The following is a 72,089-nucleotide window of genomic DNA, read 5'->3' as shown; positions in this document are numbered from 1 at the left end:
TCAGGACAAGAGGCAGGGCCAGAGCCAAGGCCGGGCCAGCACAGGTTCAGGGAAAGGCCAGTGCAAAGGCAAAACCAGGATGGGATCGGAGCACGGCAGGGCCGAGACAGTCCAGGTAACAGCAGGGCAGGGCCAGGGCAACGCAGGGCAGTACAGGGCCAGGTCCACGGCAGTGGCAGGGCAAAGCCAGGCCCATTGCCAATGCAACAGCCCACCCTACAAGGCTTCTACCACCTGGCCACTGCCGCAGCCCGGCGATCGCTGTAAGCCTCACCCCCAACCCTGGCTGCAGCCGCCTGACCTCCTAGCGTGGTCACTCTCCTACCGTTCCGGCACGCTGCAGTCTCCGTCACTGCCACCCACCCTCAGCGAGGCAAGCCGTGGTGTCACAGGCTCCAGGTGTCTCCTCCTCCTCCTGGCACAGAGCAGCTGGGCGGGCAAAGCCACAAAAGCCTAGAGGAAGATGCGAGGGGTGGTAGCATTAAGAGCCTCAACTTAACACCCTTCCCTGGCCCTGCCGCTGCCCTGGCCCTTCCCATCTTCAGGTCTTACCAAGGCCCTACCCTGGTCCTGACCCTGCCCTGGCATGGTCCTGACCCTGTCCCCCTACCCCAGAGAAGTGGAAGGGCAGAGCCAGGGAAGGGCCGGGGCAAATAAGGGACAGGGCACATCCAAATCCAAGAAAACGCCAGGGCCACGACAGAGCCAGGGCGAGTCCTTGGCAAGGCCACGTTCCAGGCCAGGGCCAGGAAAGGGTCAAGGCAGGGTCACTGTATGGCCAAGGTCCAGGTCAAAGCCAGAGCAGTGGCAGGGGCAGGCCTGCATAAGGGCAGGACCAGGGCCAGGGCCAGGGCTGTGCCAGGACAGAACAAGAGCAGTGCCAGGCAGGACCAGAGCCAGGCATTAGAGAGAGTAGGGCAAATGCCAAGGCAAGGCCAGGGCAGTGCCAGGGCTGAGGCAAGGTCAGGGAAGGTCCAGGGCTGACTCAGTGCTAGAACCAAGACAAGAGCAAAGGCCGGGGCAGATCTAGGGCACAAGCAAGGCAGACTAGGGCAGGGCAATAGCAAGACCAGGCAATAGCAGGGCCAGCCCAGGATAGAACAGGGTACAGGCAGGGCAGGGCCAGGGCCACAGCTGGGGCAGGACAAGGACCAGGATCAGAGTCCAGGCCAGGGCAAGGGTATGGCCAGGGCAGAGGTACAGCCAGAGGCAGGGTATAGGCAGGGCCAAGGCAGGTCCATTGCAGGGCCGGGGTTCAGACCAGGGCCGGGGCAGGGCCAGGGCCAGGGCCAGGACCAGGAAAGGGCAATGTCAGGAACACGGCCATGGCCAACTTAGCTAGAGCCAGGACAGAGACAGGGTCAGGGGTGTGTGGGGCCAGAATAGCATGCCAGGGTAGGGCCAGGGCAAATTAGGGCCAGGACAGGGTCAGGAGGAGGACTGGGCCAGGGTATGGCCTTAAGTAGCCAAGAGCCAGGTCCAGGGTCCATGCCAGTGCCAGCGCCGGCCCAGGGCAGGGGCAGGGCCATGGCCAGGTCTGGGACAAGGCTGGGGCAGGGTCAAGTTCTCGCTCAGGGTAAGCACAAGACCAGGGCAGAGCCAGGGAAGGGGCAGGGCCATGGTAGGGCCAGGAGAGGGACGCGCGAAGGCAGAGCAAGATTAAACCAGGGACAGGATACCTTCAAATCCACTTCAGGGCCAGGGTCAGGCCAGGGCCAGGGCCAGGGCCAGGGCCAGGGCCAGGGCCAGGACAGGGCCAAGACAGGGCCAGGGCCAGGACTGTTAGGATCATTGGCAGGGCCAGGGCCATGGCACGACCAGGGTCAGGAGCAGTGGTCAATGCCGGGCCAAGGCCAGAGCAAGGACCAGGTTTGCACTAGGGCCAGTGTGAGGGCGAAGGGGTCAGGGCGGGGACAAAGGCAGGGCAGAGCCAGGGCACGGTGGAGCAGGCCCAGGGTAGCACTGGGTAAAGGCAGGGCATGACCAACCAGGGCAGGTCTATGGCTGTGGCAGGGCCAGGGCCAGGGCCAGGGCCAAGGCAGGGCCAAGACAGTGACAGCTCCAGGGCAGGGCCGGGGTTAGGACCACGGACATGTCCAAGGCCAGTGCCAGGGCAAGGGCAGTGGCAGCGGCAGGGCCAGGGTCATCTAAGAACCAAGGACAAAGCCAGGCCCAGAACAGGGCCAGGACAGGTACCTGGCAGGGCTAGGGTCTGGGACTGGGCCATGGCAGGGCCAGGGCCACAACCAGGTCTGTGCTATGGCCAGGTCCAGCACAGTGCCCAGGCAAGGCTAGGGGGAAGGCCAAAGTAGGGCCAGCGCAGGGTCAAAGCTAGAGTAGGGCCAAGGCAGGACCAGGGCAGGCAAGGCAGGGCCAGGATAGCATAGGGCCAAGGCAGGACAGGGCCAGGACAGTGCCAAGACCTGAGCAGGGCCAGGGAACAGCCAGGGCAGGGACAGGGCCACGGCCATGGCCTGGGCAGGACCAGGTTCGGGACAGGAGCAAAACAAGGGCAACAACAGTGCAGGTTTTTGGCACAGCCAGGGTCCAGGACAGTGTCAGGGCAGGGCCAAGGCAGGGTCTGGGCCATGGGAAGACGAGCAACAGGGCTGGGGCTTTTCCAGTGACAGGACCAGAGTCAGGGCAAGGGCCAGGGCAGTGCAAGGCCAGGGTAGGGCCAGGCATTTCACGGTCAGGGCCAGGGGAGAACCAGGGCAAGGTCTGAAGCAGGGCAGGGCCAGGGCCAGGACAGGTCCAGGGCAGGTCCATGAAGGGTCCAGGGGCTGCGTAAGGGCAAGGGCAGGGCCAGAGCAAGGTAAGGGTCAGGGCCAAGGCCAGGATAGGGACAGGGCAAGAAATATGGCAGGACCAAGGCCAATGCCAAGGCCAGGGCTGAGTCAGGGCAGGGCAGGGCATGGAATGGCCAGCGCAGGACACGACAAAAGGCGGTCCATAGAAAGAGCAGGGCTGATGCCAGGAAAGGACCAGCCGAGTGCCGAGGCTCAGGTAGTGTCATGCATGCACAGGGCGGGGCCAGGGCCGGAATCGAGCCAGGGCACAGCCAAGGAAGGGTAGGTCAGGGCAATGCCACAGCCGGGTCAGTACTAGGACAGGGCAGAACAGGGCAAGGTGATGGTAGGGGCAGGGCAAGGACAGGCCAAGGCAGAGCCAGGTCACTCCAGGGCCAGGACACCTCCAAGTCCACTTCAGGCCCAGGGCTATGAAGGACAAAGGCCAGGGCCAGGGTCAGGGCCAGGTCTGGGCTAGGGCCAGGTCCAGAGCAGGGCCTAGCGAAGACTAGGGTGAGGGACAAGGTAGGGCCAGGGCAGGCTCATGACACATCCAGTGCATGGCAGGGTAGGGTGGTGGCAAGACCAGGGGCAGACCACTGCCAACTCAGGGCCAGGGAAAGGCCATGGCCAGGGCACAGCCAGGAAAGGGTCTGGGTCAAAGCCAGGACCAAGGCAGTGCAGGGCCAGGGCCATGGCAGAGTCGGGGCAAGTCCTTGACAGGACCAGGTTCCAGGCCAGGGCCAGGGCAGAGGCAGGGCCAGGGTCTGGATAAGGGCAAGGCCAGGGATACGGTAGGACCAGGGCTAGGGCCAGGGCCCGGGCTAAGCCAGAACAAGGCCAGGGCCAGGCCATAGTGAGGACAGGGCAAAGGCCAAGGCAGGGTCAGAGCAGGTCCAGGGAGAGGCCAGTGCCAGGCAGGGCCAGGGCACAACCGGGGCAGTGTAAGGCAGGTCAATGGCACCAATGAGCCATGACAGGGCAAAGTCAGTGCCAAGAGAAGGCACAACAGGCAGGGCCATGGTGGGGCCAGGGCAGGGATGGGCCAAGGCAGGGCCAGAACAAATCTGGGCCAGGACACGTCCAAGGCCAGGTCAAGGCCAGAACAGGAGCAGGACCATGACCACTAGCAGGGCCAGTGCCATGACAGGACCAGGGTCGGGACAAGAGGCAGGGCCAGAGCCAAGGCCGGGCCAGCACAGGTTCAGGGAAAGGCCAGTGCAAAGGCAAAACCAGGATGGGATCAGAGCAGGGCAGGGCCGAGACAGTCCAGGTAACAGTAGGGCAGGGCCAGGGCAAGGCAGGGCACTACAGGGCCAGGTCCACGGCAGTGGCAGGGCAAAGCCAAGCCCATTGCCAATGCAACAGCCCACCCTACAAGGCTTCTACAACCTGGCCACTGCCGCAGCCTGGTCATCGCTGCAGCCTGGCCATCGCTGTAAGCCTGACCCCCAACCCTGGCTGCAGCCGCCTGACCTCCTAGCGTGGTCACTCTCCTACCGTTCCGGCATGCTGCAGTCTCCGTCACTGCCACCCACCCTCAGCGAGGCAAGCCGTGGTGTCACAGGCTCCAGGTGTCTCCTCCTCCTCCTGGCACAGAGCAGCTGGGCGGGCAAAGCCACAAAAGCCTAGAGGAAGATGCGAGGGGTGGTAGCATTAAGAGCCTCAACTTAACACCCTTCCCTGGCCCTGCCGCTGCCCTGGCCCTTCCCATCTCCAGGCCTTACCAAGGCCCTACCCTGGTCCTGACCCTGCCCTGGCCTGGTCCTGACCCTGTCCCCCTACTCCAGAGAAGTGGAAGGGCAGAGCCAGGGAAGGGCTGGGGCAAATAAGGGACAGGGCACATCCAAATCCAAGAAAACGCCAGGGCCATGACAGAGCCAGGGTGAGTCCTTGGCACGGTCAGGTTCCAGGCCAGGGCCAGGAAAGGGTCAAGGCAGGGTCACTGCATGGCCAAGGTCCAGGTCAAAGCCAGAGCAGTGGCAGGGGCAGGCCTGCATAAAGGCAGGACCAGGGCCAGGGCCAGGGCTGTGCCAGGACAGAACAAGAGCAGAGCAAGGCAAGACCAGAGCCAGGCATTAGAGAGAGTAGGGCAAATGCCAAGGCAAGGCCAGGGCAGTGCCAGGGCTGAGGCAAGGTCAGGGAAGGTCCAGGGCTGACTCAGTGCTAGAACCAAGACAAGAGCAAAGGCCGGGGCAGATCTAGGGCACAAGCAAGGCAGACTAGGGCAGGGCAATAGCAAGACCAGGCAATAGCAGGGCCAGCCCAGGATAGAACAGGGTACAGGCAGGGCAGGGCCAGGGCCACAGCTGGGGCAGGACAAGGACCAGGATCAGAGTCCAGGCCAGGGCAAGGGTATGGCCAGGGCAGAGGTACAGCCAGAGGCAGGGTATAGGCAGGGCCAAGGCAGGTCCATTGCAGGGCCGGGGTTCAGACCAGGGCCGGGGCAGGGCCGGGGCAGGGCCAGGGCCAGGGCCAGGACCAGGAAAGGGCAATGTCAGGAACACGGCCATGGCCAACTTAGCTAGAGCCAGGACAGAGACAGGGTCAGGGGTGTGTGGGGCCAGAATAGCATGCCAGGGTAGGGCCAGGGCAAATTAGGGCCAGGACAGGGTCAGGAGGAGGACTGGGCCAGGGTATGGCCTTAAGTAGCCAAGAGCCAGGTCCAGGGTCCATGCCAGTGCCAGCGCCGGCCCAGGGCAGGGGCAGGGCCATGGCCAGGTCTGGGACAAGGCTGGGGCAGGGTCAAGTTCTCGCTCAGGGTAAGCACAAGACCAGGGCAGAGCCAGGGAAGGGGCAGGGCCATGGTAGGGCCAGGAGAGGGACGCGCGAAGGCAGAGCAAGATTAAACCAGGGACAGGATACCTTCAAATCCACTTCAGGGCCAGGGTCAGGCCAGGGCCAGGGCCAGGGCCAGGGCCAGGGCCAGGACAGGGCCAAGACAGGGCCAGGGCCAGGACTGTTAGGATCATTGGCAGGGCCAGGGCCATGGCACGACCAGGGTCAGGAGCAGTGGTCAATGCCGGGCCAAGGCCAGAGCAAGGACCAGGTTTGCACTAGGGCCAGTGTGAGGGCGAAGGGGTCAGGGCGGGGACAAAGGCAGGGCAGAGCCAGGGCACGGTGGAGCAGGCCCAGGGTAGCACTGGGTAAAGGCAGGGCATGACCCACCAGGGCAGGTCTATGGCTGTGGCAGGGCCAGGGCCAGGGCCAGGGCCAAGGCAGGGCCAAGACAGTGACAGCTCCAGGGCAGGGCCGGGGTTAGGACCACGGACATGTCCAAGGCCAGTGCCAGGGCAAGGGCAGTGGCAGCGGCAGGGCCAGGGTCATCTAAGAACCAAGGACAAAGCCAGGCCCAGAACAGGGCCAGGACAGGTACCTGGCAGGGCTAGGGTCTGGGACAGGGCCATGGCAGGGCCAGGGCCACAACCAGGTCTGTGCTATGGCCAGGTCCAGCACAGTGCCCAGGCAAGGCTAGGGGGAAGGCCAAAGTAGGGCCAGCGCAGGGTCAAAGCTAGAGTAGGGCCAAGGCAGGACCAGGGCAGGCAAGGCAGGGCCAGGATAGCATAGGGCCAAGGCAGGACAGGGCCAGGACAGTGCCAAGACCTGAGCAGGGCCAGGGAACAGCCAGGGCAGGGACAGGGCCACGGCCATGGCCTGGGCAGGACCAGGTTCGGGACAGGAGCAAAACAAGGGCAACAACAGTGCAGGTTTTTGGCACAGCCAGGGTCCAGGACAGTGTCAGGGCAGGGCCAAGGCAGGGTCTGGGCCATGGGAAGACGAGCAACAGGGCTGGGGCTTTTCCAGTGACAGGACCAGAGTCAGGGCAAGGGCCAGGGCAGTGCAAGGCCAGGGTAGGGCCAGGCATTTCACGGTCAGGGCCAGGGGAGAACCAGGGCAAGGTCTGAAGCAGGGCAGGGCCAGGGCCAGGACAGGTCCAGGGCAGGTCCATGAAGGGTCCAGGGGCTGCGTAAGGGCAAGGGCAGGGCCAGAGCAAGGTAAGGGTCAGGGCCAAGGCCAGGATAGGGACAGGGCAAGAAATATGGCAGGACCAAGGCCAATGCCAAGGCCAGGGCTGAGTCAGGGCAGGGCAGGGCATGGAATGGCCAGCGCAGGACACGACAAAAGGCGGTCCATAGAAAGAGCAGGGCTGATGCCAGGAAAGGACCAGCCGAGTGCCGAGGCTCAGGTAGTGTCATGCATGCACAGGGCGGGGCCAGGGCCGGAATCGAGCCAGGGCACAGCCAAGGAAGGGTAGGTCAGGGCAATGCCACAGCCGGGTCAGTACTAGGACAGGGCAGAACAGGGCAAGGTGATGGTAGGGGCAGGGCAAGGACAGGCCAAGGCAGAGCCAGGTCACTCCAGGGCCAGGACACCTCCAAGTCCACTTCAGGCCCAGGGCTATGAAGGACAAAGGCCAGGGCCAGGGTCAGGGCCAGGTCTGGGCTAGGGCCAGGTCCAGAGCAGGGCCTAGCGAAGACTAGGGTGAGGGACAAGGTAGGGCCAGGGCAGGCTCATGACACATCCAGTGCATGGCAGGGTAGGGTGGTGGCAAGACCAGGGGCAGACCACTGCCAACTCAGGGCCAGGGAAAGGCCATGGCCAGGGCACAGCCAGGAAAGGGTCTGGGTCAAAGCCAGGACCAAGGCAGTGCAGGGCCAGGGCCATGGCAGAGTCGGGGCAAGTCCTTGACAGGACCAGGTTCCAGGCCAGGGCCAGGGCAGAGGCAGGGCCAGGGTCTGGATAAGGGCAAGGCCAGGGATACGGTAGGACCAGGGCTAGGGCCAGGGCCCGGGCTAAGCCAGAACAAGGCCAGGGCCAGGCCATAGTGAGGACAGGGCAAAGGCCAAGGCAGGGTCAGAGCAGGTCCAGGGAGAGGCCAGTGCCAGGCAGGGCCAGGGCACAACCGGGGCAGTGTAAGGCAGGTCAATGGCACCAATGAGCCATGACAGGGCAAAGTCAGTGCCAAGAGAAGGCACAACAGGCAGGGCCATGGTGGGGCCAGGGCAGGGATGGGCCAAGGCAGGGCCAGAACAAATCTGGGCCAGGACACGTCCAAGGCCAGGTCAAGGCCAGAACAGGAGCAGGACCATGACCACTAGCAGGGCCAGTGCCATGACAGGACCAGGGTCGGGACAAGAGGCAGGGCCAGAGCCAAGGCCGGGCCAGCACAGGTTCAGGGAAAGGCCAGTGCAAAGGCAAAACCAGGATGGGATCAGAGCAGGGCAGGGCCGAGACAGTCCAGGTAACAGTAGGGCAGGGCCAGGGCAAGGCAGGGCACTACAGGGCCAGGTCCACGGCAGTGGCAGGGCAAAGCCAAGCCCATTGCCAATGCAACAGCCCACCCTACAAGGCTTCTACAACCTGGCCACTGCCGCAGCCTGGTCATCGCTGCAGCCTGGCCATCGCTGTAAGCCTGACCCCCAACCCTGGCTGCAGCCGCCTGACCTCCTAGCGTGGTCACTCTCCTACCGTTCCGGCATGCTGCAGTCTCCGTCACTGCCACCCACCCTCAGCGAGGCAAGCCGTGGTGTCACAGGCTCCAGGTGTCTCCTCCTCCTCCTGGCACAGAGCAGCTGGGCGGGCAAAGCCACAAAAGCCTAGAGGAAGATGCGAGGGGTGGTAGCATTAAGAGCCTCAACTTAACACCCTTCCCTGGCCCTGCCGCTGCCCTGGCCCTTCCCATCTCCAGGCCTTACCAAGGCCCTACCCTGGTCCTGACCCTGCCCTGGCCTGGTCCTGACCCTGTCCCCCTACTCCAGAGAAGTGGAAGGGCAGAGCCAGGGAAGGGCTGGGGCAAATAAGGGACAGGGCACATCCAAATCCAAGAAAACGCCAGGGCCATGACAGAGCCAGGGTGAGTCCTTGGCACGGTCAGGTTCCAGGCCAGGGCCAGGAAAGGGTCAAGGCAGGGTCACTGCATGGCCAAGGTCCAGGTCAAAGCCAGAGCAGTGGCAGGGGCAGGCCTGCATAAAGGCAGGACCAGGGCCAGGGCCAGGGCTGTGCCAGGACAGAACAAGAGCAGAGCAAGGCAAGACCAGAGCCAGGCATTAGAGAGAGTAGGGCAAATGCCAAGGCAAGGCCAGGGCAGTGCCAGGGCTGAGGCAAGGTCAGGGAAGGTCCAGGGCTGACTCAGTGCTAGAACCAAGACAAGAGCAAAGGCCGGGGCAGATCTAGGGCACAAGCAAGGCAGACTAGGGCAGGGCAATAGCAAGACCAGGCAATAGCAGGGCCAGCCCAGGATAGAACAGGGTACAGGCAGGGCAGGGCCAGGGCCACAGCTGGGGCAGGACAAGGACCAGGATCAGAGTCCAGGCCAGGGCAAGGGTATGGCCAGGGCAGAGGTACAGCCAGAGGCAGGGTATAGGCAGGGCCAAGGCAGGTCCATTGCAGGGCCGGGGTTCAGACCAGGGCCGGGGCAGGGCCGGGGCAGGGCCAGGGCCAGGGCCAGGACCAGGAAAGGGCAATGTCAGGAACACGGCCATGGCCAACTTAGCTAGAGCCAGGACAGAGACAGGGTCAGGGGTGTGTGGGGCCAGAATAGCATGCCAGGGTAGGGCCAGGGCAAATTAGGGCCAGGACAGGGTCAGGAGGAGGACTGGGCCAGGGTATGGCCTTAAGTAGCCAAGAGCCAGGTCCAGGGTCCATGCCAGTGCCAGCGCCGGCCCAGGGCAGGGGCAGGGCCATGGCCAGGTCTGGGACAAGGCTGGGGCAGGGTCAAGTTCTCGCTCAGGGTAAGCACAAGACCAGGGCAGAGCCAGGGAAGGGGCAGGGCCATGGTAGGGCCAGGAGAGGGACGCGCGAAGGCAGAGCAAGATTAAACCAGGGACAGGATACCTTCAAATCCACTTCAGGGCCAGGGTCAGGCCAGGGCCAGGGCCAGGGCCAGGGCCAGGGCCAGGGCCAGGGCCAGGACAGGGCCAAGACAGGGCCAGGGCCAGGACTGTTAGGATCATTGGCAGGGCCAGGGCCATGGCACGACCAGGGTCAGGAGCAGTGGTCAATGCCGGGCCAAGGCCAGAGCAAGGACCAGGTTTGCACTAGGGCCAGTGTGAGGGCGAAGGGGTCAGGGCGGGGACAAAGGCAGGGCAGAGCCAGGGCACGGTGGAGCAGGCCCAGGGTAGCACTGGGTAAAGGCAGGGCATGACCAACCAGGGCAGGTCTATGGCTGTGGCAGGGCCAGGGCCAGGGCCAGGGCCAAGGCAGGGCCAAGACAGTGACAGCTCCAGGGCAGGGCCGGGGTTAGGACCACGGACATGTCCAAGGCCAGTGCCAGGGCAAGGGCAGTGGCAGCGGCAGGGCCAGGGTCATCTAAGAACCAAGGACAAAGCCAGGCCCAGAACAGGGCCAGGACAGGTACCTGGCAGGGCTAGGGTCTGGGACAGGGCCATGGCAGGGCCAGGGCCACAACCAGGTCTGTGCTATGGCCAGGTCCAGCACAGTGCCCAGGCAAGGCTAGGGGGAAGGCCAAAGTAGGGCCAGCGCAGGGTCAAAGCTAGAGTAGGGCCAAGGCAGGACCAGGGCAGGCAAGGCAGGGCCAGGATAGCATAGGGCCAAGGCAGGACAGGGCCAGGACAGTGCCAAGACCTGAGCAGGGCCAGGGAACAGCCAGGGCAGGGACAGGGCCACGGCCATGGCCTGGGCAGGACCAGGTTCGGGACAGGAGCAAAACAAGGGCAACAACAGTGCAGGTTTTTGGCACAGCCAGGGTCCAGGACAGTGTCAGGGCAGGGCCAAGGCAGGGTCTGGGCCATGGGAAGACGAGCAACAGGGCTGGGGCTTTTCCAGTGACAGGACCAGAGTCAGGGCAAGGGCCAGGGCAGTGCAAGGCCAGGGTAGGGCCAGGCATTTCACGGTCAGGGCCAGGGGAGAACCAGGGCAAGGTCTGAAGCAGGGCAGGGCCAGGGCCAGGACAGGTCCAGGGCAGGTCCATGAAGGGTCCAGGGGCTGCGTAAGGGCAAGGGCAGGGCCAGAGCAAGGTAAGGGTCAGGGCCAAGGCCAGGATAGGGACAGGGCAAGAAATATGGCAGGACCAAGGCCAATGCCAAGGCCAGGGCTGAGTCAGGGCAGGGCAGGGCATGGAATGGCCAGCGCAGGACACGACAAAAGGCGGTCCATAGAAAGAGCAGGGCTGATGCCAGGAAAGGACCAGCCGAGTGCCGAGGCTCAGGTAGTGTCATGCATGCACAGGGCGGGGCCAGGGCCGGAATCGAGCCAGGGCACAGCCAAGGAAGGGTAGGTCAGGGCAATGCCACAGCCGGGTCAGTACTAGGACAGGGCAGAACAGGGCAAGGTGATGGTAGGGGCAGGGCAAGGACAGGCCAAGGCAGAGCCAGGTCACTCCAGGGCCAGGACACCTCCAAGTCCACTTCAGGCCCAGGGCTATGAAGGACAAAGGCCAGGGCCAGGGTCAGGGCCAGGTCTGGGCTAGGGCCAGGTCCAGAGCAGGGCCTAGCGAAGACTAGGGTGAGGGACAAGGTAGGGCCAGGGCAGGCTCATGACACATCCAGTGCATGGCAGGGTAGGGTGGTGGCAAGACCAGGGGCAGACCACTGCCAACTCAGGGCCAGGGAAAGGCCATGGCCAGGGCACAGCCAGGAAAGGGTCTGGGTCAAAGCCAGGACCAAGGCAGTGCAGGGCCAGGGCCATGGCAGAGTCGGGGCAAGTCCTTGACAGGACCAGGTTCCAGGCCAGGGCCAGGGCAGAGGCAGGGCCAGGGTCTGGATAAGGGCAAGGCCAGGGATACGGTAGGACCAGGGCTAGGGCCAGGGCCCGGGCTAAGCCAGAACAAGGCCAGGGCCAGGCCATAGTGAGGACAGGGCAAAGGCCAAGGCAGGGTCAGAGCAGGTCCAGGGAGAGGCCAGTGCCAGGCAGGGCCAGGGCACAACCGGGGCAGTGTAAGGCAGGTCAATGGCACCAATGAGCCATGACAGGGCAAAGTCAGTGCCAAGAGAAGGCACAACAGGCAGGGCCATGGTGGGGCCAGGGCAGGGATGGGCCAAGGCAGGGCCAGAACAAATCTGGGCCAGGACACGTCCAAGGCCAGGTCAAGGCCAGAACAGGAGCAGGACCATGACCACTAGCAGGGCCAGTGCCATGACAGGACCAGGGTCGGGACAAGAGGCAGGGCCAGAGCCAAGGCCGGGCCAGCACAGGTTCAGGGAAAGGCCAGTGCAAAGGCAAAACCAGGATGGGATCAGAGCAGGGCAGGGCCGAGACAGTCCAGGTAACAGTAGGGCAGGGCCAGGGCAAGGCAGGGCACTACAGGGCCAGGTCCACGGCAGTGGCAGGGCAAAGCCAAGCCCATTGCCAATGCAACAGCCCACCCTACAAGGCTTCTACAACCTGGCCACTGCCGCAGCCTGGTCATCGCTGCAGCCTGGCCATCGCTGTAAGCCTGACCCCCAACCCTGGCTGCAGCCGCCTGACCTCCTAGCGTGGTCACTCTCCTACCGTTCCGGCATGCTGCAGTCTCCGTCACTGCCACCCACCCTCAGCGAGGCAAGCCGTGGTGTCACAGGCTCCAGGTGTCTCCTCCTCCTCCTGGCACAGAGCAGCTGGGCGGGCAAAGCCACAAAAGCCTAGAGGAAGATGCGAGGGGTGGTAGCATTAAGAGCCTCAACTTAACACCCTTCCCTGGCCCTGCCGCTGCCCTGGCCCTTCCCATCTCCAGGCCTTACCAAGGCCCTACCCTGGTCCTGACCCTGCCCTGGCCTGGTCCTGACCCTGTCCCCCTACTCCAGAGAAGTGGAAGGGCAGAGCCAGGGAAGGGCTGGGGCAAATAAGGGACAGGGCACATCCAAATCCAAGAAAACGCCAGGGCCATGACAGAGCCAGGGTGAGTCCTTGGCACGGTCAGGTTCCAGGCCAGGGCCAGGAAAGGGTCAAGGCAGGGTCACTGCATGGCCAAGGTCCAGGTCAAAGCCAGAGCAGTGGCAGGGGCAGGCCTGCATAAAGGCAGGACCAGGGCCAGGGCCAGGGCTGTGCCAGGACAGAACAAGAGCAGAGCAAGGCAAGACCAGAGCCAGGCATTAGAGAGAGTAGGGCAAATGCCAAGGCAAGGCCAGGGCAGTGCCAGGGCTGAGGCAAGGTCAGGGAAGGTCCAGGGCTGACTCAGTGCTAGAACCAAGACAAGAGCAAAGGCCGGGGCAGATCTAGGGCACAAGCAAGGCAGACTAGGGCAGGGCAATAGCAAGACCAGGCAATAGCAGGGCCAGCCCAGGATAGAACAGGGTACAGGCAGGGCAGGGCCAGGGCCACAGCTGGGGCAGGACAAGGACCAGGATCAGAGTCCAGGCCAGGGCAAGGGTATGGCCAGGGCAGAGGTACAGCCAGAGGCAGGGTATAGGCAGGGCCAAGGCAGGTCCATTGCAGGGCCGGGGTTCAGACCAGGGCCGGGGCAGGGCCGGGGCAGGGCCAGGGCCAGGGCCAGGACCAGGAAAGGGCAATGTCAGGAACACGGCCATGGCCAACTTAGCTAGAGCCAGGACAGAGACAGGGTCAGGGGTGTGTGGGGCCAGAATAGCATGCCAGGGTAGGGCCAGGGCAAATTAGGGCCAGGACAGGGTCAGGAGGAGGACTGGGCCAGGGTATGGCCTTAAGTAGCCAAGAGCCAGGTCCAGGGTCCATGCCAGTGCCAGCGCCGGCCCAGGGCAGGGGCAGGGCCATGGCCAGGTCTGGGACAAGGCTGGGGCAGGGTCAAGTTCTCGCTCAGGGTAAGCACAAGACCAGGGCAGAGCCAGGGAAGGGGCAGGGCCATGGTAGGGCCAGGAGAGGGACGCGCGAAGGCAGAGCAAGATTAAACCAGGGACAGGATACCTTCAAATCCACTTCAGGGCCAGGGTCAGGCCAGGGCCAGGGCCAGGGCCAGGGCCAGGGCCAGGGCCAGGACAGGGCCAAGACAGGGCCAGGGCCAGGACTGTTAGGATCATTGGCAGGGCCAGGGCCATGGCACGACCAGGGTCAGGAGCAGTGGTCAATGCCGGGCCAAGGCCAGAGCAAGGACCAGGTTTGCACTAGGGCCAGTGTGAGGGCGAAGGGGTCAGGGCGGGGACAAAGGCAGGGCAGAGCCAGGGCACGGTGGAGCAGGCCCAGGGTAGCACTGGGTAAAGGCAGGGCATGACCAACCAGGGCAGGTCTATGGCTGTGGCAGGGCCAGGGCCAGGGCCAGGGCCAAGGCAGGGCCAAGACAGTGACAGCTCCAGGGCAGGGCCGGGGTTAGGACCACGGACATGTCCAAGGCCAGTGCCAGGGCAAGGGCAGTGGCAGCGGCAGGGCCAGGGTCATCTAAGAACCAAGGACAAAGCCAGGCCCAGAACAGGGCCAGGACAGGTACCTGGCAGGGCTAGGGTCTGGGACAGGGCCATGGCAGGGCCAGGGCCACAACCAGGTCTGTGCTATGGCCAGGTCCAGCACAGTGCCCAGGCAAGGCTAGGGGGAAGGCCAAAGTAGGGCCAGCGCAGGGTCAAAGCTAGAGTAGGGCCAAGGCAGGACCAGGGCAGGCAAGGCAGGGCCAGGATAGCATAGGGCCAAGGCAGGACAGGGCCAGGACAGTGCCAAGACCTGAGCAGGGCCAGGGAACAGCCAGGGCAGGGACAGGGCCACGGCCATGGCCTGGGCAGGACCAGGTTCGGGACAGGAGCAAAACAAGGGCAACAACAGTGCAGGTTTTTGGCACAGCCAGGGTCCAGGACAGTGTCAGGGCAGGGCCAAGGCAGGGTCTGGGCCATGGGAAGACGAGCAACAGGGCTGGGGCTTTTCCAGTGACAGGACCAGAGTCAGGGCAAGGGCCAGGGCAGTGCAAGGCCAGGGTAGGGCCAGGCATTTCACGGTCAGGGCCAGGGGAGAACCAGGGCAAGGTCTGAAGCAGGGCAGGGCCAGGGCCAGGACAGGTCCAGGGCAGGTCCATGAAGGGTCCAGGGGCTGCGTAAGGGCAAGGGCAGGGCCAGAGCAAGGTAAGGGTCAGGGCCAAGGCCAGGATAGGGACAGGGCAAGAAATATGGCAGGACCAAGGCCAATGCCAAGGCCAGGGCTGAGTCAGGGCAGGGCAGGGCATGGAATGGCCAGCGCAGGACACGACAAAAGGCGGTCCATAGAAAGAGCAGGGCTGATGCCAGGAAAGGACCAGCCGAGTGCCGAGGCTCAGGTAGTGTCATGCATGCACAGGGCGGGGCCAGGGCCGGAATCGAGCCAGGGCACAGCCAAGGAAGGGTAGGTCAGGGCAATGCCACAGCCGGGTCAGTACTAGGACAGGGCAGAACAGGGCAAGGTGATGGTAGGGGCAGGGCAAGGACAGGCCAAGGCAGAGCCAGGTCACTCCAGGGCCAGGACACCTCCAAGTCCACTTCAGGCCCAGGGCTATGAAGGACAAAGGCCAGGGCCAGGGTCAGGGCCAGGTCTGGGCTAGGGCCAGGTCCAGAGCAGGGCCTAGCGAAGACTAGGGTGAGGGACAAGGTAGGGCCAGGGCAGGCTCATGACACATCCAGTGCATGGCAGGGTAGGGTGGTGGCAAGACCAGGGGCAGACCACTGCCAACTCAGGGCCAGGGAAAGGCCATGGCCAGGGCACAGCCAGGAAAGGGTCTGGGTCAAAGCCAGGACCAAGGCAGTGCAGGGCCAGGGCCATGGCAGAGTCGGGGCAAGTCCTTGACAGGACCAGGTTCCAGGCCAGGGCCAGGGCAGAGGCAGGGCCAGGGTCTGGATAAGGGCAAGGCCAGGGATACGGTAGGACCAGGGCTAGGGCCAGGGCCCGGGCTAAGCCAGAACAAGGCCAGGGCCAGGCCATAGTGAGGACAGGGCAAAGGCCAAGGCAGGGTCAGAGCAGGTCCAGGGAGAGGCCAGTGCCAGGCAGGGCCAGGGCACAACCGGGGCAGTGTAAGGCAGGTCAATGGCACCAATGAGCCATGACAGGGCAAAGTCAGTGCCAAGAGAAGGCACAACAGGCAGGGCCATGGTGGGGCCAGGGCAGGGATGGGCCAAGGCAGGGCCAGAACAAATCTGGGCCAGGACACGTCCAAGGCCAGGTCAAGGCCAGAACAGGAGCAGGACCATGACCACTAGCAGGGCCAGTGCCATGACAGGACCAGGGTCGGGACAAGAGGCAGGGCCAGAGCCAAGGCCGGGCCAGCACAGGTTCAGGGAAAGGCCAGTGCAAAGGCAAAACCAGGATGGGATCAGAGCAGGGCAGGGCCGAGACAGTCCAGGTAACAGTAGGGCAGGGCCAGGGCAAGGCAGGGCACTACAGGGCCAGGTCCACGGCAGTGGCAGGGCAAAGCCAAGCCCATTGCCAATGCAACAGCCCACCCTACAAGGCTTCTACAACCTGGCCACTGCCGCAGCCTGGTCATCGCTGCAGCCTGGCCATCGCTGTAAGCCTGACCCCCAACCCTGGCTGCAGCCGCCTGACCTCCTAGCGTGGTCACTCTCCTACCGTTCCGGCATGCTGCAGTCTCCGTCACTGCCACCCACCCTCAGCGAGGCAAGCCGTGGTGTCACAGGCTCCAGGTGTCTCCTCCTCCTCCTGGCACAGAGCAGCTGGGCGGGCAAAGCCACAAAAGCCTAGAGGAAGATGCGAGGGGTGGTAGCATTAAGAGCCTCAACTTAACACCCTTCCCTGGCCCTGCCGCTGCCCTGGCCCTTCCCATCTCCAGGCCTTACCAAGGCCCTACCCTGGTCCTGACCCTGCCCTGGCCTGGTCCTGACCCTGTCCCCCTACTCCAGAGAAGTGGAAGGGCAGAGCCAGGGAAGGGCTGGGGCAAATAAGGGACAGGGCACATCCAAATCCAAGAAAACGCCAGGGCCATGACAGAGCCAGGGTGAGTCCTTGGCACGGTCAGGTTCCAGGCCAGGGCCAGGAAAGGGTCAAGGCAGGGTCACTGCATGGCCAAGGTCCAGGTCAAAGCCAGAGCAGTGGCAGGGGCAGGCCTGCATAAAGGCAGGACCAGGGCCAGGGCCAGGGCTGTGCCAGGACAGAACAAGAGCAGAGCAAGGCAAGACCAGAGCCAGGCATTAGAGAGAGTAGGGCAAATGCCAAGGCAAGGCCAGGGCAGTGCCAGGGCTGAGGCAAGGTCAGGGAAGGTCCAGGGCTGACTCAGTGCTAGAACCAAGACAAGAGCAAAGGCCGGGGCAGATCTAGGGCACAAGCAAGGCAGACTAGGGCAGGGCAATAGCAAGACCAGGCAATAGCAGGGCCAGCCCAGGATAGAACAGGGTACAGGCAGGGCAGGGCCAGGGCCACAGCTGGGGCAGGACAAGGACCAGGATCAGAGTCCAGGCCAGGGCAAGGGTATGGCCAGGGCAGAGGTACAGCCAGAGGCAGGGTATAGGCAGGGCCAAGGCAGGTCCATTGCAGGGCCGGGGTTCAGACCAGGGCCGGGGCAGGGCCGGGGCAGGGCCAGGGCCAGGGCCAGGACCAGGAAAGGGCAATGTCAGGAACACGGCCATGGCCAACTTAGCTAGAGCCAGGACAGAGACAGGGTCAGGGGTGTGTGGGGCCAGAATAGCATGCCAGGGTAGGGCCAGGGCAAATTAGGGCCAGGACAGGGTCAGGAGGAGGACTGGGCCAGGGTATGGCCTTAAGTAGCCAAGAGCCAGGTCCAGGGTCCATGCCAGTGCCAGCGCCGGCCCAGGGCAGGGGCAGGGCCATGGCCAGGTCTGGGACAAGGCTGGGGCAGGGTCAAGTTCTCGCTCAGGGTAAGCACAAGACCAGGGCAGAGCCAGGGAAGGGGCAGGGCCATGGTAGGGCCAGGAGAGGGACGCGCGAAGGCAGAGCAAGATTAAACCAGGGACAGGATACCTTCAAATCCACTTCAGGGCCAGGGTCAGGCCAGGGCCAGGGCCAGGGCCAGGACAGGGCCAAGACAGGGCCAGGGCCAGGACTGTTAGGATCATTGGCAGGGCCAGGGCCATGGCACGACCAGGGTCAGGAGCAGTGGTCAATGCCGGGCCAAGGCCAGAGCAAGGACCAGGTTTGCACTAGGGCCAGTGTGAGGGCGAAGGGGTCAGGGCGGGGACAAAGGCAGGGCAGAGCCAGGGCACGGTGGAGCAGGCCCAGGGTAGCACTGGGTAAAGGCAGGGCATGACCAACCAGGGCAGGTCTATGGCTGTGGCAGGGCCAGGGCCAGGGCCAGGGCCAAGGCAGGGCCAAGACAGTGACAGCTCCAGGGCAGGGCCGGGGTTAGGACCACGGACATGTCCAAGGCCAGTGCCAGGGCAAGGGCAGTGGCAGCGGCAGGGCCAGGGTCATCTAAGAACCAAGGACAAAGCCAGGCCCAGAACAGGGCCAGGACAGGTACCTGGCAGGGCTAGGGTCTGGGACAGGGCCATGGCAGGGCCAGGGCCACAACCAGGTCTGTGCTATGGCCAGGTCCAGCACAGTGCCCAGGCAAGGCTAGGGGGAAGGCCAAAGTAGGGCCAGCGCAGGGTCAAAGCTAGAGTAGGGCCAAGGCAGGACCAGGGCAGGCAAGGCAGGGCCAGGATAGCATAGGGCCAAGGCAGGACAGGGCCAGGACAGTGCCAAGACCTGAGCAGGGCCAGGGAACAGCCAGGGCAGGGACAGGGCCACGGCCATGGCCTGGGCAGGACCAGGTTCGGGACAGGAGCAAAACAAGGGCAACAACAGTGCAGGTTTTTGGCACAGCCAGGGTCCAGGACAGTGTCAGGGCAGGGCCAAGGCAGGGTCTGGGCCATGGGAAGACGAGCAACAGGGCTGGGGCTTTTCCAGTGACAGGACCAGAGTCAGGGCAAGGGCCAGGGCAGTGCAAGGCCAGGGTAGGGCCAGGCATTTCACGGTCAGGGCCAGGGGAGAACCAGGGCAAGGTCTGAAGCAGGGCAGGGCCAGGGCCAGGACAGGTCCAGGGCAGGTCCATGAAGGGTCCAGGGGCTGCGTAAGGGCAAGGGCAGGGCCAGAGCAAGGTAAGGGTCAGGGCCAAGGCCAGGATAGGGACAGGGCAAGAAATATGGCAGGACCAAGGCCAATGCCAAGGCCAGGGCTGAGTCAGGGCAGGGCAGGGCATGGAATGGCCAGCGCAGGACACGACAAAAGGCGGTCCATAGAAAGAGCAGGGCTGATGCCAGGAAAGGACCAGCCGAGTGCCGAGGCTCAGGTAGTGTCATGCATGCACAGGGCGGGGCCAGGGCCGGAATCGAGCCAGGGCACAGCCAAGGAAGGGTAGGTCAGGGCAATGCCACAGCCGGGTCAGTACTAGGACAGGGCAGAACAGGGCAAGGTGATGGTAGGGGCAGGGCAAGGACAGGCCAAGGCAGAGCCAGGTCACTCCAGGGCCAGGACACCTCCAAGTCCACTTCAGGCCCAGGGCTATGAAGGACAAAGGCCAGGGCCAGGGTCAGGGCCAGGTCTGGGCTAGGGCCAGGTCCAGAGCAGGGCCTAGCGAAGACTAGGGTGAGGGACAAGGTAGGGCCAGGGCAGGCTCATGACACATCCAGTGCATGGCAGGGTAGGGTGGTGGCAAGACCAGGGGCAGACCACTGCCAACTCAGGGCCAGGGAAAGGCCATGGCCAGGGCACAGCCAGGAAAGGGTCTGGGTCAAAGCCAGGACCAAGGCAGTGCAGGGCCAGGGCCATGGCAGAGTCGGGGCAAGTCCTTGACAGGACCAGGTTCCAGGCCAGGGCCAGGGCAGAGGCAGGGCCAGGGTCTGGATAAGGGCAAGGCCAGGGATACGGTAGGACCAGGGCTAGGGCCAGGGCCCGGGCTAAGCCAGAACAAGGCCAGGGCCAGGCCATAGTGAGGACAGGGCAAAGGCCAAGGCAGGGTCAGAGCAGGTCCAGGGAGAGGCCAGTGCCAGGCAGGGCCAGGGCACAACCGGGGCAGTGTAAGGCAGGTCAATGGCACCAATGAGCCATGACAGGGCAAAGTCAGTGCCAAGAGAAGGCACAACAGGCAGGGCCATGGTGGGGCCAGGGCAGGGATGGGCCAAGGCAGGGCCAGAACAAATCTGGGCCAGGACACGTCCAAGGCCAGGTCAAGGCCAGAACAGGAGCAGGACCATGACCACTAGCAGGGCCAGTGCCATGACAGGACCAGGGTCGGGACAAGAGGCAGGGCCAGAGCCAAGGCCGGGCCAGCACAGGTTCAGGGAAAGGCCAGTGCAAAGGCAAAACCAGGATGGGATCAGAGCAGGGCAGGGCCGAGACAGTCCAGGTAACAGTAGGGCAGGGCCAGGGCAAGGCAGGGCACTACAGGGCCAGGTCCACGGCAGTGGCAGGGCAAAGCCAAGCCCATTGCCAATGCAACAGCCCACCCTACAAGGCTTCTACAACCTGGCCACTGCCGCAGCCTGGTCATCGCTGCAGCCTGGCCATCGCTGTAAGCCTGACCCCCAACCCTGGCTGCAGCCGCCTGACCTCCTAGCGTGGTCACTCTCCTACCGTTCCGGCATGCTGCAGTCTCCGTCACTGCCACCCACCCTCAGCGAGGCAAGCCGTGGTGTCACAGGCTCCAGGTGTCTCCTCCTCCTCCTGGCACAGAGCAGCTGGGCGGGCAAAGCCACAAAAGCCTAGAGGAAGATGCGAGGGGTGGTAGCATTAAGAGCCTCAACTTAACACCCTTCCCTGGCCCTGCCGCTGCCCTGGCCCTTCCCATCTCCAGGCCTTACCAAGGCCCTACCCTGGTCCTGACCCTGCCCTGGCCTGGTCCTGACCCTGTCCCCCTACTCCAGAGAAGTGGAAGGGCAGAGCCAGGGAAGGGCTGGGGCAAATAAGGGACAGGGCACATCCAAATCCAAGAAAACGCCAGGGCCATGACAGAGCCAGGGTGAGTCCTTGGCACGGTCAGGTTCCAGGCCAGGGCCAGGAAAGGGTCAAGGCAGGGTCACTGCATGGCCAAGGTCCAGGTCAAAGCCAGAGCAGTGGCAGGGGCAGGCCTGCATAAAGGCAGGACCAGGGCCAGGGCCAGGGCTGTGCCAGGACAGAACAAGAGCAGAGCAAGGCAAGACCAGAGCCAGGCATTAGAGAGAGTAGGGCAAATGCCAAGGCAAGGCCAGGGCAGTGCCAGGGCTGAGGCAAAGTCAGGGAAGGTCCAGGGCTGAGTCAGTGCTAGAACCAAGACAAGAGCAAAGGCCAGGGCAGATCTAGGGCACAAGCAAGGCAGGCTAGGGCAGGGCAATAGCAAGACCAGGCCACGGCAGGGCCAGCCCAGGATAGAACAGGGTACAGGCAGGGCAGGGCCAGGGCCACAGCTGGGGCAGGACAAGACCCAGGACCAGAGTCCAGTCCAGGCCAAGGGTATGGCCAGGGCAGAGGTAGGGCCAGAGCCAGGGCCAAGACAGGTCCATTGCAGGTCCGGGGTTCAGACCAGGGCCAGAGCAGAGCCAGGGCAGGGCCAGGGCCAGGACCAAGAAAGGACCCTGGCCCTGAAGTGGATTTGAATGTATCCTGTCCCTGATTTAATCCTGCTCTGCCTTCACCCATCCCTCTCCTGGCCCTACCATGGCCCTGCCCCTTCCCTGGCTCTGCCATGGCCCTGTCCCAGACCCTAGCCCTACCTAACCCTGGCTGTAGCCGCCTGACCTCCTAGCGTGGTCACTCTCCTACCATTCCAGCACGCTGCAGTCTCCGTCGCTGCCACCCACCCTCAGCGAGGCAAGCCGTGGTGTCACAGGCTCCAGGTGTCTCCTCCTCCTCCTGGCACAGAGCAGCTGGGCGGGCAAAGCCACAAAAGCCTAGAGGAAGATGCGAGTGGTGGTAGCATTAAGAGCCTTAACTTGTCATGCCAGGGACTGGGTGGCAGGGGCCAATTTCAGCATAGGCACTCGCACCCACCCTCCAAAGTTCAGCCTCTCCTTTTGGCCCAAGCTGGCCAGGAACTGGGGCCTGGAGTGGGTGCTGGAGACACCACAGCGCCCAGCTCCCCACTCCACAGGAACCACTGGGTCCACTGGGGCTGCAATCCTCGAGGAACAGGAGCAGCAGAAAAATTCAGACCCAGCCCAGCCCTCCACACCCAGGTGCCAATTCCTGTTCTGGATATCTCCACGCACAGGGCCCTTTCCCCCATGGTGTCTGCTACTGCATACCCGGGGCGCCTGGCAGCCTCTAAGGCACAGACCCAGAGTGCACGGTCCCAGGAGCCACGGTGGGTGTGGGGGTTCTGCCACGCTCAGGATTCCCACGGAAACACTGTGTGCCTGCCGTGCTCCAGTATGAGCAAGAGTAGGTGGCCCTCTGGAGTGTGGCGTCCAGGGAGAGCAGAACCGCTCCTTCCTTGGATGCCACACTGTTGCTGCCAACTCTGCTGACTGCTGCCAGCAGTGCAGCCCGATAGCACCGAACTCACCCCCGCTTCACGGCCAGTCCTGCCCTCAATAGCGCACCCCACCTCCATCCCCCAACGCCGCCACCAGCGTATACCCGACAGTGCGTTTACCTGTCCTCCTCCATGGGCATTGTGGCCCCAGAAAGTGCCTATAACCCACCCCCTGCACTGTAGGCAGTGCAGCCCTGTACAGTGCTGCCAACTAGTACCCCCAATGCAGGCAATGACACCCTGGATAGTGCCCCCTACCCACCCCACCCTGCGAAAAGTGTAGCCCCGATAGCCCCTGCCCTACCACTCTGGTCATGCTGCAGTGTCTGTCACCGCCACCACCAACCACGGTGAAGGAAGCCACTGGGCCGCAGGCTCTAGCACTCAGCAGCCAGGCCCGGAGCAGCTCTCGCTGATGGCCGGCTCCTACCACTTTAACCACGCTGCTGTCTCCATGGCCATCTTCTTTGACTACAAAGGAATAAAACTAGGTATCAGTAAGAAGAGTAATTTTGAAAACCATACAATCACATCAAGTTAAACAACATGCTCCTGAATGAATGACTAGTGGGTCAATGAAGATACTAAGACAGAAATTGAAAAATTTTATGAAACAAATGGTAATGAAAACACAATACAACAAAACTTACGTTACACAGAAAGCAGTACAAAGGCAGAGATTTATAGCTAGAAGTGCCTACCATCCAAACAAAAGAAAAACTTCAAATAAACAATATATCTTAAAGAACTAGTAAGGACAAACTAAACCCAAAAGAAGAAAATAAGAAAATAAGATCACAGCAGAAATAAAATTTAAATAAAAAAGTACAAAAGATTAAACAAAAACTTGGCTTTCTGGAAAGCTAAACAAAATTGACAAACTTTTAACCAGGCTAAGAAAAAACACAAGTTTCAAACAAAAACAACAGATAAAAAAGAAGACATTACAACTGATACTTCAGAAATTCAAAGGATCATAACTGGCTATCATACGCCAACAAATTGGAAAGCCTAGTAGAAATTGACAAATTTCTAGATGCATACAACCTACTTAGGTTGAACAGTAAAAACGTGCAAGACCAGAACAGATTGGTAACAAGTAATGAGATTGAAGCCATCAGAAATATAAGTAACATGAACATTTTCTCCACCGCATAAGCCTAAATCAGACCGAAAAACTTCACCGATACTTAACAGCCCAGTACTAATACATACAAACAAGCCAGTACTTCTCATACTGTTAACCCAACACAGGCATGCCTTAAGGAAAGGTTAAAAAAAAAGTAAAAGGAACTCAGCAAACTCAACCCCACCTGTTTACCTAAAACGTCACCTCTAGCATTACCAGTAATAGAGGCACTGCCTGCCCAGTGACACATGTTTAACGGCCGTGGTACCCTGACTGTGCAAAGGTAGCATAATCACTTGTTCCTTAAATGGGGACTCGCATGAATGGCACCACGAGGGTTCAACTGTCTCTTACTTTCAACCAGTGAAATTGACCTGCCCGTGAAGAGGTGGGCAGGAAACAATAAGACGAACAGACCCTATGGAGCTTTAATTTATTAATGCAATTAAAACTACATAAATCTACCGACCCTTATACCATTACACCTGCATTAAAAATTTTGGCTGGGGTGACCTCGGAGCATAACTAAACCTCCAAACAACCTATGCTAAGGCTACACAAGCCAAAACGGACTAACACCTATAATTGATCCAATAACTTGACCAACGGAACAAATTACCCTCGGGATAACAGTGCAATCCTATTCCAGAGTCCATATGGACAATAGGGTTTACAACCTCGATGTTGGATCAGGACATCCTAATGGTGCAGCAGCTATCAAGGGTTCGTTTGTTCAACGATTAAAGTCCTACATGATCTGAGTTCAGACCGGAGCAATCCAGGTCGGTTTCTATCTATTCTATATTTCTCCCTGTACGAAAGGACAAGAGAAGTAAGGCCCACTTCATAAAGTGCCCTCATTCCATAGATGACCTAATCTCAATCTAACAAAATAACACCCACTCAACCCAAAAACAGGGTTTGTTAAGATAGCAGAGCCCGGCAATTGCATAAAATTTAAAACTTTACAATCAGAGGTTCAACTCCTCTTCTTAACACCGTATCAACAACAAACCTTCTACTCCTTGTTATATCTGTACTAGCTGCTATGGCATTTCTCACGCTTATTGAACGAAAATTATTAGGCTATATACAATTATGTAAAGGGCCAAATATTGCTGGCCCTTATGGATTACTGCAACCCTTTGCTGATGCAATAAAATTATTCGCCAAGGAGCCCTTAAAACCTTCAACATCTACTACCATTCTCTACATTACCGCACCAGCCTTGGCCTTTTCCATTGCTCTTCTCCTATGAACTCCTCTCCCTATACCCCACCCACTAATTAACTTTAACCTGGGACTTTTATTTATCCTAGCTACATCTAGCCTAACCGTCTACTCTATTTTATGATCAGGATGAGCATCAAACTCAAACTATGCACTAATCAGAGCATTACGAGCTGTCGCCCAAACAATTTCATACGAACTTACTTTCGCTATTATTCTCTTGTCAATCTTATTGATAAGCAGCTCATTTAATCTTCATATACTTATCACAACACAAGAGTATCTCTGACTCCTCCTACCATCATGACCCCTGACTACAATACGATTCACTTCCACATTAGCTGAAACAAACCGAGCTCCCTTTGGCCTCACAGAAGGCGAATCAGAACTAGTCTCGGGCTTTAACATTGAATATGCCGCAGGTCCATTCGCTCTGTTCTTTATGGCTGAATACATAAATATTATTATAATAAATGCTCTAACAACCACAATCTTCCTAGGCACATTGTACTCTATTCACTCCCCAGAGCTATTTACGACATGCTTTGCCACCAAAACACTTTTCCTAACCTCTTTATTTTTATGAATCCAAACAGCATACCCCCGATTCCGTTATGATCAACTCATACACTTACGCCTAATCTACACCACTTCCATAACACTACTTCCTACATCCAACAATACAAAAATAAAATGACAATGCGAAAGAACAAAACCCACACTTCTCATCCCCCCACTCATTATCCTCACCACCCTCCTCTTAACAACTTCCCCACTAACCTTAGCCATCTTCTAGAAATTTAGGTTAAGAAAGACCAAGGGCCTTCAAAGCCCTTAGTAAGTCAAACCATGCTTAATTTCTGAGACAAAGACTGCAGATTCTGCTCTGCATCAACTGAATGCAAATCAATTACTTTAATTAAGCTAAGCTCTTACCAGATTAATGGGACTCAAACCCACAAAATTTTAGTTAACAGCTAAATACCCTAACCAACTGGCTTTAATCTACTTCTCCCGCCTCAGGGGAAAAAAGGCGGGAGAAGCCCCAGCAGAAATTAGCTGCCCCTTTGAATTTGCAATTAAACATGAAAATTACCTCGGGGCTGGTAAAAAGAGGACTTAATCTCTGTTTTTAGGTTTACAGCCTAATGCTTACTCAGCCATTTTACCCGCCTCCCCTTCCTTTTTCCCACCTATGCTCGTCTACTGTTATTCTCAACAAACCATAAAGATATTGGAACTCTTTACCTACTGTTCGACACATGAGCTGGAATCATAGGCACAGCTCTAAGCCTTCTTATTTGAGCTGAATTAGGTCAACCAGGCAACCTACTAGGCAACGACCATATCTATAACGTTATTGTTACAGCCCATGCATTCATCATAATCTCCTTTATAGTCATACCCATCATAATTGGAGGCTTCAGAAATTGATTAGTACTTCTAATGACTGGTACCCCTGACAGAGCATTCCCTCGCCTAAATAATATAAGTTTCTGACTTCTTCCCCCCTCCTTTCTACCATTACTGGCATCTGCCATAGGGGAAGCCGGTGCTGGAACAGGCTGAACAGTTTATCCTCCTTTAGCAGGAACTTTCTCCTACCCAGGAGCTTCTGTAGATCTAACTATCTTCTCACTTCACCTAGCAGGCATCTCCTCCATTCTAGGAGCTATCAATTTCATTACCACTATCATTAATATAAAACCCCCTGCAAATATCTCAATATCAAACCCCCTTATTTATTTGATCAGTATTAATCACAGTCATCCTTCTACTCCTCTCCCTACCAGTACTAGCTGCCGGCATTACTATACTACTAACAGACCGAAATCTAAACACTACCTTCTTTGATCCTGCTGGAGGAGGGGATCCTATCTTATATCAACACTTATTCTGATTCTTCAGCCATCTCGAAGTCTATATCTTCATGCTGCCTGGGTTTGGGATAATTTCCCATATTGTAACATATTACTCCACAAAAAAAGAACCATTTGGCTATAGGTATAGTTTGAGCTATAATATCAATTGGGTTTTTAGGCTTTATTGTATGAGCCCATCATATGTTTACAGTGGGTATAGACGTAGACACACGAGCCTACTTTACTTCTGCCACTATAATTATTGCAATCCCCATTGGCGTTAAGGTCTTTAGCTGACTTGCCATGCTTCAGGAGGCAATATCAAATGATCCCCTGCAATACTTTGAGCCTTGGGCTTTATCTTTCTTTTTACTATGGGGGGCTTGACCGGTATCGTACTAGCAAACTCATCACTAGATATTGTACTACACGACATATACTATGTTGTAGCACACTTTCACTACGTCCTGTCAATGGGAGCTGTATTCGCTATCATAGGAGGTTTTATTCATTGATTTCCCTTATTTTCAGGCTACACTCTAGACCAAACTTATGCTAAAGCTCATTTCACCATTATATTTGTAGGTGTAAATTTAACTTTCTTCCCACAACATTTCCTTGGCTTATCCGGAATACCCCGACGCTATTCTGACTACCCCAATGCCTATACCACATGAAATATTATATCATCTATAGGCTCCTTCATCTCCCTAGTAGCAGTAGTATTAATAATTTATATAACCTGAGAAGCCTTTGCCTCAAAGCATAAAGTCTTATTAATTGAACAATCTTCCACCAACTTAGAATGACTACACAGTTGCCCTCCACCCTATCCCACATTTGAAGAACCAGCCTACATTAAACTATGCGAAAAAGGAAGGAATCAAACCTCCTAAAACTGATTTCAAGCCAACCCTGCAACCTCTGCAACTTTTTCAATAAGATATTAGAAAAACTATTTCATAGCTCTGTCAAAGCTAAGTCATAGGTTAAACCCTATTTATGGCTCACCCAGTTCAACTAGGCCTACAAGACGCCACATCTCCTAGCATAGAAGAATTAATCACTTTTCATGACCACACTTTTATAATCGTATCCTTAATTAGCTTCCTAGTATTATACGTCCTATCTTCAACCCTTACGACAAAATTAACCAACACCAATATCACAGACGCTCAAGAAATAGAAACCATTTGAACTATCTCACCCGCAATCATTTTAATCCTAATTGCTCTTCCATCCCTACGCATCCTATACTTAACAGATGAGATCAACAACCCTTCTTTTACTATCAAATCAATTGGACACCAATGATACTGAACCTACGAATATACAGACTATGGGGGACTGATCTTTAACTCTTATATACTCCCACCGCTGTTCTTAAACCCAGGAGACCTTCGAATACTAGAAGTGGACAATCGAGTAGTTCTTCCAATTGAAGCCCCCGTCCATATGATAATCACATCTCAGGACGTTCTACACTCATGAACAATTCCTACCCTAGGCCTGAAAACAGATGCAGTTCCTGGACGCTTAAATCAAACTACATTCACCGCTATACGACCAGGCGTCTATTACGGACAATGCTCAGAAATCTGCGGTGCCAACCATAGCTTTATACCTATTGTCGCAGAATTAATTCCACTAAAAATTTTTGAAATAGGACCCGTATTTACCCTATAGACCGCCCCCCACTTCTAACACACCTCACTCCACAACTCTCTACAAAATATTCTTACCGATACACTGTACAGCTACTCTAGCATTAATCTTTTAAGTTGAAGATCGAGAGAAACATTCCTCTCTACAGTGAAATGCCCCAACTAGATACATCCACATGACTTACTATTATCATAACTATACTCCCCACACTATTTCTTATTACACAATTAAAACTACTAAACACAAATTACTATTCACCCCCCTTACAAAAAACCCCCAGTACACAAACCTACAACAACCCTTGACAATTAAAATGAACGAAAATCTATTTACTCCATTTACCGCTCCAACAATCCTAGGCCAGCCTGCTGCAGTACCCATCAGCCTACTCGCCACATTACTACTTCCAACCTCCAAGTGCCTTATTAATAACTGATTAATTACTATTCAACAAAACCTAATCCAACTCACTCTAAAACAAATAATAACAACCCATAATACTAAAGGACAAACCTGATCCTTGATGCCGATGTCTTTAATTATTTTTATTACAATAACTAACCTTCTCAGACTTCTACCTCACTCATTTACACCCACCACCCAACTATCTATAAATCTAGCTATAGCAATTCCCCTGTGAGCAAGAACAGTAGTTATAGGTCTTCGCTTCAAAATTAAAAGCTCTCTAGCCCATTTTCTGCCACAAGGTACACCCACACTCCTTATTCGTATATTAGTAATTATTGAAACAATTAGCCTACTTATTCAACCAGTGGCCCTAGCTGTACGTTTAACTGCTAACATCACAGCTGGCCATTTACTAATGCACCTAATAGGAAGTGCTGCACTAGCATTATCAGCCATCAACCTCCCTGCTACCTCACTAATCTCCATACTCCTAGTACTACTGACTATCCTAGAAATCGCAGTAGCCCTGATCCAAGCCTATGTTTTCACACTATTAGTTAGCCTTTATCTACGTGATAACACCTAGATAACACCTAATGACCCACCAATCTCATGCCTACCACATAATTAAACCCAGCCCCTGACCACTAACAGGAGCTCTATTAGCTCTCCTAATAACATCTGGCTTAATTATATGATTCCACTTTCATTCCACCACTCTATTAATACTAGACCTACTAACCAATATATTAACCCTATACCAATGGTGACGTGACATCATCCGAGAAAGTACTTACCAAGGCCACCATACAACACCTGTCCAAAAAAGCCTTCGTTATGGAATGGTCCTATTCATCATCTCACAAATTCTTTTCTTCACTGGTTTCTTCTGAGCATTCTACCACTCAATCCTCGCTCCTACCCCACACCTAGGAGGACACTGACCACCAACAGGAATTACTCCCCTAAATCCACTACAAGTACCTCTTTTAAACACCTCTGTACTACTTGCATTGGGGTTACAATCACCTGAGCCCATCATAGTCTGATAGAGAGTAGTCGAAAACAAATAATTCAAGCTCTACTCATTACGATCCTACTAGGCATTTACTTCACCCTACTACAAATCTCAGAGTACTTGGAAGCACCCTTTACTATTTCCGATGGTATCTATGGCTCAACATTCTTTGTTGCTACAGGCTTTCACGGACTTCACGTTATCACTGGATCTACATTCCTTATTACTTGCCTTATCCGTCAACTATTCTATCATTTCACATCAAACCACCACTTTGGCTTTGAAGCCACTGCCTGATACTGACATCTTGTAGACGTCATCTGATTATTCCTCTATGTTTCTATCTACTGATGAGGGTCCTATTCTTTTAGTATAACTAGTACAGTGGACTTCCAATCAACTAGTTTCGATAATATTCGAAAAAGAGTAATTAACCTAGTATTGACCCTAATGACTAACACTCTTCTAACCCTACTACTAATAATCATCATATTCTGACTACCTCAACTGAATTCTTATGCAGAAAAAACCAATCCTTATGAATGTGGCTTTAACCCATTAAACCCTGCCCGTATTCCTTTCTCCATAAAATTTTTCTTAGTTGCCATTACTTTTCTACTATTTGACCTGGAAATCGCCCTACTACTACCCCTACCATGAGCCCTTCAAACAACAGAGCTTCCAACTATGCTTAAATCGTCAATTATACTAATTATTCTTCTAACTCTCAGTCTGACCTACGAATGAACTCAAAAAGGACTAGATTGAGCCGAATTGCTAAGTAGTTTAAACAAAACAAATGATTTCGACTCATTAGATTATGATAGTCATACTGACCAAATGCCTTTCATCTATATAAGCATCACACTAGCATTTATAATCTCACTCCTAGGCATGCTAACCTATCGTTCACACTTAATATCCTCCCTGCTATGCCTAGAAGGAATAATGCTATCATTATTTATTATAAGTGCTCTTACAGCTTCAAACATACATTCCTTCCTATAATATTACACCCATTGCCCAGTAGTATTTGCTGCTTGCGAAGCAGCGATTGGCCTTGCCCTACTAATCTCAATCTCCAACACATACGATATAGACTATATCCACAACCTAAATTTACTTCAATGTGAAAAATAGTGATCCCCACAATTATACTACTACCGACAACATGATTTTCCAAAAATAACATAATCTGAATTAACCTAACTGTGCATAGTCTAATCATCAGTACTATCCCTCTGTTATTTTTCAACCAAACCAGCAACAACCTCCTTAACTACTCAACCTATTTATCTTCCGACACACTAACAACATCCCTCCTAATATTAACCGCCTGACTCTTACCTCTTATAATCACAGCAAGCCAATACCACTTACACAATGAATCCCTTCCACGAGAAAAGTTTTACCTCTCTAGAATGGTCTTCCTACAAATCTCTTTAATTTTCACATTTATAGCTACAGAACTAATCATATTTTATATTCTATTTGAGACCACTCTCATTCCTACCCTAATTATCATCACCCGATGAGGCAGCCAAGCAGAACGCCTTAACCCAGGCACATACTTCCTCTTCTATACACTAGCCGGCTCTCTCCCCCTACTATTATGCTAATCTATGCTTATAATAATTTAGGCTCACTAAACATCACATTGCTAATGCTTGTAGCTCAAAAACTAACAACTACCTGATCCTATAGTCTTACCTGACTAGCATGCATAATAGCCTTCATAGTAAAAATACCCCTATAGGCTTACACTTATGACTTCCCAAAGCCCATGTTGAAGCTCCCATTGCTGGGTCAATAGTCCTCGCCGCAGTACTCCTGAAACTAGGTGGCAGTGGCATAATACGAATCACCTCTATCCTTAGTCCCACAACAGAATACATAGCCTACCCCTTCCTCATACTATCTTTATGAGGCATAATCATAACAAGTTCAACCTGTCTTCGACAAACAGACCTAAAATCACTCATCGCATACTCCTCAGTAAGTCACATAGCCCTGGTAATTATAGCCTCCCTCTTTCAAACCCCCTAAAGCTTTACTGGTGCAACTGTTCTTAAAAATCGCCCATGGGTTCACCTCATCCATACTATTTTGCCTAGCAAACTCAAACTATGAGCGAACCCATAGCCGTATCACACTACTTTCCCGAGGACTCCAAACGCTACTTCCACTAATAACCTTCTGATGATTTACAGCAAACCTTACCAATATTGCCTTACCCCCTAGTATTAACCTAGTAGGGGAACTCCTTGTAATAATAACCTCATTCTCCTGATCATATGTCACTATTACACTTACAGGACTTAACATACTGATCACAGCCCTCTATTCCCTCTATATATTTACCACAACACAATGAGGAATACTCACATATCATATTACTAACACAAAACCTTCCTTTACACGAGAAAACATACTACAATTTATGCACCTCTCCCCTATTATCCTCCTGTCCCTTAACCCCAGTATTATTCTAGGCTTTACCTCTTGTAAATATAGTTTAACCAAAACATTAGATTGTGAATCTAATCATAGAGGCCTACCACTTCTTATTTACCGAGAAAGCTAGCAAGCACTGCAAATCCATGCCTCCATTTTTAATAAATACGGCTTTCCCAACTTTTAAAGGATTACAGCTATCCATTGGTCTTAGGAACCAAAAACATTGGTGCAACTCCAAGTAAAAGTAACAACCATGTATACCTCCATCACTGTAATAACACTAACTACTCTAATCCTACCGATTACTATTACTTTTATTAAACCCAATAAAAAGCACTCATACCCGCCCTACATAAAAACAACTATAATATATACTTTTATCATCAGCCTCCTTCCCACAGTCCTAGACATTTTCCTGGATCAAGAAGCAATTATTTCAAACTGACACTGAATAACAATCCAAACATTAGAATTAACACTAAGCTTTAAATTAGACCACTTTTCTATGATATTCATCCCAATCACATTGTTCATTACTTGGTCTATTATAGAATTCTCACTATGGTATATAAGCTCAGACCCAAATATTAATCAATTCTTTAAATATCTTCTTACATTTCTCACCACTATATTAATTTTAATCACCACCAATAACCTCTTCCAACCTTTCATTGGTTGGGAAGGCGTGGGAATTATATCATTCCTGCTAATGGGCTGATGGCACAGTCGAACAGAAGCCAACACAGCAGCCATTCAAGCAGTCTTATACAATCGCATCGGCGATATTGGCTTTATCCTAAGCATAATATGATTTACCCTACATTATAACTCATGAGACTTTCAACAAATATTTGTCCTAAACTCCAACCCAAGTCTTCTCCCACTTATAGGTCTTCTCCTGGCAGCAACAGGAAAATCAGCTCAATTTGATCTTCACCCCTGACTACCCTCCGCCATAGAAGGACCAACCCCAGTCTCAGCTTTACTCCACTCCAGCACACTAGTTGTCGCCAGGGTGTTCCTTCTCATCCACTTCCACCCTCTAATAGAAAATAATACATTAATCCAAAGCCTCACACTATGCCTAGGAGCCATCACCACCATATTTACAGCAGTCTATGCCCTAACACAGAATGATATTAAAAAAATCGTAGCCTTTTCCAACTCAAGTCAACTGGGCCTCATAATAGTTACTATTGGTATCAATCAACCATATCGAGCATTCCTACATATCTGTACTCATGCTTTCTTCAAAGCTATACTATTCATCTGCTCCAGATCTATTATCCATAACCTAAACAACCAACAAGATATTCGAAAAATAGGAGGATTATTTAAAATAATACCCCTTACTTCAACCTCCTTAATCATCGGCAACCTAGCACTCACAGGTATACCTTTCCTCACAGGCTTCTACTTCAAAGACCTTATCATCGAAACCGCAAACATGTCATATATCAACGCCTGAGCCCTATCTATCACTCTCATTGCCACATTCCTGACAAGAGCATACAGCACCCGAACTATCTTCCTAAACTAACAGGACAACCTCGCTTCCCAACTTCAATCAACATTAGCGAGAATAACCCCACCCTATTGAACCCAATCAAACACCTCACAATCGGCAGTATGCTAGCAGGATTTCTCATCACCAATAACATCTCTCCTACCTCACTCCCCCAATCAACAATGCCCCTCCACCTAAAACTCTCAGCCCTGTACCTAACCGCTCTGGGCTTCCTAGTAGCCCTAGACCTTACTCTCATAACCAACAAACTTAAAATAAATATACCATCACATGTATTTAAATTTCCTAATATACTAGGATATTATCCCACTACAATCCACCGTATGACCTTCTACCAAAATCTACTTATGAGCCAAAACCTATCTTCCCTCTTACTGGACTCAATCTGACTAGAAAAATCTACGCCCAAAATAATTTCACATATCCACACTATTACCTCCACCATCACAACCACTCAGAAAGGTATAATCAAGTTTTACTCCTTCTCTTTCCTTATTCCCCTTATTCTAACTCTATTCCTAATAACATAATCTATTACCACGAGTAATCTCAATAATAATATATACACCAACAAATTACGTTCAACCAGAAACCACTACTAATCAACGCCCATAATCATATAAAGCACCTGCACCAATAGAATCTCCTCGAACTAACCCTGATCCCTCCCCCTCAAAAACTACCCAATTCCCTATATTATCAAAATTAACCACCACTACCAACCCATCAAAATCTAAAACTCATAAAACTAAACCCACCTCCATCGCCAACCCTATCAGAAAGCTTCCAAAAACCTCAAACCCTGACCCCCATGCTTCAGGGTATTCCTCAATAGCCATCACCGTAGTATAACCAAAAACAACTATTATGCCTCCCAAATAAATTAAAAACATCATTAAACCCATATAAGTCCCCCCATAATTCAAAATAATTACACAACCAACCATACCACTAACAATCAATGCTAACCCTCCATAAATAGGAGGTGGTTTAGAAGAAAACCCCACAAACCCCATGACTAATAATACACTTAATAAAAATAAAATATATGCCATTGTTCTCACATGGACTCCAACCATGACCAATGATATGAAAAACCATCGTTGTACTTCAACTACAAAAACACCAAAGATCCCAACACGCAAATCTAACCCGATTTTAAAAATAATTAACTACACCTTTATTGATTTACTCACCCCATCCAACATTTCCATATGATGAATCTTCGGCTCACTTCTTGCAACCGGCCTAATTCTACAAATTATTACAGGCTTATTCCTAGCAATACACTATTCACCAGACACTTCCTCCGCCTTCTCCTCAGTTGCACACATCGTCCGAGGCGTAAACTACGGCTGAATCCTTCGCTATCTCCACGCTAACCGTGCCTCTATATTATTCATCTGTCTCTTTCTACATGTAGGTCGAGGCCTCTATTATGGCTCCTATCTTCTTATAGAAACCTGAAACATTGGCACTGCACTTCTACTCATAACCACATCAACAGCCTTCATGGGCTACGTACTCCCATGAGGTCAAATATCATTCTGAGGTGCCACTGTAATTACAAACCTACTATCAGCAGTTCCATACATCAGAACCAACCTCGTCCAATGAGTTTCAGGTGGGTATTCCATTGAGAACCCTACTCTTACACGATTCTTCATCCTTCACTTTATCCTACCCTTTATTATCACAGCCTTTACAACCCTGCACCTATTATTCCTACACGAGACAGGATCAAATAACCCCTGCGGAATTTCCTCCCACTCCGACAAAATTACTTTCCATCCCTACTACACAATCAAAGATATCTTAGGCTAATCCTCCTCTTTATAGCCTTAATAACATTAGTACTATTCTCACCTGACCTTCTAAGTGACCCAGATAACTATATCCCAGCCAACCCCCTAAAAACTCCTCTACACATTAAACCAGAGTGATATTTCCTAATCACATATGCAATTTTACGCTCTATTCCCAATAAATTAGGAGGGGTGTTGCCACTTCTCCTATCAATCCTTATCTTAGCAATCATACCCATTCTCCACAAATCTAAACAACAAAGTATAGCATTCCGCCCACTCAGCCAATCCCTATTTTGACTCCTAACCACAATTCTACTAACTCTCACCTGAATCAGAAGCCAATCAGTAAACCAGCCCTTTCTGATTATTGGACAAGTAGCATCCGTAATATACTTTACCACAATTTCAGTCTTAATACCACTTGCCTCTCTAACCAAAAACAACTTACTCAAGTGAACCTGCCCTCGTAGTACAAATCAGTACACCAGTCCTGTAAACTGGAAATGGAAAACTTCCCCTAGGGCAACTCAGAAAGAAAGTACTTAACTTCACCACCAACACCCAAAACTGGCATTCTAATTTGAACTACTTTCTGTATTCTATGGTGTGCAAACTTTAAATGCAACTTCAGTATTAAATTATTTTAATATACTTTTACGTAAATCGTGCATTACTGCTAGCCAACATGAATATTATATAGTACTATATATGATTAACTGTACATAGCACATATCATTACATATTTACTAACAGTCCCCAACATATTTACAAGCAAGTATTCTCATAATCAACTGTAACACATTCTGTTAAGCCTCAAAGTCCAAATGTCCCCACCCTGAATACCAACCAACTTAATTATCCACTTACTGTACATAGTACATCACATCATTTGCCGGACATAGCACATCCGATTAAATAAATCCTCGTCACTACGGATACCCCCCTCCCTTGTGCACCATCCTCCCTGAAATCAATATCCCGCACAAGAGTGCTACTCTCCTCGCTCCGGGCCCATAAACCGTGGGGGTAGCTATAATGAACTGTATCCGGCATCTGGTTCTTACCTCAGGGCCATACAATCAAGATCGCCCACACGTTCCCCTTAAATAAGACATCTCGATGGATCACGGGTCTATCACCCTATTAACCAGTCACGGGAGCTCTTCATGCATTTGGTTTCTTTTACCTCTGGTCTGCACGCGACCCCATCGCAGAAAGCCAGTCCCGCCACAACACGTCCCGCAGCGCCTGTCTTTGATTCCTTGTTCATGCCATTATGGATCGCACCTACGTTCAATATCCTAGCCCCACATGATTCCTACAAGGTGTTATTTAATTCCTGCTTCTAAGACATATTAATAACTGTTTTACAGCCCATTCCTAATTACACTACAAAAACACAAGAAACTTTTAACAAACCCCTCCTCCCCCATCTGACTTCTCCCCTTAAAAACTCGCTTTTGCCAAACCCCAAAAACAAAAGCCTTCATCCGCCCAGCCAGAGCTTACGTTCTCATTTTTTAGCGATGCACAACTTCCACTGCTATTCCCTCAATATAAAATTACTTCACCTTACCACTATTAACACCAATTTCCATCTTCTCCCTGCTTTCTCGTTCCCACGCATTTACTCACTACTAAATCTGTATCCTTATACCACAACCCCAAAGACAAAACCTCACAACTATACTTTTTTCCTGTTTACGTAGCTTAATCCACCTAAAGCAAGACACTGAAAATGTTTAGACGGACTTACATACCCCATAAACAAATAGGTTTGGTCCTAGCCTTTCCATTAACTCTTAGCAAGATTACACATGCAAGCATCCCCGCCCCAGTGAGGACACCCTATAAATCACAACGATCATATGGAGTAAGTATGAAGCATGCACAATGCAGCTCAAAACACTTTGCTCAGCCACACCCCCCCCCCCCCCCCCCGGGGAGACAGCAGTGACAAACCTTTATCAATAAACGAAAGTTTAACTAAGCTATGCTACAATTAGGGTTAGTTAATTTCCTGCCAGCCACCGGGGCCATACGATTAACTCAAGCTAACAGACCGGCGTAAAGGGTGTTTAAGATCTAATCGAATAAAGCTAAACTCCATCTAAATTGTAAAACCTCAGCTGATGTAAAATAAACTACGAAAGTGGCTTTAAAAATTCTGAACACACAATAGCTAAGACTCAAACCGGGATTAGAGACCCCACTATGCTTAGCCCTAAACCTCAATAATTAAAATAACAAAACTACTCGCCAGAATACTACAAGCAACAGCTTGAAACTCAAAGGACTTGGCGGTGCTTCATATCCCTCTAGAGGAGTCTGTTCCATAATCGATAAACCCTGATCCACCTCACCATCTCTTGCTCAGCCTATATACCACCATCTTCAGCAAACCCTGAGAAGGCCACAAAGTTAGCATAACCGTCCCCGCAAAAACGTTAGGTCAAGGTGTAGCCTAGGAGATGGTAAAAAATGGGCTACATTTTCCACTCCAGAAAACCCCACGATAACTCTTATGAAACCTAAGAGTCCAAGGAGGATTTAGCAGTCAATTAAGAACAGAGTGCTTAACTGAACCAGGCCATAAAGCACGCACACACCGCCCGTCACTCTCCTCATGTATATTTAAGGACTAACTTAAATAAACACCCCAATATTTATGTGGAGGAGATAAGTTGTAACAAGGTAAGTGTACTGGAAGGTGCACTTGGATAAATCAAAGCATAGCTTAACATAAAGCATTCGGCTTACACCCGGAAGATCTCAATACCATTTGATTGCCTCGAGCTAACACTAGCTCCAAACCCAATCAAAACTAATACCAAACTAATTTACACTAAACCATTTACCAATCCAAAAGTATAGGCGATAGAAATTCTATCCTGGCGCTATAGATACAGTACTGTAAGGGAAAGCGAAAAATATCAAACAAGCACAAAATAGCAAGAACTCACCCCATACCTTCTGCATAATGAATTAACTAGAAACAATTTCGCAAAGAGAACTAAAGCTCAATTTCCTGAAACCAGACGAGCTACCCAAAAACAGCTGAAACAGCGCACCCCTCTTGCAGCAAAATAGTGGGAAGATTCGTGGATAGAGGTGACAAGCCTACCGAGCCTGGTGATAGCTGGTTATCCAAGACAGAATCTTAGTTCAATCTTAAGTTTACCTACAGAACTACTCAATCCCCTGTAAACTTAATTGCTAGTCTAAAGAGGGACAGCTCTTCAGACATTAGGAAAAAACCTTGTATACAGAGTAAAAAACCTCATCTCCATAGTTGGCCCAAAAGCAGCCATCAATTACGCAAGCGTTCCAGCTCAACACCAACCATATACAAAATTCCAAACACACCACTGAACTCCTTATATCACATTGGATTAATCTATCACTTCATAGAAGCAATAATGGTTGTAAGCTATCTGGCAGCACAGCCCCAGATAGCACACCCAACTAGCCACTCAAGGCGGGCAGTGACACCTGAGGAGATAGGGCCCCCAAACCGTCCCCGGCCACGGGCAGTGCAGCCCTGGATAGCGCACTTACTCTGACGCCTTTCTATGCTCTGGCCAGCTGCAGTGTCCGCGGCTGCCACCAACTGCAGCGATCAAAGCAAGCCAGCGAGGCGAGTCAGCGAGGACAGCCACAGCCCCACAGGGTCCAGCCTCCAGCCTGCCGCAGCCAGCACCTCCTACTCCAAGCTGGGAAAGGAGCAGCTACGAAGTCAGACACAGACAAGGCTGGAATGGTGAGACGCCACAAATAACATGCTTTATATACCGAGATTATGAACTACATGTTCTGATTGGATGAGAGGAAAAAGCTAGGCCTACTGTGATTGGACTTTATTTTCACATTCTGATTGGTTAGTCTAAGACTTGCTCTCATCCAATCAGAACATGAAAATAACGTCCAATCAGAGTAGGCACAGCAGTTTTCTCTCATCCAATCAGAACATGAAGTCCAGGAACCGGGCCTGTACAACCTCAGTATATAAGGCATACTAATGGGAGTCACGCCATTGTGGGCTCTGCTGTTATTCCGTGTGTTTCTCGCACTCGCAGTTTAGAGAAGGCAGAAGCCAGGTCTGCCCCCACACTAAAACCTGGAGCCTGTGGCGCCAGGGTTTTCCACTGCTTGGTGTGTGGCGGCCATGGAGAGAGGCAGCTGGTGGTGAGAGCTGCTCCATGCCTGGCTACAGGAAGGGAAGGAGGAGGAGGTACCTACCACAGGCTGGAGGCTAGAGCCTGTGGGACTGTGGCTGGCCTCGCTGGCCCTCACCTCACTGGGTCGCCTCGCTGTGGTTGGTGACAGCGATGGACACTGCAGCTGGCCAGAGCGTAGAAAGGCTATGGGGTAGGTGTGCTGTCCGGGGCTGCCCGAAGCGGGGAATGGTTGGGGTGTTATTCCAACGTCACTATTTCGGAATACTAGAGTGTTATTCTGGGTGTCACTAGTTTCAGGTGTGCTGTCGGGACTGCAATGCTCTCAGCAGCAGGGGGATGTAGGGGGGGTGTGGGCGGGGTGGCGGTGTGGGGCGGCGGATTGGAGTCACTATCTTGTCTGTATTGCTGGCAGCAATAGGGCTGGTTGGGGGCGCTATTGGGTGCTGCACGGCCCCCGACAGAGGCCAGGTTTGGGCCGCTATAGTGGTTACACTGCCAGCGGCTTGGGGGTGGGAGGACTGGTGGGGGTCCTGACTGCTCGGACTTCATTGCCCACAGCGGAGTGGGGATGCTCTCCAGGGCTGCTCTGCCCATGGCCGGGGCTTGTTGGCACCATGGGGGGTTGCAATGCCCGTGTCGGGGATAGGTTAGAGGCAGTATCCGGTGCTACACTGCTGGTGGTGGGGCAGGGGAGTGAGGGGTGCAGGTAGGTGCTTGGAGGGTGTGGTTTCAGGCGCTATGGGGGCCACACTGTCCATGATAGAGGGTGGGTTGGGTGTGCTATTGGGAGATAAACTCCCCGCAGGAAGGGGCAGTTTGGGGGCGATACCTGGCCGGTGGCAGGCGGGGTGGTAGGGTGGGTTGTGGGCACCGTTCGGGGGCTGCTCTGCGGTCAGTGGGGGCGAGTTAGGGGCTCTATCAGCTGCTGCACTGTTTGTGGTGGGGGCCGGGTTTGTGCGCTATCGGGGATTATATTTCTGGCAGCGGCATACCGCTTAGGGGTGCTGACGGGGCCTACACTGCCCATGGCGGGATGCTGGTGGGGTGCGCTATCCAGGGCATCATTCCCCGTGGCTGCGGGATAGTTGGGGGGTGCTGTCTGCTATGTGGGGCTGCACTACTCCTCGTGGGGAGGGGGTTGCGGACCTTAAGGATCCGTGGCTGCACTATTCACGGCGGGGAGCAGGTTGCTGTGCTCTGCCTGGGGCTTCACTGCTTGCAGTGGGTTAGGGGTCCTCTCAGTGGCTGCATGGCCCACGGCAGGGGGTAGGATGGGGAAGTGTTCTGGTGCTGCGATGTCGGAGGTGGGGGCGGATTGGGGGCGCTATTGAGTTCTACACTGCAGCGGCGAGGGGCGGTGTTGGGGGCACTGTCCCGGGGCCAACAGCAGGCAGCGAGTTAGGGGCGCTATCGGAGGCTGTTCTGCCAGTGGCAGCAGAGGTTGCAGCAACAGCAGTGGTCTCCAAGGAAGGAGCTTTCCTCCTCTCCCTGGACTCCAGACTCTAGAGGGCGATCTCCTCCTGCTCCTGCTCCAATGCAGCAAGCGTGCAGCGTTTCCGCAGGAATCCTGAGCAGGGCATAGGCCCCAACACCCGCTGTGGTTCCCGGGGCCACGACCTTTCTCTCTGTGTTGCAGAGACCACCTGGGACCCGTAGGCACGACAGACACTGAGTAGCGGACACCACGGGAGGACAGGGCTCTGTGGGTGGAGGCATCAGGATCGGGAATCGGCGCTTGGGTGGGAGGGCTGGCTGGGTCTGAGTTCCTGCTGGTTCTGCTCCCCAAGGAGCGCAGCCCTGGTGGGCCCAGCGGTTCCTGTGGATTGGAGCCAGGCAACGTGGTGTTACCCGTCTTCACTCCAGGCCCCAGTACCTGGTCCCCTTGGGCCAAAAGGAGAGGCGGGACTTCGGAGGGTGGATGTGAGTGCCTTCACTGAGACCAGCCCCTGCCACCCAGTGGCCAGGATGAGAAGGTGAGGCTCTAACGCTATCACTTTGCGTGCTCCTCTAGGCTTTTTGGCTTTGCCTGCCCAGCTGTTCCATGCCAGGAGGAGGAGGAGTTACATGCTGGCAACTTGCAGATGGCCTGGGGCTGCCGCTCGGCTGGCTGCGGTTGGTGGCAGCTACGGAGACTGCAGCGGGCCAGAACGGTAAGAGGACCGCCAGCTGCGGCCATGGCGGGGGCAGGGCTGCGGCGTGGCCAGGTAGTAGGAGCTTTGCAGGGTGGGCCCGTGCATTGAGGGCAACAGCAGCAATGGTTGTAGTGACGTCCACGCTAGTGGTGGCAGCAGCAGCAAGTCCAGGAGCCCGGAAGATGGGAGTAGGAGCGCTGGGGGGCCTACCCGGCCAGGGCTGGGCTGGATAGGAAGCTTCGGGTGCTGTACCACAGTCTCGGTGGAAGTGGTGGAGGAACAGCCAGGGCAATGAGGAGTTCTACCCCTTCTCTTGCAGTCTCTGGAGGGCGACCTCCTCCTGCTGGCGCATGAACCAGGTGAGAGTGTCAGCATATTATCTCCATATCTTCCAAGGTAATATAGTCATGCACTGCATAACATTTTGCCAGCCATGGCCTGTATGTATCAGGGTAGTCCTATAAAATTATAATGAAACTGAAATATTCTCATTGCCTGGTGACAGCATAGCCATCTTAACCTTGTAATGCAAGGCAGTAGTCACGTGTTTGTGGTGATGATGGCATAAACAAACCTACTGAGCTCCTCTTTCTGTAAAAGTATAACACATACAGGCCAGGCGTGGTGACTCACGCGTGTAATCCAAGCACTTTGGGAGGCCGAGGCGGGCAGATCACGAGGTCAGGAGATCGAGACCATCCTGGCTAACATGGTGAAACCCCGTCTCTACTAAAAATAGAAAAAATTAGCCAGGAGTGGTGGCAGGCCCCTGTAGTCCCTGCTACTTGTGAGGCTGAGGCAGGAGAATGGCGTGAACCCGGAAGGTGGAGCTTGTAGTGAGCTGAGATCACGCCACTGCACTCCAGAGTTGGTGCGAGACTCAGTCTCAAAAAATAAAAATAAAAAAGTACTTAATACATAAAAGTTGATAATGATGAGCAACTGTGTTACTGGTTTATGTATTTAGTGTACTATGGTTTTTGGCATTTTTTTAGAAGGCATTCCTTCTACTTATATTAAAAAAAAAGTTAACTGTAAAACAGCCTGAGGCAGGTCCTTCAGGAGATATTTCAGAAGAAGACGTTGTTACCATGGGAGATGACGGCTCCATGTGTGGTATTGCTTCAGAAGACCTTCCAGTGGGACAAGATGTGGAGATGGGAGACTGACATTGATGATCCTGACCCAGTGTAGGCCTAGGCTAGTGTGTGTGTATTTGTGTCTTAGCTTTTACCACAATGAAGTTTAAAGAATTTGTATGCTTATTTTTTGTTCTGAATACTTACCAAGATACAACTTACAAAGAGAGGAAGCATTGGGGCACCTCAGTGTGTCTTTTTAAAGCTAACATTATCATTGAGAAAATAATTAAAACACAGAAAAAGCTATTCTTCAGAAAAAGTTTGAGTGTTTTATGAATTGATTTGCAATTTCATGGTATCTTTATTGATAATGCACCTTCAACAGTGCAATCATGTGCACATATTTTACTGAGGAGGCACTTAACACAGGCTGAATCTGCTATAGATATATTCAGCTGATGACCTGTGCCTGTTAGAATACACACCTGGTTCTTAACTACCTCTCTTAAACTCTAATGATTATGAAGCAAATTAAGACAATTACCGAAATCCTAGCAAAAATTCCCTTTTTATCTGGAATACTCAGTGAATAAAATATTAATTTCTGGAAGTTGGTAAGTTTTGCCTCAGTTCAGTTAGTTAGGAAAATGAGTCGCTAAACAAATTAATAATGTAAACCACCAGATTGTGGTCTCCACAAAAGTCATAGGGCAAGTAACTGCTGTCAGCTGTTTGTAAATCCAGTCAAGGAAGAATAGTTTTGTCATAATAAAGCACATTTTATTATACATTTTGTTATATGATGTTAATTATATAAAATATATTAACATCACATTAAATTAATGTTATTAGGGCAATTAGATTTTGAAATATTTTATTCTCATTGCTCTATCTTAACTACTATGTTTACTTGAATGTTCTAGTAGCATGTAGAATCTAGTAAAATATCAACTATATAGGGAAATACATTGTAGCTATTACTTACCTTTGAGTTTTCAATGTCAGAAAGTTCATTGTCATAGGTAACCTAGTAAGCATAAATTAATAATTCTTCTGAATTTAATTAATTAATTGTATCATGTACATTAACCAGTTCATGTAATCCAAGTTAAATTTTACATGCCTATGGCAGGAATTTCTAAATCCCTAATGTACATCTCTAAAAGACCTGATTTCTTTCCTCAGACTTATCTCATCTTTTTATCTATCCATCTCTTTCTTCCACTAACAAAATATTCTATCTTAATAGCTGTAAATCAATTGTATTACTAGTCCCATTCCATCTATGGGAAAACTCCATTTGAGGGATGTTAAGTGACTTCATTAATGTCACACAGCTAATCAGTAGGAAATAACCAGGAGTGGAGGCTAGAAACAACTCCAAATCTGTAGACTTAACATTGCACTATGTTTGCCATGTCCTCTCAGGCATACAAGTCATAAAAGTATTTCTCAATTATCTGGGAAATTTCTACACTCCGCTCTTTCTCAGCCTGTTCCATATACCCAGAGCCCATCACTTCTGTCAGCCTTTTGAATTTCACAAATTTTGTTAAAGTAAGATACCATTCCTGATGCTTTTTCCAGTTCTTCTAAATATAGAGTGATTTTTATTTTTGTGCACTTCTTAACCATTCGACCTATTCCCTTATTATGCCATTTGTCTTTATCAGCATTGTTTTTACATTTTATAGGTATTCTCTCCTCCACTAAATTAGGGGCTCTTTGAAGATAATTACCTTGCTGTACTTTAAATTCAGCAAAATTTGTTTTTGGTGTATTGATTGCTGAAGAAGTAAAAATGGAAAGTATAAGCTACCAGTTGTATTCAGTTCAAATAGTGGCATACCTCAGATATTGTGGATTCAGTTCCAGACCACTGCCATAAAGCAAGTCAGACGAAGTGTTTTGCATATGAAAGAACTTTTGCATATAAAAGTTATGTTTATACTACACTGTAGTCTAGTGAGGGTGCAATAGTAGTATGTCTACCTTATCATTTCTGCCTATTCAAGTTATTGGCTATGGGTTTGTCATAAATAGCTTTTATTATTTTGAGATGTGTTTCACCAATACCTAGTTTATTGAGAGTTTTTAACATAAAGGGATGTTGAATTTTATCAAAAGCCTTTCTGCATCTATTGAGATAATCATGTGGTTTTTGTCTTTGGTTTTGGTTATGTGATGTATTGTGTTCATTGATTTGCAAATGTTGAACCAGCCTTGCGTCCTAGGGATGAAGCTGACTTGGTGGTGGATAAGCTGTTTGATATGCTGCTGGAATCGGTTTGCCGGTATTTTATTGAGGATTTTTGCATTGATGTTCCTCAGGGATGTTGGTCTGGAGTTTTCTTTTTTTGTTGTGTCTCTTCCCAGTTTTTGGTATCAGGATGATGCTTGCTTCATAAAATGACTTAGGGAAGAATTTCCCCTTTTCATTTGTTTGGAATAGTTTTAGAAGGAATATTAGCAGCTCCTCTTTGTACATCTGGTAGAATTCAGCTGTGAATTCACCTGGTCTTGGGCCTTTTTTGATCAGTAGGCTATTAATTACTGCCTCAATTTCAGAACTTGTTATTGGTCTATTCTGGACTTCAACTTCTTCCTGAGTTAATCTTGGGAAGGTGTACCTGTTCAGGAATTTGTTCATTTCTTCTAGATTTTCTAGTTTATGTGCATAGAGGTGTTTATAGTATTCTCTGATGGTAGTTTGTATTTCTGTGGAGTTTATCATTTTTGATTGTGTCTATTTGATTCTTCTCTCATTTTTTTCTTTATTAGTCTAGCTAGTGGTCTGTTGATTTTGTTACTTTTTTCAAAACACCAGCTCCTGGATTCATTGATTTTTTTGGAGAAAAAAATCATTTCTGCATCTCCTTCAGTTCTGCTCTGATCTTAGTTATATTTTTTTTTTTTTTTTTTTTGCTAGCTTTTGAATTTGTTTGCTCTTGCCTTTCCAGCTCTTTTAATTGTGATGTTAGGGTGTCAGTTTTAAATCCTTCCCACTTTCTGATGTGGGCATTTAGTGCTATAAATTTCCCTCTTAACACTGCTTTAGTTGTGTCCCAGAGATTCTAGTGCACTGTATCTTTGTTCTCATTGGTTTCAAGGAACTTCTTGACTTCTGCCTTAAGTTTGTTGTTTATCCAGGAGTCATTCAAGAGCAGGTTGTTCAATTTCCATTTGATGGTGTGGCTTTGAGTGAATTTCTTAATCTTGAGTTCTAATTTGGTTGTGCTGCCATCTAAGAGACTGTTATGATTTTGGTTCTTCTGCATTTGCTGAGGAGTGTTTTACTTCTGATTACGTGATCAATTTTAACGTGCCATGTGGTACTGAAAAGAATGTATACTCTGTTGTTTTGGGGTGGAGAGCTCTGTAGGTATCTATCAGGTCTGCTTGATCCAGAGCTGAGTTCAAGTTCTGAATATCTTTGTTAGAATTCTGTCTCGATGATCTGTCTAATATTGTCAGTAAGGTATTAAAGTCTTCCACTGTTATTGTGTAGGAGTCTAAGTCTCTTTGTGACTCTTTGCTTTATGAATCTGGGTGCTCTTGTATTGGGTGCATATATATTTTAGTATAGTTAGCTCTTCTTGCTTAATTGAACCCTTTACCATTATGTAATGCCCTTCTTTGTCTTTTCTGATCTTTTTGGCTTAAAGTCTGTTTTGTCAGAGACTAAGATTGCAACCCCTTCTTCTCTCTGATTTCTATTTGCTTGGTAAATTTTCCTCCATCACTTTATTTTGAGCCTGTGTGTCTTTGCATGTGAGATGGCTCTTTTCAAGACGGCATAGTGATGGGTCTTGGCCCTTTATCCAACTTGCCTTTCCGTGTCTTTTAATTGAGGCATTAAGACCTTTTACATTTAAGGTTAGTATTGTTATGTGTGAATTTGATCCTGTCATCATGATGCTAGCTGGTCATTTTGCAGAATTGTGTATGTGATTGCTTCATAGTGTTACTGGTCTGTGTATTTCAGTGTGTTTTTGTAGTAACTGGTAAAAATTTTTTCTTTCAATTTTCAGTGCTTCTTTCAGGAGCTCTTATAAGCCAGGCCCAAGGCTGACAAATTCCCTCACGATTAGCTTGTTTGTAAAGGATCTTATTTCTCTTTCGCTTATGAAGCTTAGTTTGACCAGACATGAAGTTCTAGGCTGGAAATTATTTTCTTCAAGAATGTTGAATACTGGCCCCAATCTCTTCTGGCTTGTAGGGTTTCCACTGAGAGGTCCACTGTTAGTATTGTGGCTTTCCCTTTGTAGATGACCTGGACTTTCTCTCTGGCTGCCCTTAACATTTTTTCTTTCATTTCGACCTTGGGGAATCTGATGATTATGTGTCCTGGGATTGATCTTCTAATGGAGTATCCTACTGAAGTTCTCTGAATTTCTTGAATTTAAATGTTGGCCTGTCTTGCTAGGTTGGGGAAGTTCTCCTGGATGATATCCTGAAGTATGTTTTCCAACTTGATTCCATTCTCCGCATCTCTTTGAGGTACCCCAATCAGTCATAGGTTCTGTCTCTTTACATAATCCCATATCTCTTGGAGGTTTTGTTTACTCTTTTTTATACTTTTATCTCTATTCTTTTCTGCCTTATTCATAAAGGCAGTCTTCAAGCTCTGAGATTCATAAAGATAGTCTTCTTAAGAAGTCTTATTTCATAAAGATAGTCTTCAAGCTCTGAGATTCTCTCCCCCACTTTTCTTCATTTTTCTCAGGAGATATTTTAACAAAATTTAAAGAAATTACCACACTGTTTACAATTACTGTGTATATTTGTGTTTATGTGTGCACATGTGTGTATGATGAACCCAAGGAAAGAATATTCTAAAATGAGGACCAATAATGTTATTTTCTATGGTTTCTTCTTAGTACTGAACCCAATAAAGGAATATCAAGAATGTTTCAGACAGTTGAGTAAGATAGAGATAAATCCTACAATTGCCACTTCAAATCTGGGTAACTTTGGGAAAATTACCTTTCTTTGAACTTAATATTTAGAATGGGAATAATAAAAATACTCTGCTCATAGGACTGTGATGAAGGTTAAGAAAATTAATATAAAACACAGCATGGGGCCAAGCATATGGTAAGAGTTTAAGGAATTTTGTTTCATTAATTATAAAACACACATTTCTCCCCTACATTTTAACATGTCAGTAGAGAAAATGTGTCTTAGAGTTTATGCTCTTATAGTTGATGAAGCAAGTATTCGTAATTGAAACATAGTTTTTTGTTTTAAAATGTTAGAAATCAACACTATGAACTCAGATGCCAATTCTCTCAGTGGGGATAGTTTGCAGTGAAGGAAATAAAATAGAGAAATGTGCAAATTAGGACAAAATTAATATATATTCTCTTCATTTTGAGTTTATTCATATTTATTCCATAAACATTTGAATGGATAACCATGTGCCAGATCCTGTGTAGGACAAATTTCATAAGATGAATAAAACATAAGTTTGTCTTCAAAGATCTAACACATGTTCATGGAGGACAACAGAACCATGTAAATACGGTAACATTTATAAATACCTAAGCTAATTGTTTACAGAGAAGAAAGACTTAAATTCATAGGAGAGGAGAGGGTGGGGAAAGACAAAATGAAAGATGTGATTTCTGAACTAAGTCTCAGCAGACTGGTAACGTGAGTCAGGTGAAAGGTGAGGGGAAGTATGCTCTAGAAGGAGGAAATTAAAAAGGACTTGGGAGAAGAAGAGAGATGAATCTTTCTTGCTCAAGGGAACTACATGATATTTAATTTGGATGAAATATTTGCAGAAGGAGTGAAAAATCTAAGCTAGAAATTAAGAAGGGTCAGCTAACAGGGCACCTTGCCTAGTTATGCTGATCGGCTTAAACTTTAGCAAGAGTTAAATGGAAATACTCTGAAACAGTTTAAAATGGAGGGGTGATACATGCACAATTTTATTTCCAAACTGTTGTTCAGAATGAATTAAAGTGGATAGGATTAAAGACAAAGAAGGCAGTTAGGAGCTTATCATGATCATTATTAATAGTGGTATTGGAAATGTAGTAAAATGGGCAGATTTGAAAGATTATGAAGGTGATAGAATCTGTATGATTAATGATTATGGAATGATTATTGATGATTAATGGAATGTGAAATAGAGATAGAAGGTAAGTTGTAATAACCACATCTCAGTTCAAATGATATACAAATGCCATGCAGATCTGGATGGAATAGGGGCCATGTTCCCAAATAATTTGCCTGAACCATTGTGCCTAACACAGTGCTGAGTCCACATAAACCAATGTCAAACAGTTGTGCATTGACATATCATCCATTCCTCTGGAAATTCTTTGAGGATTTCACACACACATGTCCATATTGAATTAATACATAATTACCAAGAGAAAAAATATCCCTGAGTCAGCATTGTAGAAATGTTCAATTGTCTAGAGTCGTTTTTCTCATTGTCCTTTTCTATAACAACACAGTGACTTGGAATATAACATGACACTAAGAAATAGCAGAATAAAAAGGGTCTTTGAAGCAATTCCTTTTTATCTTGCTTTATTCTTAACAGTATTTCTCTGGTCTTAATTCTTTTATAGTTCCAGGGAGAATTATATTTCAAATTCCATAATTGCACAGGAGGATTGGAGTCTTGTAAAAATTTAGAGTACTTTGTTCAAAGGCAATTATTATTATCAACTGAACCTATGCTGTGATGCAGCCAAAGAAATTTAGAGCATCATTAAAATAACCTTTTTAATATGACTTCTTTCTCTTGAGAAAGTGTAGCACCCTCTTATTTAATATTACCATGTTACAATTGACCGTATATTTGTTGAAAGTCTTATAGTATGGTATTTCGTTTATTGAACCAGCACAAAATATGCATGAAGTTTATCAGTTTTCATTTTCCCTTTACAAACCAAGAACAATATTGAATGACATTTTATGACATTTGACAGGTATTTAAAATTTGTTATTGCGGCTCTTCAGTGAACCATAAAATACAAGTGTCACAGTGTGGCTGTGCTTTCATTATGAGAAATGCAAGTAGGAAGCATTTGAATCAGTATTTTCCATCAATGTCTTGCTCCTGATTCTCTGCCGAGTTCATTATCTCCTCTGTGCCTAAATTTGTCCATATGAAAAATTAGGAGAAAAAAGAATGAATTAATACTTGGCCTCTAAAATGATCTGAAATCCAGGTATGGAAAATCTTACACAAGTTTAAACGACTGGTTTATTCACTACTGTCCTCATTTGTTTGAACACACTACAATGTTCCGTGGGAGAGTAGCTGAGAGACTGTCTGAGAGATTTCACGCCTTCTATCCGTAAAGACAATTTTTTTATTTGCAGCTGAAGCTATTATATCCAGAGCCTATGGCTGCTTGGCTCTTTTAACGATTGAAATTTTAAAAGAGAAACAGCAAGTAAAATGTGAATATGCCCTCTGGGATTTTATTTTATTACTACATGTCCCTTATCATTTAGCAAACTACATGCAACATAAAAAATTAAGTTAGTTTGTTCCGTGCCTGGTTGGCAAAAAAATCAAATAACAGGTACTAAAGAAATAATGGTGAGCTAACCCAACCTCTGTGTGTGTGTGTGTGTGTGTGTGTGCGTGCGCCATAAAGCCAAGGTGGAGAGGTGAATGAAAAAGTCATTAGAGAAGAAGGAAAAGCCATATCGCTTGAAAAAAGCACCATGGTATCATGGTCAAAGAATGGGTTTTAGAGGATGGAAGGCTTGGGTTTCAATTATGGCATTTTGTAGTGTGCTGTTTATTTCTGAGCATTAATTTCTACAATGAAAAAACACATAACATAGGGTTTGAAGGATCAAGTGAGATGATTGAAATGAAGTATGAATCAAGATGTCTGTCATATTCTCTCTTTTAATCATGGGGGCTATTGACAATGCAAAAGGTACCCAGTATAGCAGTAGAATGATAGTGTATCTCCCGAGATAATGTGTCAGGTCCTTCGCTAATACCTTTTTCATAGAAATACTGTTCACCTGCCTTCACATAGATAGAATATCTGGGTTACAGCCGCTTTACAGAAAAGCTACCAGATACAGCTTTTTGAAATTGCCTGCCTGGGTTTAAATTACAGTCTTGTAGTAACTCTTTGGTGCATATTAGTAACTGCTGAACCATGTGTTGAGTCCATCACATTGATCGGAAAGGAAATTTAATGCATCAGACAAGGGAAAGTTACCAAGGTTAGTCGACACAAAATGCTTTAAGTTAGTAAGTCCATGGTAAGTTATGCAAGTAGAAGAGATCATAGATAACTAAGTAGCAGGGAAACTGCAAAAAGTCTAGCAGAAGTTGGCCGGGCGTAGTGGCTCACACCTGTAATCCCAGCACTTTGGGAGGCTGAGGCGGGTGGATCACGAGATCAGGAGTTCAAGACCAGCCTGTCCAACATGATGAAACCCCATCTCTACCAAAAATATAATAAATTAGGCAGGCATGGTGGCTAGCACCTGTAATCCCAGCTACTTGGGAGGCTGAGGCAGGAGAATTGCTTGAACCCAGGAGCGGAGGTTGCAGTGAGCCAAGATCACGCCACTGCACTACAGCCCAGACAACAGAGTAAGACTCTGTCTCAAAAAAAAAAAAAAAAAAAAAAAAAAAAAAAGGCCTTAGCAGAAGCACATCAGTTGTTATTCTGTAGGACGTTCAACCAGAATATATGTCTTTGCTCTCTATTATCTGTAAGTCACATTCTAGATCTCATAGCAGGGGCAGAAGTACACCTCTCTGAAATATCCTTCTTACAGTTGTAAGGTACAGATTTGGTTCGGTGTCTACATTGCCAACATTATTTAAATGTTGACAATTCCTCTGTAACCTGTTGCCACTATTCATGTATAGTTGATTTCATGTACTGTATATTTTATGTTCTATTACATTTCAGAGATATGTAAAAAGAAGTGTCCTCTTCTATCCAGGAATATTTGTATTTTATATTGGAATTAAAACACAGAGATGTTTTAATGTAAAGATAAGTATCCTTCTAAAATATTAAATCATTACCCCACAGCATGAATTAACCTTTGTGCTTCTGCTCTTTTAACATCATAAACATAATCATGATAGGATATAAAACACTCATAGTTAATCTTCACCCCTGCTCTTGGCTCTCTCTGAGGGAAGTCAGCTTCCATATCATAAAAAGAGGCCCATATGGAAAAAAACCAGAGGCCTCTTGCCTGGAGCTGGGAGAATTAGCTGTCTTGGAAGTGGATGCTTCAGTGTCAGTAAAGCCTTCAGCTGACTGCCGCCCCATCTGCCATCTTGACTGCAACCTCATGAGAGACCACGAGCCAGAACAATCCCAGCCAAGACTCCCCAGAATGCCTGACCTCAGAAATTGTGTGAGATAAATTTGTCATTTTTAGCTATTAACTTTTGACATTATCTGTTATGCAGCAATAAATAATCAATACAGGAGGGTCAGGGGGTCAGGCGTTCTTGTCGATACTCAGAACATGTGAGATCAGGGAGTAAGTAACAGACCTTCTAGAACAAGGGTTGATTAAATCAAAGCCAGGAGAACAAGGCTCAGTCAGTCAAGGGACCTTGGAAAGGCAAGTGAAAGTCTGAAGAGTTGAGAACAAGGTCCTTTGAAGTGACTCATGGTATGAATAAATTCCAGAGAGTAAAGAGCAACTGCCTGCCTGTTTTCTTGCGTTTTCACAGCTTGCATTTGGAAAGGGGCTTGGTGCATTCAGATGAATAAAAACAAGATGGTCATAAGATATTATGAATAATATCTGTATAGTCAGGCACTTTTCTCAAAGTAGTAATTTGAAATAGAAGTTCAATTGGTCAGTAACAGGCAATTCCCATTTTTGAGTGCTTTCATGATGTGTTCAATATTCCCAGTTATTACTTCACAGGCATTATGCTTTATAGACAAGTACCTATTTCTTAATGGCTGGATAAGCTGGGCCTTACAATCCGCTTCAAACCTGTTTTTCTATTTGTCCACGAGTATACAGGCTGCTCGAGGCAGGAGGACATAAAACTACAAAATGGTGATAATCTTAAAAACCTTATATAATTGTCTTACAGACATAAACTCAGAATAACATGCTATATACATATTGGAGGTACTATGAAGCCATGGTTAAGCTGTATATATGTATGTGTTTGTATAAATATACATATGCATGCAATCATATATACGTGTATGTATGTGTATTGAGAGAAAGGAGAGATACCTAGCACAAGAACATATTTTGATAATTTAAGTCCCAGGCATATAAAGGAAATGTGGACTCTTAAAGAGACTTTTACTTGAACGATATTGCTCCACAGTGAGGCCTTTGGGGAAATCTCTGCACACACTGCAAACACTGTTACGGTAGAAGGAAGCTTTCTTCTCCCCATTAATTAGAGAGTTTGTCACCTATCTTTGGGGCTTTTGGCTTATATCTAAGTATGAGGAAAGAAACCTTATCTGTCTTTGATAGGCAAAGGATGATATTGTAAACCCTAGAGCTGTGTTTAAAGAGGAAGTTAGTACCAGCAAGAGGAAGGTTTATTTATTAAGACAAACAGATGAACCAGCTGAGTAAATGTGGAACTTGAAGGTTTCCCAGTACTCTCCAGCTCCAAGAAGAAGAATGGAATTAATTAACTGAGAGCTGAGACCACGCAGTGTGGGAAGAGCAGAGGAACCAGAAGGGACAAGGTCAAGGAAGTGAATGGAAAGGAGGGATGCTGCTGGGCTCTGAACAAATAGAGTATGTGTCTATTTTGATCTATAGTTATAATATTGTTACATACAACAAGGAAAGTCTAATTCAGGCTTGTTGAAACACATAGGAACTTTAATGGCTGCCATGAAAGGAGAGCCCCGTGGTAGATGGACATTAAGGCTGTAATGATTGAAATTACCAGTAAGAGCCATATTCATTTTGTGTCTTTGTCCTGCTCCTACCGCCTATGGAACTAGCTTGATCCTAAAGCCTAGATCCCCATCAGAGTCACAGAATACAAAGCATTTGCATGTTGTATAGAGGAGGAATTAACTGTTGAAGTAAAAACTGGGCAAGTCTCCAAGCGGGGTGTGGGGGAAAGCAACTGTTTTCCTTGGAGAATCAATCATGTCCCCACACCACCCCTCACCTTCCCCTGCCGCTGCCCCAGTTGCTGTATCATTCAATGGAGATGCCATTTGCTTATCCAATAGGCAGAGTAAAAACAAACAAAATCCTAGGTATACATTTCTTCCTACCTTTCCCAGTATGAAGGGTGTTTTATAAAAATATGTATGTATGTATCTTTTCCTGAAAGGGAGTAAAAAATATTTACCAGGAATTGAAAGAAATTGGTGATCCTAAAATGTCAAAAATCATAAAAATTTAGGTAAACTTTCAAGATAAATTGGTTCTTCTGTTGTTTCCCCAATTCACATCCACAACACAAACACATAAACAACTCAAACCTTTTCCTTTTGTCATCCTACACCATGTCATACCTCAGGTTATTTGACCACATCACTTCCTCTACCTCTTCTGCCTGGTCTTAACTCTGCCTTTACGACCAAATTCATGTTCAGCCTCTTCACTGGAGCTTTTCTTTATTGCTTTCTCTTTGTGAACAGCAGATCCAGCTCTTTGGTACCATAAACGTCCCCTAACAATAAGTGCATACTCCACAACATTGGTACTTTTCCTTTGCCTGTCCTGCTTCCTAATGAGACTGTGAGAAATTTACACACAGGATTTGTGCCTTTCCTGTTCATCTTTTGGTGAGCTGTGCTGGCTTATGAAACTGTTGTTCAGTGAACACATAACCATTGATAGGTTTGATTTTCAGCAAAGTGGCAGTAGAGAACGTGCTTTGTGATGGTGTACTAGTATTGTTCTTATTATTCAGTTTAAGAGAGGTTTTTCTACTTGCTTAGGACCTGAAAACCTACAGGGCAATACGATAAAAACAAATCTCTAGATAAATGATGTGATCTCCTTTAATCTTGGGGATTCACACATCATGGCCCTGAAGCAAACTAATGAATGTAATTCTTAAGGGCTGACATTTGTAGAGTGCTTTCTATATGCCAGGTACCACGCCTAGTGCCCCACAGACATTATTCCATTTGATCTTTACAAAAATCTTGGGAGATGGGTTCCATTATTAGTGGTCCCATTTCATGGAATGCTGGGATTTGCAGAGAGTGTATACATCATCCATGTCACACTGTTTGTTCTTTAGAGGAGACAGGATTTGAACTCAGTGCCCTCTAGCTATAATTAAGCCCTTCAGATCAGTTAAAGATTATTTTTTAAGGTGCTCTGTGTAAGACAAAGTGCTACATAATTTATTATGAACTGTTCTTTAAGTCTTAACCGTAATCCCGCAAGGTAGAGATTATTCTCATTTTAAAGGTGGGGAAACTGAGTTTTAAAGAAGATAACTAAATTTGCCTAAAAAGTAGAATCAGTAATGTTAGTGCCACGCTTTGACAGTAGTTTAATTCCTGAATTCATGTACGTTTCAATCAAAACCAAGGCAAACCGAGTGTCAACTGTATCCAAGGAATTGTGGGAATGGGGGGTGGGCAGTCAGGGAGAGCTGAGGCTGTTATGAGAAAATGTCTCTGCCATGTGGGGACTTACAACACTGTCAAGATGGTAAAATCTAGTATTATAAAATGGCAATAGCATTTGAAGTCATCTATGAAAAAATGTGAGAAGTTAATTACCAATGAAGAGATTAAATCGCAATTCAGCACAAGCCTAGAGAGATATCTCTGGATAGAAGGTGATTCTCTAGTAAATTAGGTGAATAATTATTGTTACGGCCACAAATTTTGAGATTTGGGCTCAAAATTTACTCACTGTCTTTGAAGAAGATACTACTCTGAGCATCTGTAAGTTACCTCACTGCAATGTAATGTGATTGTCAATGTATTTGTAGATCAATCCCACTAGACCGTAAGTTGTGGGCAGGTGGGGCCATGTATTGAATTTTTGTTCTTACAATTTGATCTAATTTGTTGTACTTAGTAGGTATTCAGTACAAATTTATTGCATGGGTCTACCATCACTTCTACCAAGAGGGCATAGTCAGAAGAACCATCATACAGGAAGCAAGTTCTGAAGCGAGAAAAGGTTTTTTTTTTGTTTGTTTGTTTTTGTTTTTTTTGACAGTTTAAGATGATATGGGAAGTCCCTTTAGGTGGATGAAATGGTGTGAGCTACTTGATGTTGTTGGGAGAGCATCACAGTGGGCGATCTCTATTCCTAGCATCTGCCTGGTCCACTGGTAGTGGGTGGCCATTGCTGTCTGGAAATGGACCTGCAGAGAGGGCACAGGCCCCAGGAGATGTCAGAGTGGCATTATATAATTTAAGATATTTAACCTTGATCTTGAAAGATCACATGCTGCCCTGTTACCTCATCTACTCGGCTCCTTCTCCCTGGCCCACGAGGCCATTTGAAGACACTTAAAATGCCGATTTCATTCCTCACTGCATCTAGGGCCTTATATTGCCTTGTCATATTCAACCCTGATGCTGTGACCTGAACACATATAAGTCACAAGGATGCCTTCTGGCATTTATCAGGCACAGGTTTCTTGGATCCATCCTGGATTGTGCCTCTTTCCTAAGAGCAGAGTATGACTCTGAAATGGATGCTAACCTCTGACCAACCAGCTGAGTAGATGGAAAGGAGCCAAAGGAAAACCACAGAAGATAGTCCAGAAAGAAGATGGAGTCTCTTATATCTGTGTTGTTCACATCAAAATATTCACTTTCTTTGTACCTGGAACAATTTGGAGTCCACTTTATCTTGAACCTATACCCAAATATCTCTGTATTAGGGTGAGCGGGTGGGAAAAGGGGGAGGGGATATGCTTTGGCAGAGAGATGATCTTCTCCTGGAGGTTGAAGTGTGTCACCAAGAAAGTCAATGCATTGCCAATGAGATTCAAATAATTAAAATGTATGTAAAATCACTTTCAAAAAATGCTATATGGAAAGTTATGTGTTGTGATTAAATGGTTTTATTGACATAGAGTTTTATATTAAAGAAGCATTCTTTTTCAAAAAATAATACCTCTAAATCATTTTCTCATTGAGAACTATGCCTCTTGTTCTGGGGAAAGCAAACCACTTTTATTTACAGATGAAAGAAACATACTTTTTAAAAGTCCAGAAAATTGTAAATAGGCTTACAGAGCTGCTAAACACGCATAAGATCACAGCTGTGATTTTACAATACATTTTAATAAAAGGAGTAACTTACATTTCATTTTCATGGACATAAGTTTGTTTTTAGACTTTCCCAAGTGGATTGATATACTTGTTTGAATGTGATTTCCATTTACCTTTATATTAAAATAAAAGGAAGTGAAAACCTCAAGTTTATTCAGAAAATTGTTAGCTATCCTTAGAAAAAAAATAATTCAGCATGTGTGATTTCAATCAATTTTCATTCATTGTTAAAGTTCACACAGTTTAGCTTCATGTCCATGGGAAATGGAAGTGGTGACTGGTATTACAGGCATGATAAGTATACCAAATCTAAAGTCCTCTAGATAGTATGGTTAATTATATTTGTCCGGTACCATAAAATAGAAATGTTGAAATTAGAAGAGCTGCTGGGTTAATAGGAGCATTTGCAATTCTGAATCTTCATTATTCTCAATGCCAAGAGGGAAAATTTGACTCAAACACACTGTTTGGACTGTAAATCAGAGCAGTTACAGTGTGACCTGGGACCAGCTATGAGAGAAAGAACCCAGAAGTGGGTGATATGGGGCAATATATGCCCCAAAGAAGGGAATGGGACCTTTTTGCTACTGCATCCCACAGAGCCAGGCTGTACCACATGCTTTTCCTAATTTTCAGTTAGCTCCCTAGGGACCATGAGGGCAATAGGGCAAGGCTGGATGATGTTATGGTGTTATAAAGATTAGGAATAAGGCAATGCTCAGAATGATGTATTTCAGAAAGAAATTCATGCCCATAAAAGCAACCCAGATAAAGATGGGATTAGGCACTGAAGATGTAATTGTGCTGGTAATAGACATGCTGGCGATAGCAATGGTGTTGGTGATAGACAAAGATGGAAAGGATCCATGTAGCATGAAATAAGATGGATTAGGGGAGAAAGAAGGTCTTAGTCTGATAGTGAAGTGTAAGGAGAGGAATTGAACAGGCTGATTGAATATTCATTGCAGGCCTCAGTAGGGATGCAGAGATAGGGATGCTGTGTGATAGATGTGTGTAGATAATAGCCTATTCTGCTACAGCCAGTAGGAATGTATGTGTTGGCATGTTTGATTGACAAATGCAGGTTGTACCAGTCTACACAAACCAGATAGTTAATAGTTACCTCAAAGGCAGATGTTGACAGATTTCAACTATTCGCAAGGTCATTATGGCCAAACCTTCGGAAAATTACCATTGGTATCCCTCAATAATATTCTTTTGCAAATTGGTTTTTAAACGCTCTCTCTCCCTTTTAGGTAAGGGTGTACAAGTATACATGATAGATTTCAAATGTAGAGTATACCTACAGGATGAGAAATATAATGGACAAAATGGGGGGTTATAGACTGAATTGTAACCCCCGAATAATTTGTATGTTAAAGTTCTAATCTCTGATGTGATTGTATTTGGAGATAGGGTCTTTAAGGAGGTAGTTAAGGTTAAATGAGGCTGTAGCGGTGGGATCTTAATTCTGTAGGACTGGTGTCCTTATAAGAAGAGGAAGAGAGAGTACACATCCACAGGAAAGACTATCTGAGGACACAGAAGGTAGCAATCTGCAACCCAATGAGGGAGCCCCTCCCCAAAACCAACCCTGCCAACACCTTGCTCTTGGACTTCCAGTCTCCAGAATCTTGAAAAATGTGATTTATATTAAGTCACCCAGTATATGGTATTATGTTATGGAAGCCTGAGCAGACCAGGACAAGGGGCTATGGTCAAATAGTAATTCTACAATGGCAAAAAATCAAAAGGCAAATTGAGCTGAACCTCTTCATAGACCCAACTGGAGAGCCATGACTTTGTCAAGAGAATGGAGAAAATTCTTACCTTAATATGACATAATCTTTTCTCTCTGTACTTTTTAAAAAGCCTTGTTATACTGGATGCACTATACATTTATCTTAAATTTAGCACCTTTGGTGGAGGATGTTCTAAACTACATTTCTTCATATGTTATGAGAACAAAAGTAGAATATATACATGAGATAGATTCATAAGATGTATATTATATATATATGCATAAGAATATGTATGTGTATATATTTGTTCCATCTTAACTTTTCCATAAAGAATTTGTAATTCATATCTGTCTTAGTTTACTTTCCTTGATCACTGTGTCTATTAGTTGCTAAAAGGAAATGGAAAACACCAATATATCTTATGTTTATACTGAGAATATTCTGTCAAACTTGTTGGAAATAATACAAGAAAAAAAACTAGAAAATACAAAGTCCTACAAAATAAAGGATTTAATAACTGTTGAATATATAAATGATAAAAATAAAAAGAGACCATGAGGACAAAAATGGAAGAGGAGAGTATACCAACTAGGATACTATCAGTGGCAAGTGATAAAATGTATAAGCAGGCTTAAATAATGTAAGGGTATATTTCCTTAATTACCAAGAAGATTGAAATTATGCTTCGGGTGGGGGTTGGTCATGGTGTCAGTTCCTTATCTGTATTATTTGCATAGGTTCATGTATCAGCTTTATCCTAAGGCTGGCTTCTCTCATGGTAGCAAAATGGCTGGTTCCAAGGGTTCACATGAATATTCCACGCTGAGAGGAGGAGAGAGCGTCATTGTTCAGTAGGTTTATGGAATTATCTATGCTGCCCCCATGGGCCATTTTTTAACTTTGTGCAGACTAGCCTTCTAAAGAACCTAGCATATTTGGGAGTATCTTAAATTACAGTGCAAGTTCTAAGTCAGTGAGAGAAAGAGCTGCCTGGCCGTATCCTTTGATTCTAAAGTTGTGTAGGACAGAATCAGCACATTTTACAATTTGGTTTAGAATTATACAAGCCTGTCTGGTGTATTGTGGGGAGAGGTGTCCTTGACAGGACATAACCTGGAAAGACAGACAGTAATATTTTGTATTGTCAGCCAAGGCTGCTGAAATAAATGACCAAAACCTTAATTGCTTAAAATAAGAGGAATTTATGCTTTCACAGTTCTGGAAGCCAGAATTCAAAAATAAAGGTGTGAGCAGGGTTGGTTTCTTCTGAAGACTCTAAAGGAGAATACATTCCATGCCCCTGTATTAGCTTACAGGGGATTTTGGTAACACTTGGCATTTTTTGACTTACAGATACATCCCTGCAATTTCTGCCTTCATCTTCACATGGCCTTCCTTCCCCTTTAGGTCTCTGTGTCTTCTTTTCTATCTCTTATAAGAACATTTCATTGGATTTAAAGCCCACTCTAAGTCTAGAACCACATCATCTTCTGATCATTAACCTAATTTTATCTGCAAAGACCCTATTGCAAAGTAATCTCACATTCACAGGTATTGAGGGTTAGGATTGATCTATTTTATAGGATTCACTATTCAACCTGCTACAGATCTCTTGGAGGAAATTAGCACAAGTGAAGGTTCAGGCAGTGGGGGAGCAGTGTTTCTAGGCACATCTTAATTCTGGCAAAAAGAAGAATGTCATTTAAAGCAGCAGTCTCCCAAGGAGGGGGAGGTGAAAATATGTTGGAACTTCACTTTATAATTTTCTTCATCTAAGGAAATAAGAAAGAAACAATTTTTCTAATATAGGGCATATAGATGGATACCACGATCCTCCCTGGGTCTGTGGGTCATGCAGGCACATGTCAGGTACAAGAGGCATCCTGACTTCGGGAGGGGGACGCCACACAGATGTGGGGCTGTCAGTCATGCACTTTTTCATCCTTTTGTTTTCTGTTTCAGGTTCCATTGCTGTGTTTACATGGGCCCATTAAATGGAGTTATGACTATTTTCTAGTTTAACTTGATCCTACTCACAAGATGAACAAGTACCTTTAAATATTGCTTCTGATTAAAGGCAGTGCTAAGAATGCATGAATAATAGAGAATAAATAGGAAGAGCTGACACTTCTGCACTTACGCATGGATTCTTTTTTTTTAAAATTTATTTATTATTATTATACTTTAAGTTGTAGGGTACATGTGCATAACGTGCAGGTTTGTTACATATGTATACTTGTGCCATGTTGGTGTGCTGCACCCATCAACTCGTCATTTACATCAGGTATAACTCCCAATGCAATCCCTCCCCCCTCCCCCCTCCCCATGATAGGCCCCGGTGTGTGATGTTCCCCTTCCCGAGTCCAAGTGATCTCATTGTTCAGTTCCCACCTATAAGTGACAACATGCAGTGTTTGGTTTTCTGTTCTTGTGATAGTTTGCTAAGAATGATGGTTTCCAGCTGCATCCATGTTGCTACAAAGGACACAAACTCATCCTTTTTTATGGCTGCATAGTATTCCATGGTGTATATGTGCCACATTTTCTTAATCCAATCTGTCACTGATGGACATTTGGGTTGATTCCAAGTCTTTGCTATTGTGAATAGTGCTGCAATAAACATACATGTGCATGTGTCTTTATAGCAGCATAATTTATAATCCTTTGGGTATATCCCCAGTAATGGGATGGCTGGGTCATATGGTACATCTAGTTCTAGATCCTTGAGGAATCGCCATACTGTTTTCCATAATGGTTGAACTAGTTTACAATCCCACCAACAGTGTAAAAGCGTTCCTATTTCTCCACATCCTCTCCAGCACCTGTTGTTTCCTGACTTTTTAATGATCGCCATTCTAACTGGTGTGAGATGGTATCTCATTGTGGTTTTGATTTGCATTTCTCTGATGGCCAGTGATGATGAGCATTTTTTCATGTGTCTGTTGGCTGTATGAATGTCTTCTTTTGAGAAATGTCTGTTCATCTCCTTTGCCCACTTTTTGATGGGGTTGTTTGTTTTTTTCTTGTAAATTTGTTTGAGTTCTTTGTAGGTTCTGGATATTAGCCCTTTGTCAGATGAGTAGATTGCAAAAATTTTCTCCCATTCTGTAGGTTGCCTGTTCACTCTGATGGTAGTTTCATTCGCAAATCAATAAACATAATCCAGCATATAAACAGAACCAAAGACAAGAACCACATGATTATCTCAATAGATGCAGAAAAGGCTTTTGACAAAATTCAACAGCCCTTCATGCTAAAAATGCTCAATAAATTCGGTATTGATGGAATGTACCTCAAAATAATAAGAGCTATTTATGACAAACCCACAGCCAATATCATACTGAATGGGCAAAAACTGGAAAAATTCCCTTTGAAAACTGGCACAAGACAGGGATGCCCTCTCTCACCACTCCTATTCAACATAGTGTTGGAAGTTCTGGCTAGGACAATTAGGCAAGAGAAAGAAATCAAGGGTATTCAGTTAGGAAAAGAAGAAGTCAAATTGTCCCTGTTTGCAGATGACATGATTGTATATTTAGAAAACCCCATTGTCTCAGCCCAAAATCTCCTTAAGCTGATAAGCAACTTCAGCAAAGTCTCAGGATACAAAATTAATGTGCAAAAATCACAAGCATTCTTATACACCAGTAACAGACAAACAGAGAGCCAAATCAGGAATGAACTTCCATTCACAATTGCTTCAAAGAGAATAAAATACCTAGGAATCCAACTTACAAGGGATGTAAAGGACCTCTTCAAGGAGAACTACAAACCACTGCTCAGTGAAATAAAAGAGGACACAAACAAATGGAAGAACATACCATGCTCATGGATAGGAAGAATCAATATCGTGAAAATGGCCATACTGCCCAAGGTAATTTATAGATTCAATGCCGTCCCCATCAAGCTACCAATGAGTTTCTTCACAGAATTGGAAAGAACTGCTTTAAAGTTCATATGGAACCAAAAAAGAGCCCGCATCTCCAAGACAATCCTAAGTCAAAAGAACAAAGCTGGAGGCATCACGCTACCTGACTTCAAACTATACTACAAGGCTGCAGTAACCAAAACAGCATGGTACTGGTACCAAAACAGAGATATAGACCAATGGAACAGAACAGAGTCCTCAGAAGTAATACCACACATCTACAGCCATCTGATCTTTGACAAATCTGAGAGAAACAAGAAATGGGGAAAGGATTCCCTATTTAATAAATGGTGCTGGGAAAATTGGCTAGCCATAAGTAGAAAGCTGAAACTGGATCCTTTCCTTACTCCTTATACGAAAATTAATTCAAGATGGATTAGAGACTTAAATGTTAGACCTAATACCATAAAAATCCTAGAGGAAAACCTAGGTAGTACCATTCAGGACATAGGCATGGGCAAAGACTTCATGTCTAAAACACCAAAAGCAACGGCAGCAAAAGCCAAAATTGACAAATGGGATCTCATTAAACTAAAGAGCTTCTGCACAGCAAAAGAAACTACCATCAGAGTGAACACTTACGCATGGATTCTTATCAGCCCAAGTAGGAGGTAAAATTATGGTAATCTAATCAGATCTAAGAACTAATTAGATAACCAAATTTCAAATTATTAGTAAATATTTGTATTATGAATTTATATCCACTGTTGTTATAATCATTTAGGTCCATGATGTGCATCGAGACCCTAGTTATTAAATGTACATATTTGGGGAATGTGAACTGAAACATATTTTATTAGAGGAGCAAAATGTATAAACTTTGGAGGCCATTGGTTTCATGGAAATAACTGTACCACTTGGGGTTCAATAGCTCTGCTTGAAAATCCCACTAAAAAGTGAGTCATGAGAGTATTGCTAGCCCTTTGGGTGACAAGAGAACAGAACCATAGGTTAGCAATGCAAGGTATGTCAGAAATTAGGTGCCCAGCTTAATTTCTGTTCTGCTTAGCTGCTGTCTGTTCTGCTATCCAATGCCAATCAAGTAGAGCAATGGCCCAAATAGTGGACCAACAGATTCTACTCAGATGTGACAATTCACCATCTCCATACTGTCAAGCAGAATTCCATGCACCAGTGTCAGTTATGGAAAGGGGAACACCGTATACCAATTTCCAATCCCAGGAGAGGACTCTAAAACCTTACCAATTTCTACAAAGGTTTCTAAGTCTGGAAGGAAGTTTTTCACAAACCCAGCTGCCAGAATTCTACAAGAGTTCTTGATTCTGGCAGGGACTCAAAGGGGACACAGCTGCTTCAGCAGTCATACCTCTACCACTTCCATTCTTAGCTCCAGTTTGGTAAGAGAGAACAATCAAGAGTCAGGCAAAGCAACTTTATTATTCAAGGATAGGCAGCTAAAACAAACAGAAGCCTAGAATTCATGCTGAATCAGTTCCCCGAGTCTCAGGAAAGTTGCCCAGGGCAAGTGGAGCCTCATCTGTTCATGCCCACTTCACACTGCAGCTGAGAGACACTAAAAGAAATTCACTATGGGTTTTACACTCTGGTTGCCCCTGGGTTGCTGAGCACAAGCATTGCAGGACATCCTGTTCCAGGAGGGATGACAAAGCCTGGGCTATTCTATTCTAGGTGGTTTCTTCTTATGTCAGGACACTGTATCCTCAGCACATTCTACCGTTTTCCCAAAAACTACAGCAGGAGGGGGAAGAACCGGGTAAGCAAAGGCTATCTGGGGCCCTGTCTTCCCACACATGTTCTTCCCCTGTTGCCACCACCGGTGCTTACTAATGGACACTGTAGACAGAAAACTGAGCACCCTGGTCTGGATGGAGACAGTGCTCCAGAGGAAAATTTTGTAATTTGGTTGCAGCTGTGGCTTAGGTGTACATCATTGTGGAAGAAGGAGGAAGGAAAGAGAAGTAAGGAAATAGAAAAGGGAGAACGTGAAGCTAATGTTAGGTGTTGAGAAAAGTCCTAACAGCATTCCTTTAACTCGTATTCTCTCTTTCTTTCTTTTTTTTTTTTTTTAAGATGGAGCCTCACTCTGTTGCCCAGGCTAGAGTGCAGTGGCACAATCTTGGGTCATTGCAACCTCTGCCTCCCGGGTTCAAGCAATTCTCCTGCCTCGGCCTTCCAAATAGCTGGGACTACAGGCATGCTCCGCCTTACCCAGCTCATTTTGTATTTTTTAGTGGAGACAGAGTTTCACTCTGTTAACTAGGCTGGTCTCGAACTCCTGGCCTCAAGGGACCCACCTGCCTCTGCCTCACAAAGTGCTGGGATTACAGGCATGAGCCACAGTGCCACGCCCCATTGTTTACTCCTTCACTGCTGTACCTCTTACCACAAGAAGCTGGCCTTTCAAGCCAATTCCCAGGCTCCTTTGTCAGCTGCTTGCATTCGACCAAAGGGAGGAATTGGCAGGAGATTGGAGGGAAGAAAGACGGGAGGAGCCCGGGTACTTTTTTCCCCTCCCTGAGTCTTAGGTGGCAGCTCAGCAGTGCTGCATCTCCTCCGTGATCTACCGCTGGACATCCAGGTTCATTTTGATTCCACTGGTCTCAGCCTAGGTGTGGAAGCAGCCTTCTGCTATTTCTAATCTCTAACTCATTTTTTGCTTGTCTGACTCATTTTTGGCTTTCAACTTCTTAATTACCTGTGTAAAAAATGCCCTTAAATTTCCTTTATTTAAATACAATAATTAATTCCTATTTTCCTGGTAGGATACCAGTATGTCCTTTAAGGTAGAAGTGGTTAGGTGATCATCATTCAAATATTATATTTTATTACTTAATTGCATGGTGTTTTCCATTTGCTTATGATTTTATATTTTAGCTAAGACATGTTCTATACCTTTTTCCCCTTTGCCTTAGGAAATTGCCAAGAATTAATTTCATTTTTGATGTCCTGAAAGGATGATATTAGAAAAGAGATGGAGTTGATTGATAAAGCAAAAATACAAATTTACAATTGGTGAATTGCAGATCGATCTATATGATGCAATACATTCTAATAAGATTTTTTCAAGCCGGGCGCGGTGGCTCAAGCCTGTAATCCCAGCACTTTGGGAGGCTGAGATGGGCGGATCACAACATCAGGAGATCGAGACCGGCCTGGCTCACACGGTGAAACCCCATCTCTACTAAAAAATACAAAAAACTAGCCGGGCGAGGTGGCGGGCGCCTGTAGTCCCAGCTACTCGGGAGGCTGAGGCAGGAGAATGGTGTAAACCCAGGAGGCAGAGCTTGCAGTGAGCTGAGATCCAGCCACTGCACTCCAGCGGGGGCGACAAAGCGAGACTCCGTCTCAAAAAACAAACAAAAACAACAACAACAACAAAAAAAGATTTTTTCTCTCATTTCCTCTTTGCAGATGGATCCCTGAAAGCCTATTATCTTTAATAGAAAAATTCTTATTTATTGTCTTTTAAAGGATGGAAGGATGAGACCTTTAAGGGAAAATTGAGTAGAGAATGAGATTAGGAAAGGATTTCATGCAGAGAAAGAATGATATGTAATGCAAACCATAGTATGATCTGTATATATGCAAACAAAGCATTGACCCACTTTCAGGAGGCCGCACTCTTTTGAGCTTTTCCAGTAATTCATTCTCTCTTTCAGCCAACTCCACCCTGTTAGAATGCCAATAGTTAGGACTGTAATGTGGGGCATGGTGTAGTTGTTGGCAAACTGCTAAGGCCTGTGGGCCAAATCTAGCTCACAGTCTGTTTTTGTAAATAAAGTTTCATTAGCACATACCTATGCTTATTCATGTGCTTATTGTCTATAGCTTCTTACATGCCACAAAGACAGATTGGAGTAGTTGCAATAGAGACAGTGAACCTGCAATGCTGAAGATATTTACTATGTAGTTCTTTATGAAAATGTTTGCTAATCCCTGCTGTAGAACAAGTTGCTTGCTTTTAAGAGGATTACTTTGATCTTTTTGCTTTTCAGGTGAAGCATTTCTGGAGCACCTACTGTGTGCCAAGTACTGTGCTAGATGTTTTGTAGAATAAAAGCACAGGTCACACATGGTGGCTCATGCCTGTAATCCCAGCAATTTGGGAGGCCAAGGTGGGTGGATCACTTGAGATCAAGAGTTTGAGACCCAGCCTGGCCAACATGGCAAAACCCCGTCTCTACTAAAAATACAAAAATTAGCTGGGTGTGGTGGCACATGCCTGTAGTCTCAGCTACTTGGGAGGCTGAGACAGGAGAATCACATGAACCTGGGAGGTGGAAATTGCATACAGTCGAGATCATGACACTGCACTCCAGCCTGGGCAACAGAGCAAGACTCTGTCTAAAAAAAAAAATTAAAAGCACAGATATGAAATGCAATTAAATTTTTCATGTGGTAGGATAAGAATGACGTGCAAATTTAGGTAAGACAAGGGAATAACATGGGTGCTTAGAAGATACAGACAATAAGCATTGTTCCAGACGACAAAGAAACTAGTTTCAACAACAGCAGGGATTAGGATTTTACTTTCTTTTCAAACGAGGAGAGAAAAGATTGCCATCCTCCTGTATGTATGGAGAAAATAAAAACTGAACACAGTTATTTGTGCTTTAAGTTCAGCCTGTTGGACTTGATATATTTTCAAGGAAAGCAGGGAAAAAAGATGAAGGTCAGGAAAAAGGCAGTTTTGGATGATCATCTATTCATGTATCCATTTACCCATCAATATTTGAGTGCCCCTCTTCCAGGCATGGTATGACATGCTGGGCATAGACACTAATTGTGGCAGAGGAGGTTCCTGCCCCCAGAAAACTTTTATTCTGGTGGGTGACACAGGGTGAATAGATGCAATACCTGCTGCCAACTCAGCAGACTAACAAGGATTTTTATCTGAATTCAGAAGAGGAGTTAGGAGGATCTTTAAATAAAAGTGCAAGGAGAATGTGTTGAAGATTCAGGAGAGTGGAGAGTTTGAGAATATGCGTTCAGGATCCCTGCCTGGGTTACATTGGGTGACCCTTTAGGGGCTGCAACTCCCCTTTTGGGGAAGTTACTGAGTGTTTCAGTTTCCTCATCTTTAAACTGGGATGATAATAGAATGTACTCATAGGACTGGTGTAAGCATTAAATGAGCCACGTCTGCAAAATGCTTAGTGCTTGGCACATAGTAGGTGCTATATTGTTTACCAATAGGAGAACCAACTTGACCCTTTGTTTTTACTCTGAAACTGTCCACATTTTAGTTATTTATCTTTTGTGATAGTTCCAATAAGACAAGTGAACAAGTCTAAGAAGAGAGAAATGTTTTGCTCTTTGTTTATATTTTAAATGCATATACTTGGTCATAAAATCAAGCTAGCAAGAAGTTATAATTTAATTAGCATGCCATTGTTTCTCTACTTTATATGGAATAATTAATTTTATGTATACAAGACTGCTACTTCCAAAGATCTCAAAATATTTTCTTTGAAAAATGCAATTTTCCACTGAAATATGAAGAATAGAAAGCCAAATTATAATAATCATCATGAAATATTTATCAAACAGTTATGATATACCAGTCACAGAAAGTGGTCTTACAGATTCTGGCTGGGCACGGTGGCTCACAACTGTAATCCCAGCACGATGGGAGGCTGAGGTGGGCAATCACCTGAGGTCAGGAGTTCGATAGCAACCTAGCCAACGTGGTGAAAACCTATCTCTACTAAAAATACAAAAAATTGCCGGGTATGGTGATGCACACCTGTAATCCCACTTGCTCGGGAGGCCTGAGGCATGAGAATCGTTTGAACTCAGGAGGTGAAGGTTGCAGTGAGCCGAGATCATGCCACTGCACTCCAGCCTGGGTGACTCTGTCTCAAAAAGAATAATCATAAAATAAAGTAAAGTGGTCTTGTATATTCATTAACTCTTTTCCTTAATTATAGAAATCCATAAAGCTGATATTTTATCCCCATTATTCAAATGAGAAAGCTCAGATGGGCAAATAGCTCAGATTCTATTCATAAATCACACTAGGCATGAGGTAGGACTACTTCCCAGGGCTGCCTGACTCCAAAACATGTAGTCTTTCCTCTCCCTTAAGTGTGGTATGGTCTCAAGGACACATATACTGAAAGGCTGACGTTTAGAACACCTACTACATCTTTCAAAAAGAAAGCATTAGTAGGCAAAATTGTAAAATGTATCATGTTATCAGTCATAAAAGCATTACATATTATAGAAATTTTGAAGTTTAGAATACTATGAAATAGCTATATGTTAACCATTACCATAGCTACTAGAAATATCCATTTTAATTATTTTACTTTCAAAATTTCTTTTTATACATACACATACACTTCTAAATGATTTCCTACTCTGTTATATGTTAGACTTTTAACATGTCATTAAGAGTTGTATAATATTATTTCAAAGTCTACATAGAATATTTGTATGGCTATAGTATAACAACACTTAAGCAGATATCTTGAGTGTTTGTAAGTTTTTACAAATATATATATATATATATATATATATATATATATATATATATATATATATATATATATATATATATATATATGAGTTTTGCTCTTGTTGCCCAGGCTGGAGTGCAATGGTGTGATCTCAGCTCACTGCAGCCTCTGCCTCCTGGGTTCAAGCAATTCTCCTGCCTCAGCCTCCTGAGTAACTGGAATTACAGGTGTCCACCACCATGCCTGACTAATTTTTTGTATTTTTAGTAGAGATGGGGTTTCACCATGTTGGTCAAGCTGGTCTCGAATTCCTGAACTCAGGTAATCCACCCGCCTCAGCCTCCCAAAATGCTGGGATTACAGGCGTGAGCCACTGTGCCCAGCCTAATTTTGTAATAAAATTCTGATGCAGTTTTTCAGTCTTTTATTATTTCCTTAAAATAAAATGACTAGGTTTAAGGGTAAAATTATTTTAAAATTACTGATATGTATAGACAGATTGTTCTCCAGAAAAAATACAACTAAGTCAATGTTAACTTAGCTAAAGCCCTATCTGAAAGGAAAAACATCTATATACTTTTCCCGCTTAACCATTAGGCACCTTACTGATTTTCAGGTTATACTTGGCACCGAACTGAACAATACAAAAATATTTTGAGCAACATGTCACTCACCTTCTAAATTTAAACGATATATGATCCAAGATAAAATCATTCAATCTGTGATTCCTACACTCAAAAATGTTTGCTTGCCCATCATTTTCAAAAAGAAAAATAATAAAGATGGGTACTAAAAGTAAAAATTTGGCTGGGCACAGTGGCTCACACCTGTAATCGCAGCACTTTGAGAGGCAGAGGCAGGCGGCTCACCTGAGGTGTTCAAGACCAGCCTGGCCAACATGGTGAACCCTCGTCCCTAGTAGTAATACAGAAATAGCTGGGGTGGTGGCACATGCCTGTAATCCCAGCTACACAGGAAGTTGAGGTGGGAGAATCGCTTGAACTCAGGAGGGTGGACATTGCAGTGAGCTGAGATCATGCCACTGCACTCCAGCCTGGGCAACACAGAGAGACTCCATCTCAAAAGATAAAAAATAAAGTAATAAATAAAGTAAAAATTTTAGTCTTTGCATGTGTTCCTGAGTGAGTGGATGTGTGTGTGTGTGTGTGTGTGTGCGTGCGCGCGCGTGTGTGTGTTGGGGGAGGTTGAAGTGTGGTAATGTGAAGTATTCTCGGGAGTTTCCTAAAATCATGAAATCTATGAACATGACAAGCATGCTGGGTATAAAGGCAACTCCAGCAACACAGTGGCAGCCAAAGTTTTTTATAGGAAAAAAATCTGCTTCTTAAAATGTAGAAATTATTATCAAAGCAACATTTTTATAATTTTACACTTTATTAAATTAGTGCTTATAGCTTGGAAATAGATAATCAAGTTCTGGACCATGTAGCACTGAAGCACTAGTGAGAGCTGATGATGTCAGAGGAGGACCTTTGCCTTCCGTGACAACAAAAGCAGGAAGAGAGAGAAGCAGAGACAGAAGAGTGAGTGATTCAGTCACACTGATGGCTCTAAACAGAGAAAAGCCTAAACAACACTCTTAGGAAGGGAGGATGAACTTTCTTGGCCCAAAATCCTGGTCTGGCTCCTTGAAAGTTCTTGAACCAAGTTCTAGTTTCTAAAAAGCTCATTGCATATTTAGAGTTTGGTTATGTTTCTGAGGGTATTTGTAAAGTTCGTTGGGTTTCTTTGAGACCTATATTATGGTAAATCTCCATTACTTGACACAATCTGAGTAAGTTTTTGATTTTTTTTTGTTACAAAAATAAACTAATAAAGCAAAATGATTTCTGAGGGATCTGAAGTATCAGATGTTTCCACATCATGTGATACTGGATCATTAGGAAGACTGAACAAAGAAACAAACAGAAGAACAGCCACTGAGCATGAAAAAGAGAAAAACATTGATCCTGTTTCATAATGGGATTGCTGTCTTCCTAGAAAGACAAAGTCACTTGAAAGAATCTTTTTCAAGTTAAAATCATGAGTGTATTAATATTATGGCACATTTCCTGGCCTCTTCCTATCTGAGCACCTGAGAACCATATAGAGATTCGACAGCAGAAACAAAAAATGACAGGACTATGAATCTTTCTGTTATCCGTGAGCGTAATGTGGGCTCTATGAAAGGATGGTAAGAGGCTCTGATCCCACTTGAAATTAAGACAGTAATTAAGCACCAAAATAAAGGCAACAATTGAGAAGAAAATGTTCTCTAGTGGAAAATTATCAGTAGTTCAATTTGTATTGATATAAATAATGTTCCTCAACTTCTTTTGAATGATATATAATCTTTTAATGGCCAGGTGATTAGTGGATGGAAAACTAATGCTTTATTCATTGAAGAGGTTCAAATAAGCAAGGATCATCTTCCATGGTTGAAAATGAAAAAAAAAAATCAATATTGGTGTGTTTAAGACACTCTTTTCCACGTTTTTTGAAATAACTTTGTCTCATAAAAGACAAATATTTTATTCTAGGAAAAAATTCTAAGACCTTTTACTACAAATAGTCTGAAAAATATTAAACCTAGGTACCACTGTCTGCCTACTGAGCCTCCCTGAAATAAAAAAGTACATGTTGAAAATGAAAGTTTATTATTAGAATAAACTACTGTTAGTCAAAATGCAGCTAATCAGAATTTTTAGTTAATTTAAGAAATTAGTTCTAGTACAAAAAAGCAGGGTACACAGTCACATAAAGACACACCTCCAGACATCACCTCCCCCACATGAAAAGATATGGGTGGTATATTGATTAATGGATGACTATTAATATATAACTAAATATTTATATCACTAAAATATAAAATGAATTAAAGAAAATACTCTGTCTTATGGTATGATCAAGGACATAATATGAGCGAGTGAGCAAAATTAAAAAACAAGATGCTACCAGATTACCAAATAAGCAGTGTCGATACCTGGTTTTTATACTGGACTTGAAACACATCAAAAATAGTGTGCTAATATTAGCAAAATTCCTAAAGGAAATGATTGTCTTTTTTTTAAACAAAAGCACTTAAGACTTTTAGAAAATAATCATTCAGCTGGCCTCCCAAATATTTAGGAAAATAAAGTGAAGACATGAATGCTAGGAAACACAAGAAAGAAAATTGAAAAGGAAAAAAGAAATTTTTAA

General features: G+C 47.4%; 1 pseudogene; it reads left to right on the top strand.

The window, feature by feature from the left end:
* Positions 1–21,473: 21,473 nt before the first annotated feature.
* On the top strand, positions 21,474–39,475 carry LOC141407773 (uncharacterized; annotated as a pseudogene).
* The last annotated feature ends 32,614 nt before the right edge of the window (positions 39,476–72,089 follow it).

The sequence above is a fragment of the Macaca fascicularis genome, chromosome 10 (genome assembly GCF_037993035.2).
Source record: "Macaca fascicularis isolate 582-1 chromosome 10, T2T-MFA8v1.1".
Lineage (NCBI taxonomy): Eukaryota > Metazoa > Chordata > Mammalia > Primates > Cercopithecidae > Macaca > Macaca fascicularis.
The sequence above is the reverse complement of the archived record's forward strand: the minus strand, read 5'-3'. Positions and strand labels throughout refer to the sequence as shown.